The sequence below is a fragment of the Anser cygnoides genome, chromosome 2 (assembly GCF_040182565.1).
Source record: "Anser cygnoides isolate HZ-2024a breed goose chromosome 2, Taihu_goose_T2T_genome, whole genome shotgun sequence".
Classification (NCBI taxonomy): Eukaryota; Metazoa; Chordata; class Aves; order Anseriformes; family Anatidae; genus Anser; species Anser cygnoides.
The window spans coordinates 156,985,430-157,057,518 of record NC_089874.1 but is presented as its reverse complement, the minus strand read 5'-3'; the positions used below and the strand labels follow the sequence as shown (position 1 = coordinate 157,057,518).

At 37.4% G+C, this 72,089-nt stretch overlaps 1 long non-coding RNA gene across 1 annotated transcript; it reads left to right on the top strand.

Annotated features, from left to right (window-relative positions):
- Positions 1 to 18,070: 18,070 nt before the first annotated feature.
- On the top strand, positions 18,071 to 35,081 carry LOC136789939 (uncharacterized). Its single transcript, XR_010828987.1, has 2 exons — positions 18,071 to 18,198; positions 34,999 to 35,081. It is a non-coding gene; the product is annotated as an uncharacterized lncRNA (long non-coding RNA).
- The last annotated feature ends 37,008 nt before the right edge of the window (positions 35,082 to 72,089 follow it).

Here is a 72,089-nt window from a genome sequence, read left to right as displayed (position 1 = left end):
TTAAATGCACATACACACAAACACATACATTAAATAACTCACTTCCTACACTTCATGGGTTCTTTGCTAAATCCAATCAAACTAACATTTTCTGTAGTCCCAAGACCTATCCCTGATTAGCAGCATCAGTGTATTCCCTGTCAGCTTTACAGGCTCATGGTGACCAGTCTGCAGCTGCTTTTTAATCCTTAAGTAACTCCATTGCTTCTGGAAGCACTTTCAAAACTTCCCCTCTCTACATTCCAAATCCCACTTCACTTAGCAATCAATATTTAATAATTTTTAGTCATTTTATTATTTTTTTTTACAACCACCTTTTCTATTGTGAGCATGAATTACTTCAGCACATTAAATGAATTACATCCAATTTTACTTCTGCTATCGCTTATGTTGCATCTGCCCACTGGTACAAAACACTAGAGAGAACTTAAGCCAGAAACGAGCTTCTTAGCCTAAAATTGATTCTGATATAAGTAGTTCTTTTCTATTGCCTCACGAAAGACCTAATCTAGCAACACTGTGAGCACAGTCAAAAACTCTGCTGGATGAATCAAGGCAACGTTGCCTCTGGACTAAGCCAATAGCTTGTCTCAGCTGGAAGAAATGATTCAATGTTCCGATGAGGTCTGCTCTTAGAAACAATCACCAATGACAAATACTAGACCACAAAACCAACTAGGTCTATCTAGCAGGGGGGTTACTTTCCAATTAAATAGCATCTGTTTCTTTCCACAGCCATACACCACATATAAGAAACAATAGAAGCCTCTATGAAAGTTACCAGATTAGTCCCATGGCTGAGATCTGAGTCATAGAAATACTATGTACACAGCTAATTTGTAAAGCAGTAAGGCAGGAAAACAGATTTCTGCAGCTGCTTTACTCCAGAACCATATTTCTATTGCTTGCCATCATGTTACTCACTTTTTACAGCTTTGGATGTATATCCCTTTGACCCTTATTTCTGTGGGAAGTGATAACTATTCCTGTACCTAAGATCTCTGCTGATTGGAGGAGGTTGAGTTTGAAAATGAATATCTTCATCTCATCTTTAAAGCTTGTGTCTGCCAGTATGTGTCAGGGATTTGTTGCAAGTGAGGGAAGGGAAAAGTATAAATGATGGCTCCACCATCATGCACATCATCCAGCTTTTTCTACCAGAATAGATGAAGCCAGAAGCAAAGACATCTGGATTGCTGCTCTGGTCCTTGACTTTTGCTGTATCTGTGGAGTACCCCTACCTCTTCATTTCAGAAAGAATTCCCCAGTGACCAAACAAGCTGCTGAGACTTCACTGGAGACAGGATTTGGATCTTAATGAGCAGAGATTCATCAAAGCAACTAACCATATACATTGGAAGACCCATATTGTTTAGCATACTGCCAGGTGTCAATTGTAATTCCAGTAGTAAATCAACACCATCTCAGAGTAAATGATCTGGTATATGAAATAATAATAATAATAATAATTTGGACAAGGCCCTGGAAAACCTGATCTCGTGGGTGGCATCCCTGCCCATGGCAGGGAGGTTGGAAATAGATGCTCTTTAAGGTCCCTTCCAACACGAGACTTCTATGATTCTTAATAATAATAATAATAATAAAAACCCTGACTTCATTAAGAGAGGGTGGATCTCATGGGAATTAATTTTACACACAATGAAAGATTATGTTTTAACTTGGTGTGTTGGAAGAGAAGCAAATCTTGCCAGATTGTAGTGGAAATAATCAGGGAGAACAAATGTACTGTAGCATAATACAAAGAAAAATACATTGTCTGGGAAGATGCCACATACAGACTTTTTCTCACACAGCTATTTCTCTCCCCTCTGCACTCCTCCAGAACAAAACAAACAAACAAACAAACAAAAACTGAATATAAGAAACTCAGGATCAAAGTTCCCTCTGCCTTTGCTCTCCACTATTTCAGGGTCTCCCAGATGGGAGTCAGTATCCCTGCTCTGTTGATCCTCAACAGATATACACTACAGTGAAAATGGATTCATGGGAAATCTTTAAGCTATTCTTACATCTTATATGGTTATGATCATGTACCCTCACAAAAGCCATCATCAGTTTAGTCAGCAGCCTTCCCACTTTCATTTTAAATGGTTGAGAGTCTCAATCTAATAACTGCTGAAAAAAGCTGTCTTTCTTGACCTTTTTTAGTGTGTAAAGACAGTCTGAATGAAATCTTGATCCTACAGAAGGTCTTTGCCTCATACAGTACTGCAGGTTTGGTTAAGCCTAGTGGGTTACATTCCTGCCCATGGCAGGGGATTCAAACTAGATGATCTTTAAGGTCCCTTCCAACCCAAACCATTCTATTATTCTATGACGATTCTGTGAAGTTACTGTGCACTAAACTGCTTTGGATGTTTGTCCAGATGAACACATTCCCTTTTTTGTGTGTGTAGAAAAGCATGTATTTCTTCTAAGTTGTTCTGTAAAGAAGAAGCACCAACGCACTCTCAGCTCTTCAAAAGAACTTTGAGATCTGTGGATGAAAACACAAGCCATTGTCAGCCGTAAAGGAAATTAATTGCGACTGACTCGGAAAATAGCTACAGCAACAGTGGTTAGAAACCTCCCAGTTTTATTTATTTAATTATTTATTTATTTTATTTCTTTGACTGTTGTGACAGGTAGCAGAGGTGAGTTATACAGTGTATGTGTTTCAGTGATAAAATAATGCAGTCAGGTGTAAGGTATTAGTCCAAGGCACATCAACTGAGATGGGTATGTATAATTGCTTTGCAAATCCTATTACAAGGGGGCAAGATGAAACAGTTTCTCTGACTAATAGACTTGCAAAAATCATGAAGTGTGATTGAGGTTCATTATAAAATAATGCTGCTCATAGAGCAGGAAAACAAGGCAACTCCACTGCCCTCCGGTAGTCCTCACATTAGGATCTGAGTCAGAAGGAACTGCTGTCCAGCAGGAGGTGAGAAGGATTCAGCTGCTCACAGTGCACATTTTCAATCTCCTCTGAGACTTATTACTGATAATTCCTATAGATCATCACAACAGCTGCTGCACTAATTCAGACCAGATCATCACCATTTCATAGGAAACCATGGAAAATATCTGAAATCGCATTCCTAGAGCTGCAGCAAGCACTGCTGTTGGGTTCTTTTAATTTTCAAATGTAGGTCAGTCTCTGGCTACTCTTCTTTTGTTTTTGCTTAAGCTACATTTCCTCTATTTTACCTCCCCCCACCCCCCCCTTTTTTTTTTTTACTCTCTCTGTTTAGAATTTATGTTAAAACATCTGATGGGAAAGATGCTTTTCTGTTTTTGCTATGTCTTGAAGTAGGGATGTTAGAAGATTATTACTTCTTTAATACGGTAAGAGCTGAATCGTCTGATCTGAGTGTGTTATTTTTCTTGGTAATGTCTTGTTAGAGTTCCTGCTAATGTCAAACTTAATCGGGCCCTGTAGTTTTATGCCGTAAAGTGTGATCATAATTGAATTTTCATACTGAAAATTTTAAGTACATCATTTCATATTCAGTTTTAAACACTTACTTTCAGTGGGAGAGATCATTTTAATCATTACAGACTAATCTAGAAAGGCACATTTACAATAGCTAGCAGTCCTGTAGGAATTAATGAAGAGGCATATTTCATAAATCAAAATTTTAATCTTGGGTCTCCAAAACAAATTATTCCTGACCTTACTAAATGGCCCTGTTCATCCTGAACTGTTAACTGGTTTGAATTGTGACCTCAGCTATTGGTTACAAACCAATTAGAGATATCTCCTTTCAGTACCTGGATTTCACAGCTCTGTGTATCCCCCATATTACCCTTAAATCCAGAAATGAACTGTCACCTCCATAATATTTTATAAGATAAGTTTTATGCAAAGTAAGGGGGTAGAAATTTAGTTTTGATATATGCTGTATAAACAACTTAGATTAGGCAGTTAGAAATTCATTTTGACATGGCTGTTTGTTCAGTGCAGAACGACAGGAAGAAGAAAAAAATAGAAGCGTTCATTGTTCATGTATATATGATCCAATAAACATGAATAAAAAAAAAAATATGAGGAATGCATAGGTTTAAAACTATGCACATATTCTTACAGTTAAACCAAATGTTTTGCAGGAAAAAATTTCCAGGTCTTCCATTTCAATTAAAATAAATAAATAAAAGCAGCTTCACCATGGATCTATCTGAATAAACCTTTGCAGTCATAACAGAAGACGGTATGAGTTTTAAATGAAGGCACAGGTGAATACACACTCTTGTTTTGTATATTTTCAGATCAAAAGCTAAACAAAATATCCGTATGGGGGTTGGCCAAGTCTTCCTTTTGGTCTTCTAAATTAGCTTAAAGCTGTTTGTAGGGTGAGGGTTTATGCAGTTCAGAACTGTGCAGGTTAGCACCATCACCTTAAACAAGGTATGGGGCAATATCCATCTCTAACAGTTTCAAAGCATTCTTCCACCACAGTTCAGTACAAACAGTAAGATTTCAAAATGTTACGGCAGAATGGATATGGGATATCGGAGCTGGTATCCAATCTGTGCATGTTTGACTTTAAAAACTGTATTAGAGGAAAAGCAACAAAATTTAACTCCAATATATCTTATGCATGTTCAAATTTATATGTATATGTACATATATATGTTTATACGTACATATATATGTTTATACATATCTTATTGATTAGAGTATTCAAAGCAATGCAACGACATTTATCATCTTAGATAAATAGACCATAGGAATTTCTATATTGAAAATTCTAAGACGACTTATCCTCCCAAAATTATATTGATTCTCCAAATAAAATTAAAAAAAAAAAAGGGACATAATGAATGAATAAATGAGAAAATAAATAACTAAATAAGACAACATTTGCTTGCATGTGCATTTACATATATATCTCTGTGTAGGTACTACAAACAATATTTAATTATTATTATTTTATTACTTTTGACTGAAAATTTAAAGGTTTCAGAGAGAGCTTCCTAGGCTTCATTTATTTAGGAATATAAATAGTTTCTGCTCATGGGTTTCCTGTTGTTTGTGTGGTTTTTTTTTTTTGTTTGTTTGTTTTCTTTCCTTCTCCAAAGAAAACTCTTACTCCATGAAAAAAAAAATGTCGTTTCAGTCAAAGGATTATTTTTTGATCAAAAATCATTTCTGTGGAAGAATTTTCAACTCGTTCCACTTATTAGAGCTAGCAAAATAATAAACTCTCACACAAGCAGTGCTCATTAGTTGTTATTACTTAGCTATTATTTTTATCACTCCAGCTGTCTAGGTGCTTTTCAGACTTGGGGAAAGCAAGTCTAAACCTTCCTATGAAGAGCTTCTATTTCCAACAGGCAATTCCCAAACAATGGTAAGGAGAATGAAGTAAAACGAGACAGCACAAGGAAATGATAAAGCTATGCCACTCTCTTAAGGAGGGTCTTTTTATTTGGTTGTTGTTGTTGTTGTTCTTGCTATTAATTCAACTGAATATTTGTAAACACCAGGTTGTGTAATGCAATGCATGTCTCTCCATGTGAGATCTAATTTTTAAACATGTTTTGAAAGAAGTGTGTTAAAAAAAGGGCATGTTGGTTTTAGAGGAAAAGAGAAATTGCGTGTCAGACTGCATCAAGAAAGTGATTATCAGCATAATTATGCCCTTCCCTAGGGATAGAAACATGGTCAGAAAATGGCTGCTCTGATAGCCTGGGAAGGAAAATAGGCAAGAGTCATGGGCTCATTTTCACTGTAAATGAAGCCTGACAGAGGATTTAAGACTTTTCCATATACCAGTGTGAATCACTAGGCCATAACCAGGCTGCTTATTAGCTGGTAGTAGAGCTTTCCACTTACTATTCTAATGCTGCTTTTTTGACAAGTTGAATAAGAAAGTAACAAGACTGGAAACCAAGCCATGACTTCGTTGTTGGAAACAAACCTCTCCCAAAGACTAAATCAGAGGTAGCAAAATCCCAAAGTACTGTTCTATTTCAAAGAGAAATTTGAAATCTCAGTTGTTGACAAGTCTTTGTGGGAACAGTGTTCTTCTTTCTGAGTTAGGAGTACAATTGGGATAAATATGTAATTTGAACTTGGCTGAACTTCAGGAAAATTATGACTATATACTAAAGTGCTATGCAGTTTCAGTGAATCTGGCTTGCATGGGTGAGGTCCAATTTTATCCAGAACTTTTCAACTCCTGTATTGATGGTCCAGATATCTTACACCAACCTGCAAAAACCTCTTGAGAATGACACTTGATTAATCCTATGTTCCCTGCATCTCTCAGTACAGTTTGTCAAATAGGTATGCACATAATATTCCTGTAGAATCATAGAACATCCTAAGTTGGAAGGGAACCACAAGGATCACAGAGTTCAACTCTTATTCCTGTGCAGACCACCCAGAATTGAAAGTGTATGTCTGAAAGCATTGTCTAAACAATTCTTGAACTCCAGCAGACTCGGTGACATGACCACTTCCTTGGGGAGCCTGTTCCAGTGTCTGACCACCCTCTCTGTGAAGAACCTTTTCCTGATATCCATCCCGAACCTCTCTTGATGCAGCTTCATGCCATTCCCTCAGGTCCTGTCGCTGTCCCCAGAGAGCAGAGCTCAGCGCCTGCCCCTCCGCTCCCCTTGTGAGGGAGCTGCAGGCCGCCATGAGGCCTCCCCTCAGTCTCCTCTTGTCTAGGCTGAACAAACCAAGTGACTTCAGCCATTCTTCACATGTATTCCCCTCTAGAGCGTTCACCATCTTTGTAGTCCTCCTTTGGACACCATCTAATAGTTTTATGTCCTTCTTATGCTGTGGTGCCCAGAACTGCACACAGTACTCAAAGTGAGGCTGCACTAGCACAGAGCAGAGCAGGACAATCATTTATTTTGACCTGCTAGCAATGCCATGCTTTATGACCCCAGGGCACGGTTGGCCCTTTTGGCTGCCAGGGCTCTCCGTGACTCATATTTAACTTGCCAGAATCCCCTGTTCCCTTTCTGCAGTGCAGATCTCCAGCATCTCATCCCCTCGTCTGTATGTAAAGCCAGGGTTGCCCCTTCCCAAGTGCAGAATCTAGCACTTGCTCTTGTTAAACTTCATGTGGTTGGTTATTGCTCAGCTCTCTAATTTGTCAAGATCTCTCTGCAAAGCCTCACTACCCTCAATGGAGTTAAAAGCTTCTCCCTGTTTTGTATTATCTGCAAACTTTCTCAAAACACCTTCTAGTCCTACATCCAAGTCATTTATGAAAACATTAAAGAAAACTGGCCCTAAATTGAACCAGTAGTGGGAACCACAGTAGTTACTAGCTACCAGCCTAATGTAACCCCATTTTCTCTTGGGCCCTTTGAGCCCAAACCATCAGCTAATTTTTCACCCATCATATTATGTTGTTATCTAGCTGTATGCTGGACACTTTGTCCATAAAGATACTGTGAGAGCACATATCGAAAGCTTTACTGAAATCCAAAAAGATTACATCAACTGGCTTCCCTTGGTCAACTAGATGGGTGACCTTGTCATACAAGGAAATTAAGTTTGTTAAGCAAGACTTTCCCCTTGTGAACCCATGTTGGATGTGACCAATGACCATGTTGTCCTTCAGGTGTTTTTCAGTAACTCTCAGAATAATTTTCTTCATAATTTTACCAGTCACTGAAGTGAGACTGACAGGTCAGTAATTACCAGGGTCTTCATTCTTGCCCTTCTTGAAAATTGGAACAATGTTTGCCAGCTTCCAGTCAACTGAGACTTCTCCACATTCCCAAAATCATTGGAAAATAATGGTCTCGCAATGACATCAGACAGCTTTCTGAGTACCCTGTGATGAAAGGGCCACATTGGGCCACATAGACTTACATGCTATAGGCAAAGTGCTTAACAGTGTTCTAAATTTATTTCCATTGCTATTCCTGGACAGAAACCCTTCTTTAAGAAAGTAAATCTTCCTAAATAAGGAAGAAATGAGGCATAGAAAAGATTAATTACATGGAATTGGTTTGTATATATTCCTTATTTTCACAGGCAGTTAATCAGCATTGTAGCATTTTCAGGAAACATGATCAACTTTAATTCATTAATTTCTTGGTAGCCTTCAACAAGGACTGCAAATAATTAAAACCCTTGAAAAAAACATCAGAATGATGATTTGCAGAGATGAGTGAGTTTGATTGTCTTGAGAGTGAACAAATACAGCTTCAGGAATTGAATCATCCAGCTAGAACTCCAGGTATTACTATGTGTTGTTTTTTTTGTTTTGTTTTGGTTTGTTTTTTTTTTTTTCGTTTTGTTTTGTTTTCTGGTTTGGAGGGAAAAGAAGAGTAAAGATGAAGCAGCACTGGAAAAAAAAAAAGAATAAAAAGGAGGTGACTGATATTTAAGGACAGAAGAGTCTTTGTACAGAAAGAGAAGGTGAGAAGAATGGTTTTATGAATACAGACTATAGATTGCCTTATTTTGACAAATGGATGATTGTATACTTCCAAAACATGCCAAAATGACATGGAAGCATGAGCCCTGTTTTTAAGCATGAAATGAGTTGGCATGAATGTATTTGTAAAGATTTTTAGATCTTTTGTCCCCATAAAATCAGTTAAAATTTAGAAACCTCCATACATTCAGTTGTGGTCTTTGTATCCTTTAATAAGACATAGGTTATTTTATCACTTGTATCACAAGTTTGAAAAAGTTTTTCCTATCCAAGAGATACTGTAAAGCATTTACAGTGGTATGCTTCACATCTGAAAGTCATGGTGTCTGCTTTCTGCAAAGATTCTTCTATCCCCATGAAATCCTAGTTTTCATTTGCTTTTTTTTTTTTTTTTTTTTTTTTTGTTTAAAGGAAATCTGGAGTCCCAGATATTGAAAAGATTTTATAAATGATATTGAAAATTTTATGAATCTGGATATTCTTTTCTTATCACTGGAGACACCAAGTCCTTTTATAATCATGAATTAAAAGTTAAAGGTCCTTTGCTGGGAGGGAGGGAGGGAGGAGAGAGAGAGAGAGAGAGAGAGAGAGAGAGAGGAGAAAATACCCTTTTTGTTTCCAAGTCTGCTTCATGTTCATGAAAGGTTCATGACTTGGCAGTTATTCTCGCAGCAGACCAAGCACAAAATGTGCCATTATGACCCTTCAGATGCTGCCTCAACTTTTACTTGAATGAGTTCTGAATGGACATTACAGAGCAGTCTATAAGTATGATGTTCATCTTCCTTATCTTTAATCATTGAGTATTTTACCATCCAGCCTAAACTCAAGTGCCTGGCTCTACAGTTTCTACTGCTTTCTACAGTCAGTGGAGAGAGAGGTGTCTAACATAGAGCTAGTGTAGATAATCTGCTGTTTGCAAGTTCCCATCATTTTCCAATGAGTTAGAGAGAGAGAGCCCCAAATTATCCTCTATTCCTGATTTTTTAGGCCAATATCATATGAAGATTTTTGATGGATAAAATGTATGGAATCTGTCCACATTTAAGACCACGTTGAAAATACTGCATCCAGTTTTGTCTGGGAACAGATTTACAGGGGAGTCTGTGGTATTTTGGAGGTTTTCAAGAACAGATTGGATAAAACAACATGGTTTCACCTTATAGTTTAATATAGTTTAGTATAGTTCAACTAAAATGAGCAATGAATGTCTTCACATTGCAAGACACTCTGCAGCAAGATACTTGCACCAACCAAACTTTTGAAGTCAGCGGAGTTAATGTAAAGATAAGATTAAGTATATGCTTGAATTAAGGCATCCCTCTTGTGAGCATAAAATGAGTTTGTTCAGCTTGTAATTTAAAGCAATATTTAATCATTTCCAGTTATTTATTTTCTTGAACTTTCTGCTCTGCTTTAGCAGTTGGAGTCAGCTGTATTTAGGCGTAAAATTTGCTGCAGGATGCTGGTGATTTATAAAAATGAAAAATGATGGTATCTGTGACAACAAATTTGTGACAGGAATAGCCACATTGTGTCTCAGAGTAAAAGAATACAGAATCAAAAAATGCTATTAATAGCAAAACTTTTTTTTTCTGGGGGTGTAGAGCAATGATGTCCCCTAAGATGTGTTTCATTGAAGATAGCTGCGTTAAAATGGCAAAGGCATTCCCCAAAAGCTCCTTTAATTTGGGCAAGGCTTTGTGCTGAGATCCTGGCACTATCGCTGACCCAGATATGTAACATGGCCTTAACTATCTCAAAAGTTGTTAGATTCCAAAGTTTGAGATTTAGATACATGTAGATTAGATAGAAGGTCTAATTTCCCAATACATCCTGGAACATAGAGAAAGGAAGTCTTTTCTTGACTGTGGCAGTTACAGGGAGAACACAGATGTTTAGCATTTACAGAACAATGTTCTGTTTTAAGACATCAGTTATTCTTTGCTAAGTAGCTCATATCAATACTTCTCTTGCTTCTAGCATATCTACACCAGTTACCAATGCAGGTTCTATAGCAATTCATTTTAAGTCCTAGCTTAGCATCTTTGCTCAGTGTACACCCTTATATTAAGGATATGTGATAACTGATGCAATTTGTTCTGTAATGTACATCATCCAGTTTTATTCATCATTTACCTGCCTCAGTTATCTTTATGCAGCTAATTCACAGATGCAACAAACCGTGTATTATTTCATTTATCTGAAGGATCCATTTATCCCAGACCCATTGCCAAATATTCAAAACATAGGACATACTGACTTATTATTGCTAGGGGTGGCTATTGTTTGTTCACTTAAACTGTTATTATTGGAATCATTTAGGTTTGCCTTTCAGGAATTCAGTCTTTTGTGAAAATGAAGAATACAGGAAGGGAAAAATAAAAAATAAAAATAAAAACTGAAAGAGTACAGATTACTTGCTATTTCTGGATAGGTCAGAGTGATGAGTACTTGGGCTCTATTAAAGGAACAACTGAAGTTCAGTATTTTTTTAAGGCTAAAAAGAGAGCATTTGATTAGAAAGACAAAGGTTATGAGAATCTTTGATGTTGTTAGGACTCATTGTTATTGATGGAATCCAAAGGAAAAAAAAATCAACAAGCAACAACAATAACAGAAGGTGAGAATATGATGATAGTCATATTAGATTGACTTCTTAGATGAAACATCCATCATTGTGGAATTTTCCTCCTTGGAATTTCTTCTGGATTTGGCTAGGCAATCCTCTGCTGACACAGTAAGTACAATAGTCCCACTCAAAGTGTGAGATTGAACTAGATGACTTTCAGGGGTGCATCCCACAAATATATGTTTTTTTTTGATTCATGACATAATGATATTTTTCACAGTATTTTCTCCTACCCTCCACTATTTTACTGTGGATTAAGGAATTCTTGAACAATGGCAGTGTGTTTTTATTTAATGACTTTTAATTAGATTTTCAGCTTTTCTCTCTCTCTTTCTCTCTCTCTCTCTCTTTTTTTTTTTTTTTCTAGTATTGAAGATCAGAAGTATTAAAGCATTCAGCCTTCAGAACATAACCAATGCTTTCCGTGGTGTTTCTGATCTGGTCCTTGAACTTAGAAAATGTTGATGACAAGATAGGACTCTACAGGCCTTCTATTTTATTTCATGCTTCAGAAAAATATGGTTCCCAAATATTAGTTCTATAGCGCAAGCACATTTCCCAACAGGCATGTTTTCAAGTGCAGTTTCCTCGTTGACCTGAGTCTCTGTGGCGGAGCTGCATGACCAGACACTGGGATTTTGTGTGCATGTTCCAATTCACTTTTTCACTTCCTTTGCAATAATAAGTAATTAACTGTCACGAAGATCAGCCTTTAGAGTTTGTCTCAGAAAGTTACCATCCTACTAGACAAAGCCACACAAGAATAAGTTGTGGTCACCAGCTTTCCTTTTGTATTAATAAGCTGCTCTTATTTGTGGCTTAAGATATCATTGCTCACTGTGGACAGGAGGAGGGAGGAAGTAATTAGCTGCTGGCAAGCATGTGGGAAGGAAATTTGTTGTTGTCATCACTGACAAATGGAAGGAGACACTCTCAGCCACAAATTGTTTTAAGTCCCACATACAATCTTTCAATTTCAAAGTTCAACCTGGGGGACTGCATGGTGAACCAAGTGCTCAAGAGTCACTGAGATTATCCAGGCAGGATCAGGGCGATGTTGCATAAACACCTACACAAGTGCACATGCATTGAAATATATTGATATCTGTGGTCTCTCAATATAATTTACACAGAGGCAGGTCTGGATTTGTAATGGGGGGAAGAACAAAGACCATGAAGTGATTGAACCGCAATGAACATAGCAACACATGCATCCTCGAGTTTTGGGGGTTTGTCTGTTAATGGAGGATAAGGGTGCACAGTGCAGCCACCTCCACCAGTTGCTCTGGCCCAGGACCACTCCTGTCCAACTGCTGGGACCCAGCCTGGTGCGCCGGGACCCAAGGTCTCTTCCTAGGCTGGGGCATGCAGCCACCGTTCCCCCTTATGAGGTCTAACAGGTAGCAAAATTGAACACACGTCTCAGAGACACAGACACACAGTGAACTGACATGACAGTGGCTGCCTTCAACAGCACTTACACACAGGACTTACGTAAAACAGACAGAGATAACCAAGGCCCCCTTCCTCCTCTCCAGCTGGTAGAGCGAGAAGTTCACTGATGCAGGCAAGCACGCTGCACTCTCTAGGTACACAAGCACACACACGTGTGGGTGCCTCGAGTACCTCTGTCCACCCAGCACCCACGCCTGGATCCCGGGTCTGTCTTGAAGCACATATACACAGAAAAGAGTTTGGGTATATAGAGAGTTAAGAAAAGATTTAATTAGGAAAAAAAGAGTACAAGAAGAAGAAGATAGATTGCAGTGTTAGGTTGCAGGGCTCAGCTAGGCAAGCAATCTGACTAGGCCTCTTTACATGTGACAAGCCCTTTTTATATACTTTTTTTTACCTATCTACACTGCCCCCTCCTTTGTTCCTCCTGCTCTCTCTTCCTCCTGCACACTCCCACGGGTTTGCAGAGCTCTGCAGTTTCTGCATCCTCCCAGTCGGGGCTCCCCCTAGTTCACAATCTTATCAGCTGCAAAGTCCAGTTTGATCTTCCTGGAAGTTGTGCCTGTAGTTTGACAGCTCACCAACTAGTGTGACTGGGAGTTTGTTTCTTCTTGTCTCTGCTTTTGCTTTGTCAGGTCTGTGTCTCAGCATTTTGCTTATGGTTCCTCCTTTTCTTCTTATCATCCTCATCCAAAGATCCTCACGCAAACAACCTTACTTGAATCAACATTTCCACATTACATCTCTTTCCTTACCAATTGGTACAACTGACCAGGTCATTGCCTCCCAGTTTAGAAGTCCTCCATGAAATAACCCTTCTGGAATAAATATTCCCACACTCTCACATGCCTTCATTGATCATTGTGGCTAACCAGACTTGTTTCTTTTCATTGCCTCCCTTTCCTATTATCCTTTGGTGCATTGGGAAAGGTCTTTGACCAGATACCCTTAAAGGAACACTCTCCTTCTACATACCCTTATATTGTCCATCACTGTATATAGGTCTCCAGTTTGTCACACACCAGAAGCCTATTTTGTGTCTGTAAAATACAGAATTTCAGCAATGTAGTTTTTAATACCCATGTCCCTTATAAGTAATACTGTCTTGCTAGTTGGAGACAAGAAAAAAACAAAACCATGAAAAGTCAGTCAGTTCATGGATGGTCTTAAGAAGAGTGAATGCGTAATTCTGCTCAACCCCTGGACCAAGAGCTTTGCCAAGACATGAGGTACAGAAAGAATCTAAAACTCCCACTATAAGTATTTTTGTCATACTTCCAGCCTACAGCCACCTCACTCCTTTTCCTCTTCTGATCTCTGCCAGGGTATCCATGAATTACTTCTGACAGCAGGTAGGCAGCTGGTGGGTCACAACTGATGCTTATGACACCAGCAATGATTGTCCTCTTAGTACCTTGTGTTACCACCATCTGTCATATTTGCCTCCTGTATTATGTTTTGTCTTTGCATTGTAAATTCTCAGGGCTGAATCTTTTTTTTTTTTTTTTTTTTTTTTTTTACTGAAGTGTCAAACACAGTTGTTTTTCACTTTTAAAGTCCAGAACTGGTACCATTTAACATATAGAGAATAATAAATAATAATCAAGTTGTTTTTTTTTTTTTTAAAGCTCTGAGAAAACCAATATCAGTGTTAGTCATATTCTCAGAGACATATAAGCCTGTTCCTAAACCTGATAGAATTTATGGCTTATAGGAGAACTAATAACTTTTTGTAATTTTCAAAAGACAAAAAGCTATTCTGTCTGGAAATAAAATATTAAACGAAGTGGGCACAGAAGCTGAACTGGAGTATTAGTCACACCTGGTACATAAGGTTTTGCTTTTCTTTTCCAACAATATGAGTGTACCGGACACATTCAGTATGTGATATCTATTTCCCCTGTTGCTCTTTAATAACTATTGCTATATATCTTTTTCTGTGGATAGAAAGAGTAATTCTCCTGTCCATCACACAAGATGTAACTGCATGTAGAGAAAATAAAAGCAACGGTATTACAGATATATCTTTTGTTGTACTTATTTCCTTCAATGTCAATTGTACTTTCACCATACCTCTCAGCAGCAAGTGCTACTTTTAAACAATCAATTTATTTTAGGATAGAAATTAAATACCTTATTTTTATTTATTTATTTTATATATATATATATATTGAGTGCTACAATAGCTACTGCTAGTTCCATACATTGTCTTTGCACTGGACTGTTCAAAATTAAGTCATTTAAAGTTGGACTCCTTCACAAAATAATTGGTTTTCCAGCAGAAGGTAAAGTTGTTATAAAATCCAAAGCGCTGTAGCCCAAGTAGGTACCTTCTGAGACACTGTGCTTATTGTAGTGAAATGCTAAGGAGTGGTAATGAAAAGCAAATTATACATAAACACGAACTACAAGAGTACAAAACATTCAGTGGAACTCTGGGTGCCAGGAACAAAACTATGAACAATATGTTGATTGTGACTCAGAGTGTGGCTAGAATCTTATCGCCAATTCCAAGCATCCAAATGAAAAAAAAAAAAAAAAAAGAAAAGAGAATCACAGAATCACAGAATGGCTGAGGTTAGCAGGGAGCTCTGAAGATCACCTAGTCCAATCCTCTTGCCAAGTAGGATCACTGTGCAGGATCGCATCCAAGTGGGTTTTGAATATCTCCAGAGAAGGAGATTCCACAACCTCACTTGTTCCAGTGCTCTGTCACCCTCACAGTAAAGATGTGCCGACAAAAGCCAACAACAACAACAGCAAAAAAGTCAATAACCAAAAGGAAATTCACATTAAAAATAAAATAAATAAAATAAAATAAATAAAATAAAATAAAATAAAATAAAATAAAATAAAATAAAAAAAATAAAATAATCAGGGATTTTGAATGGGTTACCAACAGAAGAAGCTATACAAAAAATATACAACTTCCCATTTTACAAATACTCAGGTCTTAGTGGAAGAGTCTTTGTATGGAGCATGAGATAAATACAGAGATACAGTAAGGAATCAGAACCTTAATCTAAAGATATCTAATAATAAAGAAAATATTTTTAGATAAAAATGTCTTCATCTGTATACAATCTGTGCAGCAGAAAAAAATAAATATTTTTTGCCTGTTTGTTTCATTAATAGACAAGTTGTGGGTGACAAAGGTAAAAATCCATGAGTTGAGTGAAATTACCTGAAGATTTACTGTACACATTAATCACTAGGAAAGATGCAGAGAGAGAAAAATGCTAAGTTACCAATTTACTGAAAATGCAGTACAGACATAGCCATGATTGGTGGTCTGACTGCAGCCACACAGCACAGGAAGCATGGAAATGACTCTTAAAATCTCAGTGCTTACTTCTTTAACACCTCTCCCCCCTGTTTTCTCCCCTGCCTTTTTTTTTTTTTAAATATTCCACTAATGTCAGTGAAAAGTTCCCCACTTTGGACATTATGCTCAGCATCACAAGGTGGGGCTGGTATAGAGGACAAGCATGATGCAGCCACAGTAAACAGGTACTGCTCAGCAAATCAGGTAGTGTCTTATCACAGTTGATGATGGAAACTGTCACCCTTTCTGCTAAAACCTGGATGATACAGTATCTACACTGTAAAGAAAAATCTGACATTTATAGTGAGATGACATTACGGTGGGATAGCTCAATAACTTATTTTTCAATTCTGATTTCTGAGTTTATCCCTGCGTAGGATTTCTCACCATCTCTCTCTACCGGGAAATACTGAGATCATTACTGAGTACATTTCCTATGCTGCTATAAACAACACCATTTAAATATTCATCTGCAAATATGTGCCACTAATAAATTGTATAAAGAACACTTCTGAATCAATACAGATTAGATCCTGAAGCTCAGTTAAAAGTATCTGATTTTGAAAAAATCCATCCATTCATTTTTTTCTGATAAAGCAGGAAAAATAATAAAGTTTGAATCATCCTTTGGGATACATGTCTACTGCCTGTATTCCTGTGAGGCTTGGTCTAACATTAAGGAAAGCAAAAGGAGCTCTTCTGTCAATTTCATTATGTACTGGGTCAGTCTGCAGAATATTATGCATCTATTTGCATTAATTACAGGGTTTTTTTTTTATTCCCACTTCTGGAACTGGCTGAAATACTATCACTGCTTTTTAAAAAGGGCATTGTAGCATGTCAGTTTGAAAGATTGTTGCCTTCTGGACTTACTCAGTTAGGAATAAACAGATGTAATTTCCACAATTCCCAGGTCCAGTCTTATACTGAAACACTACTCCACTATTTCCCCTTCTGTAATATCATTATTCCCCTCCCACAATTGTCCTTCTCCATATCATTGATTTCTTTGCGTCTTTAAGACTGCAGTTTCTTTTGTACAGGGCTCTGACTTTTCCTTCTCCCACTAAACTGTTATACAAAATACCCTGAATCTAGAATCTTTGTAGCTTCTTTGGAACATATTCCTATTATGATTGAAAATTATTACATTTTAGAAGGTGGGGAACACCATCTCAGAGCTCTAAAAAGAACAGCTCACTGGGGGTTGTCATAATACAAAGAGAATTAAGAGTTCGGAGGTTAATGTTGCCTGGAGATCAAGGGAAGATGTTAATAAGCGAGCCTAAAGATAATTTGGATTAATAAAGAGGAAACTGGTCTGGGACATGCCTTCCACTTCTGTCACTGGATTTGTGATGTGATGTCCTAACTCAAGATGAGCACCGCCATGGCACACCTGGTATAAGCACCACTCTTGCAAAGTCACAAGGAGCATCTCAAGAAATCTGAACAAACTTTGACTTATTCCACACTAAAAACTGAATCATTCTTATTTTTTTCCTTAAATGTGTTTGCATACTTTAACCTCTAACTAGTGATATTATTTAAAAAACAAACAAACAACAACAACGAAAAAAAAATATACACAGAGCTGAGATTGCTGTTCACAACCAAGAGGAATCTGGAACTTTCCAGTGTCATGAGACCACTGGATAAAGCAAATGTCATCATGGATAAGTGTTTACAGAGTGATTATACTAATAAGAAGCCATTAAAAACAAATGCACTGGCACTGGCTGTTGGCATACCTACAGTCCTGAGGATTTCCCAGAGGAAATCCATTTGGGGAAAAAAAAAAAAAAAAAGTGACTAAAGATTTAAAATCTCACTGGGGTAACTCAAAAACACAAAACAAAACAAAATGAAGCTTATTAGGGAAGGAAAGAAGAATTAACCCTCTTTAAAACAAAAGAAAGAAAGAAAGAAAAAAAAAAAAAAAGAACCCTGTAACCAGCATCTTTTTGTGTGTTCCCCAACGTCCCCAGTATTAACTTTTACTGACATTTTGAAATATGACAGAATTAGTCAGTGAAACTATAAATAAGCACACCCTAGCCCTCCCCTCCCCCCCAACCCAAATACAGTATATTAAATTCAAAGCCATCAGTTCTGTTTTGCATAATTGACATCATTATCTGTCAGGTTGCTAGGCTCAGGTTTGCAGTCATTATGAGATCATTAGAAAAAGGGTTGTAATAAGTTCAGAAGGCCAATCGGCTCTATTCTAATCACTGGAGAAGAGAGTGCTGATAGGGGCCTCAGGGAAAAAGTATTGAAGCAGCTAGAGGATTTTTAATGACCAAATCAAGTTAGGAAAATCACCACCTGTGCCTCAGTGAACAGGATAATTTCAGCTTGGTGTGAGGGTGAGTGTAAAATGGATTTGTAATCACTTTTATTTTTCTCACCATTCTTTCTTGATTTTTTTTTTTTTTTTTAAGGGATGGGTGAAGTGGCTGGGAAGCTACTGATCACAGCAGAAGAAAAAAAAAATTTGAAAAAAAAAAAAGAAAATAAGGTTAGTAACAGAGAGTAAAAATAATGAATGATAGCCTATAGTAGCTGAGTGATAAGTTGCAGGACAGAACAGAGACTTTGCAAATCCAGGGAAACATTTCAAGAGCATGGGAAAATGGTTTTATGAAGTAAGATTTATCTCAGTGAATTGTAGGCACCTATAAATGAGAAGTACACTAGACTTTCTCACTAGTCATTTGGGAGAGAAAAGCACTGCCTGCAGATGATTCTAAGGTAAGTGTCTGAGGTAATTGGAGAGGTAACTTGACTGGGAGTGTCTGCTTTCCTCCATTGACTCTAGAGAGAATACAAATGAATAGCTGAGTTAATAAAGCTAATTATTAGACAGCTAAAAGCTCACTCCAATAGTTAAATGACTCTCATTTGTGATTAACTTTACTACTAAAAGACTTGAAAAAACTGATTCTGCCTTAGACTGGACATCATACTTGAATTTACAGTTACTTCCGTGAGAGATTGCTACTCCTGTTCTTTATCTTGCCCATCCAGACATCCAAAAATATCATATAATTCTCTTCCACATTGCTGTCTTCCACTCTTCAGAGATATCTGTATAACATTTTTTCAGAAGGACTGGAGCTCACTTTGTCTATAATCCTGAGCAGATGTTGTGGGAAACCCTTAGCACAAGTTAAGATATAACATTTATCAGCACTGGTAGCTTGGACTAGGTACCACGTTATTTGTATTCACAAGGCTTCTTGTTAACGTGGAGCACAGGCAGAGAAAATTTCCATCTGCTTCAGATGCAAATAGAGTGAGCTCATGTCTGCTCAGAGGGCAACAGCCCATGTAGGTGTATCCTACGTCTGGCTTATCTGTTAGATAATAAATTAATCAGAGCAAAAGCAATCTCCTCTTTGTATATTTGTACAGCTCTCAGCACAGGAAATTATGGGTTCTGCTGAGGTCTGAAAAGGCCACTCCATTATGAAAGCTAAAATTTAGAGTGAATGCATTGTCATCCACATCTTCATTAAATAAATAAATGGAGCACATTAAATCTGAGGTGAAAAATATCCAACAGATATACTTCTAATGGAAAGATAATTTAATTGAAAAAAATAATCTGTTCATAATATTCTTGTATACACTGTTTTATTAGGTCCTATTATCAAGAACCCATTTACTCTGCATCCTTTGGAAGATATGATAGGGAGGGAAAAATTTAGCCTAGGTGAATGCATACTATGTAGGATTAAAGAATCTTCCTATGTTAACATAACTTAGATTGTCTGATGTAGGCAATTAATATATATATATATGTATATTAAAACAGTATTTAAGTACGGTGACCAACTAAGAAAGTGTCTGATCTTTTCTCTCCCCCACCCCTTTTTTTTCTTTTTCTCTTCACAGAAACCTTTGACTTTATTATGAAACACAAACACTGCCATCCACAAAAAAAGGTTATTTATAGCAGGGAGACAGATGGTAGTTCCCTTCCCCTATTTATACTATCAGTTTCCTGTTTTATTTTGCTCAGAAAAAATATAGGGTTTTAGGCCACCAAGAACAGGTTATGCTATGTGAAATTGCTAGATAAGATTATCAAGTAAATGAATCAATAATGGCTCTAATGGTTCTCAGGGAAATCAGATTTTACCTTTGACCAAATCAAAATATTTAATCTAATATCCTCTCATTTCTTTCTCTAAAGTTAGAGGAGTCAAACCATCTGACCCTTGCCCATTCCCTTTACAACTACTCCAAGAGTTGAATTAGGAAGCTTCAAGTTGAATTAGGAAGGTTCAAGTTGAATTAGGAAGCTTCAATTAGTGCAGTCATCAAATAGTACAACACTTATTCCACTTTCTTGGTTTTGTGATTAATTCTGTGTAAGCTTTTGTTCTATATTTTTACATTTTAATGCATGTTAAAGATTATTTATTTCCTTGGACAGTTAGCACATCTACTGTTTGTGTGACTCTACAGCTAGTCTTGGATGGTCTACAGCACCTTCAGTTCTTCACCTCAGCAACTTTAATTGTTAAGATACACCTCTGCTATCCCTATATAGTCATTAGAGTGAAACAGACACCTTTAAAAATAATTGTTTTGAACCTTAGATGGTATGAATCTATCATCTGAAAGAAAATATTTCTTTCTGTTGACTTTAACATCATCTGAGGCTGAACAGTCCCAGCTCTCTCATTCTTTTCTCATAGTAGAGGTACTTCAGTCCCTTGATCATCTTTATCTGAAACTTCATATCACCTGAATACTTATAAAGTGTGGTGTGAAGCTTTTTTTTTTTTTTTTTTTTTTTTCCCCTGATCTGCCTTCCATGTTCTTATACCATTATGTGAAGAAGGACAGCTTGAACCCTGTTTATCTAAGCATCTAAGAACAATATTTTTTTCTAGGCACTGCCCTTACTCATCAGTTACCAAAGACAGTGGAAAGGTTTCATCTGAACACATGACAGACCACTATGTTGAAAAAGTAATTCCTTTCACACCTAACGTCTATAAGGAAACATTTCACAGAATCATCTAGGTTGGAAGAGACCTCCAAGATCACCAAGTCCCATCTCTGACCTAACACTAACAAGTCCTCCACTAAACCATATCACTAAGCTCTACATCTAAATGTCTCTTAAAGACCTCCAGGGATGGTGACTCAACCACTTCCCTGGGCAGCCTATTCCAGTGCCTAACAACCCTTTCAGTAAAGAGGTTCTTCCTAATATCCAACCTAAACCTCCCCTGGTGCAACTTTAGCCCATTCCCCCTCGTCCTGTCACCAGGCACGTGGGAGAATAGACCAACCCCTACGTCGCTACAGCCTCCTTTAAGGTACCTGTAGAGCGCGATAAGGTCGCCCCTGAGCCTCCTCTTCTCCAGGCTGAACAATCCCAGCTCCCTCAGCTGCTCCTCGTAAGACTTGTTCTCCAGACCCCTCACCAGCTTCGTTGCCCTTCTCTGGACTCGCTCGAGCACCTCCATGTCCTTCTTGTAGTGAGGGGCCCAAAACTGAACACGGTACTCGAGGTGTGGCCTCACCAGAGCCGAGTACAGGGGGACAATCACTTCCCTAGACCTGCTGGCCACACTGTTTCTTATGCAAGCCAGGATGCTGTTGGCCTTCTTGGCCACCTGAGCACACTGCTGGCTCATATTCAGCTGCCTATCAACCAATACTCCCAGGTCCTTCTCTGCCAGGCAGCTTTCCAACCACTCATCTACCAGCCTGTAGCGCTGTTTGGGGTTGTCATGCCCCAGGTGCAGGACCCGGCACTTGGCCTTGTTTAACCTCATACAGTTGGCCTCAGCCCATCGGTCCAGCCTATCCAGATCCTCCTGCAGAGCCTTCCTACCCTCGAGCAGATCGACACACGCACCTAACTTGGTGTCATCTGCAAACACTGAGGGTGCACTCGATCCTCTCATCCAGATCATTGATAAAGATATTAAAGAGAACTGGTCCTAGTACTGAGTCCTGGGGGACTCCACTAGCGACTGGCCTCCAACTGAATTTAACTCCATTCACCACGACTCTTTGGGCCCAGCTACCCAGGCAGTTTCTAACCCATCGAAAACAATCCAAAACAATTGGTTTTTTTCTGCAGTAAAAGATATGAAATATATGCTTAAATGACCACAGTTCACCTTAATGGAGAAAGCTTGCTTCATTATGCATCACACATATAGCCTCTAGCAGTGTTCATATGAAGAACAGTTTGACTCGCAGATATAGAGAGGTGTTCCTTCAAAACTCAAATTCCTGTTTGAATTCCTTGTTGAATTTGTGAATCATCTTGGTTCTGAGATTCACATCGAGAATCCAATATAAGCAACTTTCTGCACTCATGCAGACTTTGTGCATGCTGAGATTTGTTCATCAACAGAAAATTTAAGGACTCCAGATGAGAACAATTAATCAAGCGAAAATTTATTTTAGTATGTGATTTGATTCAATTACATCTAGTCACACTGGCTATTGTCTTAGACTCGAAGCTTAAGGCACAAATAAATCCATTCCCCTTTTTATGTACCACTGACAGTTTCCAAAGCCACTCCTGAGCTCTGTGTGTGCCTGTGTATCAAGGTCCAGCTGACACCTCTGCTTCTGCTGAGGTTTTGACTTCCCTTCTTTATTATTTTATACAGTAAATTCTGCCACCCTCTTTGAAAATCAGTATGCTATTCTGCAAATTAGTCCACTGGACTACATGTATCACCCTTACTGAGACTGAGAAGTGCCTTACTATGTAGTCTCACTGAATTTAATGACTAAACTGAATAAGACGATATTGATGCAAGTCAAATGAGTAACAGATCGTGGCGCATAATCGGCATAGATAGACACTTAGCAATTTCAGTTCTTCCTTTTTCTTCCTTTATTTTAAATGAGGTGCTTGTATAACTTAATTAAAAGCTCAGAAAATCTTATGCTTGCCTGGAAAAAAAAATATATATTTTTTTCTTTTAATAAGTTTTATGGTTTTCAGTGATGACTTTGGAAACCCACCATATCCTGTTGTTGATGAATCCCCTTTCCTAGCCTTCACCCAATCAAAGACAGTATAAATCTAATAACTACAGTCTGAAGATTTATTATTTTTCTTTGAAAAATCAGTTTTGTACGGAATTAGACAAACATTCACCTTTCTGTTGACCAGTGTGGGCTTGTTCCATGGCCTTTCCTGATAAATGAAAATTAGACTGCTAATTGGATCTTCTTTAGATTTGCCAACAAAAGTATGAACATTTCAAAGGAACCACAGAAAAGATATCAGACTCAGTACTTTAGCTTCTTCAGACATCTGCATCCTTTTCTTCCCTGCTTTCATCATATATACATTTTTAAAAAATATATGTTTTTTACTTTTACAAACAAATTTGTGAGACTAAATAGTTCCTTTGGATATAAGTCTCCTGTGCTAGTGCTGCTGGCAGGCTAGTGGCATTTATTGATGAAAACTTTATGAAAGGTTTTATTCCTAGATTGGAGAAGACATTGTTGACCACACCTCACTCTTAAGTAACACCTAAGAATGATCAGGCCATACAGTAATTACTTAACTAGGTATGCCATTCAAACACATTAACTAAATACCTATTAAATATCTACCATACTAGATACCTGTCTTTGAGGTGTTTTTAAATGACTAATAATCTTTTGAGTGTCAGTTTTATGCCTGTCATTTAATTATTGTACCACCCCCCCCATACAGAGCACATCTTCATTGCACCATTGCACCTATTCTTTCAGGAAACTAAAAATGAATCGGAAGAAAGAACAGTCAGTAAGCAGTGTTCCACACTATGGCTATACTTTTTTTTTTTTTCTTTGAAATCTTGGACAGGTTTATATATTTTTCTGTGAGAGCCGAATACTTTTTAAAGTATTTGGAAAACTTTAGTAAGTGAATGCATGGAACAAAACACAGTACTCTGCCATCTGATACTGGAAAAATAAAATAGGGATAATATTCTTATTTTTCTAGAGAAAACATTCAGGTGACAGATGGTAATCACTAGGAGATGAAGAGAAGTCTTTATTACCCAAACAGGTCTGAGAGTGTTATAAGTTTCCTAATGAGTTTCCCATGGAAAGACATCTTAATAAACGTCTGATATGAACATTTTCTATGAAGATTTGATTACTAATTTAAACTCTGATCACAGCTGCCAAGACCAAAGCTCCTCCCCCATTCTGCATTTATATATCAAGACTTCCAACATCTAGAAATGAAGTCGGAGTTGTTATCATTAACATTTTAGGTGGAGCTGTGATTCTAGGCATCATGAGAACTTCATTATACTACGCATTGTACAGATATATAATACAGGGCAGTCCAGACTCACCTTCTTAGTAGATGAGATGATCAAAGCACGGGAAGGGAAATCAGGACACAAAGTTATTTAAGCATCAGTGACAGAGCTGGAATTGCTTCAGGTTATAATAATTCATTGGATCTAGCACTTGTTATTGGAGAAAATGGAATTTCTGCTCCATCAGAAATCAAATGGTCTCTCAATTTGATCACAGCATCTTAAATGTCAAATCTCAGCATTTTCCATAATTCTGGGAAAGTAAACCTGTACTGCCATAAGGATTATATTACTAATAGTGGTCAGTTTTCATATATTTTGAAAATAAATAGAAATATTGGGGGGGGGGGGGAGGATAAATGTTTCTCTGATGTTTAGATACTATCGTGTGGAGGAATTATTATTTATCTCCACTATGCTTGCTTTTCAACTTCTCCGTTTGCATAGATAACACAAATGGATGCAGATATGGATGTCTCAAAAACAAATGAGAAGTCACATATGAAATGCAGAAAGACCTACAGGTTCTTATTATACGTTTTCGTTGGGATCATTTACATCAACAAAAATTTTACTGACAAACTGATATTTCTAATAAAGGAACTCTGTAAGATTATACATTGCTGGGATAAGTTTTGCTATAGAACCAAAACTAAATAAAAATTATTATTCTGCAGCTGAGGATTTTAGGTCAAAGCAATATCCTGATCCAAAGTATTGCATTAGGTTCTATTACCTAAACAAAGAGAGAATGAAGAGAAAAAAAAAGTGTTGACTTTGCATTACCAGCTAAACACTTAGCACACGACTGGGCATGACCTTTCTGTTCAAATACATGCTCTCATCAACCAGGATAACAGAAGATGTCAGGCTGTAATGTTTGATATATATTCCACATGCTTGGTGAGCTGGATATGGCCCATTTTACTTTCCAATAAAGTAAGCAGCCCTGAACACACGTTCATTTTTGGTAATTGCTTTCTACAACATCACCCACCCACCCTGTCCTTCCCTCCCACCCTCAGTCCCCAGCCCTGTATTTGATATTGGATGTTGGTTGATGGGAATGTTTAGTTTTGTTTTGTGGGGTAGTTTTTTGGAGTATGTTGGGGATTTTGTTTTTGTTTGTTTGTGTTTATACAGATTATTGTATTATATTATACAGTGTTTATACAGATTATTACAGTATTACAGTTTTTATTTAAAAAAATAAAATTAAATATTATAATAAAATTAAATAAAAATAAAATTAAATTTTATTTAAATATTACAGATTTATACAGATATATGACAGTTTATACAGATTACTAACAAAAGCCTTTGCCTTTGTGCTTAACTTGAGGTTTTGATTCTATTCACATTGAAGGTGTTATACAGACAAAGGGGTCATCGTGATCAAACATTGTCAAGTGAACACTCAGGGAGCTGATGACTTTTTAAGTGAATTTCCTGTTAGATATGAATATAATATGTTTTTTTTTGTTGTTGATGATGATGTTTGTTTGTTTGTTTGTTTTTCTCATAGAGATGAATCAGAAATAGTTTATACTACGCAAAAAAACTTTGCATTCAAACCAGACAAAAATAAAAAAGAATAGACCAGTCAAACTGTTTTTGCGTAGAAACAACCTTGACAATGATAAGAAGACTTTGTAGCCAAGTCTCTGTGCTCTGACTGGAAGCAAAAAAATCAGGTGGTAGTTACAAGGGTGTTAAACTACCTATTTTTCCTCTTCCTTACCTTCCCTAATTTGATCCTGGACTCTGTTCTTCAGAGATGTGGTGATGCTTTTGGTCCCACCGTTGAGACAAAAATTTGAGAGAGATGACAAAGGTGGGAAGCACCAGACATTATCTCAAAATCTGTCACATATCATTGGTTATTTCTATTATTTTTTTCCAGAAGAATATTATTTTACGTTTTAATTGGCTACTTGAAGTATTCATCCCCATGCTCTCTGAAAGAAAATATAGAGCAGTGGAGAAAGGAGTCCCTCTATTACTCGTTCTTCCCCACCACCTTCTTTCTACACCTCATCAGTTGTACTCCTGGTCTCCCCAGCCAGGATTAAATCTGAGCACAAATTAACAAAGAATGGACCAATAGTATCTGATCAAATTTAAACAAGGAAACTCTGTTTTCTTTCTCTGATGGCTTTTTTTTTTTTTTTTTTTTTTTTTTTTACTCTTTATATATACAAAAACTTCAAGGTTAACTTCATATAATAATTAAAATCATATTTTATACATATAACATACTTATAATCCATTAGAGGTTACCAAAACATAGGAGTCATTTCAAATGCCTCCACCAAATTCTCTGTAATACTATATAATAATTCTGTAGGCAGTGGAATCAGAAGAATTTCATTACCAAAATATAATAGCAAAACTTGGATTCTGGCCATAATGTTGAAGTCCTGGATGCATTTTTTGTTAGGAGTGCAAGGCTCTGTAGTGACAACTAGAGGTTTGGATCTTGATTTGGCTTTGTATCTCATGCAAAATATGGAACTTCAACAGATAATGTCTCTAATCCAACACAAGAGGATTTCTAGCTGAATTCTGACACAGTACGATCCAGGAGTATTGTCAACTATTTATCTGAGGGGAAAATAAATGTCCTCAAAATGAAATCTCGCAATGTGATTGAACAATTAATGCTTCTAAAGAAGGCTGATTATATGTACAGCTATTTATTTATTTATTTCACAGTAGGAGTTCAAACTACTGTCTCTGGGAGTCAAAAATGTCTTCCTGTGATGGACGTAATCATCAGATATGAAAAATACTAAGCCTAACAGAGGGCTAATTCATTCTTAGCTCAGACACCAAGAAGCTTATTCAACTCCAAGGATTCCATGTGGCCTGTATTTCTTTAGAAAATATTTTGAGAAGTATGAGAATCTCTCTAAGAAAGGTTCTTGGCCCCATTTTATATAGGGAACTCATGGCAAGTGTCCCTGTTACCTGAAAGTCTAAGTTGAGGCGTCAGGACAGTTTAAGTATAGCTCTGCCCTGTTCTGGTCTGCTATATAACTTTGTTCTCCAGGTGCTTTCCTGAACAGCATGGTGATTAATTATATGTCTATTTTATATATATATATATATATATATATATAGGCATATATATGTATATAGGCATATATATGTATACAGCTTTCTCAGCATTCTCAAATCACTCTAGCCAGAGGATAAAGCAAGTTTTCTCCCATCCTTGCTTGTGAGTTCCAAAATCAACCTGAACAGATGCCATCGTCCAGCCTAGACTGGAAGGTAGCTCCAGAAGGAACCTTCAATCAGCATGTCCCTGGGTGGTCTTGAACTACCAACTTTTGTACCACCAACCTCTCAGTTAACATATGAATGCACTAACCAATTGCACCACACAGATCTTGCACTTCTGTCATTTCCTTCTGGTCATTTTTTAAACATATGGACTGCTACCTAATTTTCATCTATTTTCAGGTGATTTGTCTGAATCCCAAATAGGCAGAAGCCCTCATTATGCAAATCCACTTTATATACTTAAGCTCCAGAGAAATAAGTATACTCTTCACTCTTATTTTTTAATGCATCAGTCTAGGTGTATCCTTTTTCAGAGACAGCTTTCTTGATCCTTCATTCTATGGTTATTTGGGGAAACTAATACTACCTTAATAGTGTAGACTTCCATCTCTTATGGCAAAGTCCCCAGCTGCATTTCCTCTTGTGCTGACTGGTAGCTAACACTCATGGTTATAAAGAAAATCCACAGTGAAACATTAAATAGACCCTGTGTATCGCAAACCCAAGTTTAGGATCTTAACTCCTACACTGCACTTTGTCTCTGGGAAAAACAAAGCAAAACCAGAAACACGCTGCACTGTGAGGGTCTGAGTACCTCCCATATAGAATCGGAGGGAATTTTTCTACCATCAATTTCCTGGGACTCATGTATTCTGAGAGTGGCAAATAAGGCTCATTCTTGCAACGCTGACTTTTTTGACTTTAAATACACTACTCACATGCCTAGTATTAAGACCACATTTAAGAGTCTGTATGAATGGTGCTTAAGAAACTGAATTGTACTAACCATTTTCATATTCCTGTGCCTCATTCTACCAAATCATCTTACTCCTTCATCACTTCCTGTTTTTGTTTAATTGTCAGGATTCATTTTTCCATAAAACCTAATAAAAAGCTAGTGGAATTTGTACATATTATATTAAAACACATTAAAAAATACGACAAAAACACAACCATTCAAATTTGGAATGTGAGTTGGAGGAGACCACATTAACAAATCTCTTAAGCAATACTGATACTAGTGAAATTCTAGGTTGATTCTCTGATACTGAGACCATCTGTCACAGAATGGTATGTGTCCACACTGTTAGACTCTAAAACTGAATTGCCAAATTGAAACATGTTTAAGAATGTTTTCAGACCCATGCAAGCTACTAAACTGTGCTTAGAAGCTAATTCAGTCAGTACCAGTTGTCCAAAGACAAAAATAGATCAAGGGCAGTGCTAACAATTCAGTAATATGGCCAGTAGATTTTCATTGGTCTTGAATGTTTCTCAATATTGTTTGATTTGTTATTCTTGACATAGCCCACAGATCCAAAAGGTAACCTAAAAACCCTGATGAGAAGCCATTAAATAAATAAATAAATAAATAGGAAGAAGAAAATGAAATGGTCGGTATCTGGCACAGGAGAAATCTAAGTTCGGGTGTGCAAAGCCCCATCTTTATAACTCAAATTAGCAAAACAGTTAAATGTTCCTGTGCTCAGGACAGCATTAATCTGAATAGGTTACTGTTGGTTTTGTTGATGTTGTTTATCCCTTGCTTGAGAAAAACAAAGCTTAAAACAACTTGAGTAAATACTGAAAAGAGAAGGGTACCTCAGGCAGTGACAGCAGGAAATGTAGCATTTGAAGAAAAAGATTCTCTGAAGGACCAGACTTTTGACCTCTGAGTGAGTCACATTGCGAGCAAAGAAAGGCAGCATTAAAAAATATATATATTCTCACAAAATTATAGTTGTGGGCACTACATATCTTAGAAGACTGATGCAGTGGTATTCTGTGTCCAAAGACAAGCTGAGCTCATAAGCAGCCCAGCTCTGTTACTATTAGAGCAATATTTTAACTGAGGCTTGATGATGTGGAACTTAGGAAAGGAGTCAGCTTTCCCTTCTGAGCAAGGTTCTGCCCTAAAGGGCAGCCAGACCAATGTAATTTGTTGGCTTACACTAAGAAAACCTGAGAAAAATGACAGACAAAAGGCCCATGTTATTTATTTAGGCTCTGTTATAAAAATGTTAATGAAATATGATCCACAAAACACAGCCAAGACAAAAGGAGGAATGTGAAATCAAACACACTGTGAAACATTGTCTACAAGTTCAATCAAGTCTCAGCGATTCAGAAAAAAATGGGCCCTCTTTCTTCAGAGAAAAAGCCATATACATACCTTTTAAGTAGGGACAGATTAAGAAAGGTTGATGACATTTTTAGGCTGTGGCACATTTTCAATTTTTTTTCCTTCCCTACGCTCTAAGCCCAGACACACCTTCGGACATTTTGTCTTTAGGCACCTATGATTCAAGGCCCTCTTTCCATCATTTATCGGCAGTCCTGGCTATCGGGGGAGGTCCCAGTTGACTGGCGGCTAGCAAATGTGACGCCCATCTATTAGAAGGGCTGCAGGGCAGACCCGGGGAACTATAGGCCTGTCAGTTTGACCTCAGTGCCAGGAAAGCTCATGGAGCAGATTATCTTGAGGGTCATCACGCGGCACTTGCAGGGCAAGCAGGCGATCAGGCCCAGTCAGCATGGGTTTATGAAAGGCAGGTCCTGCTTGACGAACCTGATCTCCTTCTATGACAAAGTGACGCGCTTGGTGGATGAGGGAAAGGCTGTGGATGTGGTTTACCTTGACCTCAGTAAGGCTTTTGACACCGTTCCCCACAACATTCTCCTCAAGAAACTGGCTGCTCGGGGTTTGGACTGGCGTACGCTTCGCTGGGTTAGAAACTGGCTGGATGGCCGGGCCCAAAGAGTTGTGGTGAATGGAGTCAAATCTGGTTGGAGGCCGGTCACTAGTGGAGTCCCCCAGGGCTCGGTACTGGGGCCGGTCCTCTTTAATATCTTTATCGATGATCTGGATGAGGGAGTCCAGTGCACCCTCAGTAAGTTTGCAGATGACACCAAGCTAAGTGCGTGTGTCGATCTGCTCGAGGGCAGGAAGGCTCTGCAGGAGGATCTGGATAGGCTGGACCGATGGGCTGAGGCCAACTGTATGAAGTTCAACAAGGCAAAGTGCCGGGTCCTGCACCTGGGGCACGACAATCCCAAACAGCGCTACAGGCTGGGAGATGAGTGGTTGGAAAGCTGCCTGGCAGAGAAGGACCTGGGAGTATTGGTTGATAGTCGGCTGAATATGAGCCAGCAGTGTGCCCAGGTGGCCAAGAAGGCCAACAGCATCCTGGCCTGTATAAGAAGCAGTGTGGCCAGCAGGGCTAGGGAAGTGATTGTGCCCCTGTACTCGGCTCTGGTGAGGCCGCACCTCGAGTACTGTGCTCAGTTTTGGGCCCCTCACTACAAGAAGGACATGGAGGTGCTCGAGCGAGTCCAGAGAAGGGCGACCAAGCTGGTGAGGGGTCTGGAGAACAAGTCTTACGAGGAGCGGCTGAGGGAGCTGGGATTGTTCAGCCTGGAGAAGAGGAGGCTCAGGGGCGACCTTATCGCTCTCTACAGGTACCTTAAAGGAGGCTGTAAAGAGGTGGGGGTTGGTCTGTTCTCCCACGTGCCTGGTGACAGGACGAGGGGGAATAGGCGAAAGTTGCGACAGGGGAGTTTTAGGTTGGATGTTAGGAAGTACTTCTTTACCGAAAGGGTTATTAAGCATTGGAACGGGCTGCCCAGGGAGGTGGTGGAGTCACCATCCCTGGAGGTCTTTGAAAGACGTTTAGATGTAGAGCTTAGCGATATGGTTTAGTGGAGTACTTAGTGTTAGGTCGGAGGTTGGACTCGATGATCTTGAGGTCTCTTCCAACCTAGAAATCTGTGATACTGTGATACTGTGATACTGTGAAGGCACCCAGAATAAGTGTGTCAAAGACTTCAAACAATTTAGAGTCTTATCTGAAAAATCAGGATTGTAATACTTATATTCCTTTGAAAAATCCCATGGTAATACAGGCTGAAACATTATTTTAATCTTTATTTCCCTAGAAGTGTTACCTTAGCACTTGAGGACTTGATCCTACTTATATACAGCACTGTACTGTTTTCTGGAAGGTCTTCTATAACTGTTAAGTACATGTGTGTTATATTTTGCATTTGAATACAGAATATTTGAGAAAGTTTATATAAACATAAAGGACATGTTTATTTTGAACCTGCTTGAGCAGTGGGTTAGGCAAGATGAGCTCTGTAGGACCCTTTCAACATCAGCCACTCTGTTATTCTGTTACTTTTCTCCAAATATGTGCTTCAAGATGAGCTTATGTGTGCCCTTGTTTCCTTGTATCACTTTCACTTCAAACTCCTTATCCCAGGGAAGGATGTGCTATGGAGTGAAGTTTCTCATTGTGACAGATGCACAAACTCACAAAGGAAAGAAACATGGGAAGAAGGAAAGACAAAGCCTTTAACAGCAGGACAAAAGGGATGAGATTTCGTAACAATAAATCCAGCTCTGCCTTAATGCAGTTCATCACACTATTAAAACAAATTCCTGGCAAACATTGGACAAAACTTCTGAACACAGAAGGACACTTTGATGTCACAGAACTGTAATGAAGCATCTGTTGTGCTGAGTGCACAGAGATAGAGCAGAGGCTAAGGAAGAAGTGTGCAAGGAGACAATAAAAATTACCTAGCAACCAACACACTGCTGAAAATTAACTACTGCTTCACAGACCACAAATGAACACCCTACATTTCTGGAGACACTGTATAGGACATCTAAGTGTTTAAGATACTTTATTGTATTCAGAAATGATATTTTGAGGCATATTATGCATGTCATTTGCATTATTGTGAGAGGTGCCAATTAACAAATTTCTTAATATGCTACAGTATAGTTCCTTTACTAAGCACTGTAGAGGCCCATTAAACTAATGGTAGAGATATTAGAGAAGTTTATAGTGGCATGAAGGTATCTACAAAATACAGTAAAATGTAATATAGGGATCCCTCAACTACTCTGAGCAGATTGGTGTATCATTAAAGCACGATGCCCTACTGCATGCTGATTGTAATGAAGGTGCTGAGGGCAAGGAAGAAAACTTGGAATGTAAAGTTATTGCATGGCTTCTGTGTCCACCAATTCAACAAAAGTGAGTTATATTTTCCAGTGTAACTTGCCTCTGTATTGACAAAGACTCTTGTTATGTTAGCTTTCCATTTACATTGATGAAAATAAAGACAAATTCATTTAGCTCGAAATTTTTCAAATTAGGATCACCATGTAGGTCTGTGTTTGTATAGCACCTTTAATGAACAATTGACCTATTCTTGGAAATGCTGTTTTGTTCCATGACAAATAATAACTGATATTACCTTTATTCTGTGCCTCATTTTAGAATTAGTATATGCTTTACTCATAACATCAGTCATACAGTCTACTCCTCAGTAGAGAGGCATAAACAAAGATAAAGTAAAATAACAACAGCTGCCAATTTAGGATTATTTCCACCCATGAACTTATGTTTCAAATGTACTTTTTACAGTAGTTTATTATAGTGTGGGAAGCAAAATGTAAAAATAAAATATACCTCTTCTGTTTCTATACATTGAGATCTTTATTTATCAGCATTTAGCTAGTGATTTATTCAACCCACAGGAGTGCCAAGAAGCTTGATCCAAAAGAAAAGAAATCAGCCCAGAATAAGAAGTGAAATAGGAGCTACCACACATAAACCTCATAGTGAGAGCTTGAAGCAATGTCTCAGAGTTGCTGGAAAGTTGTTGGAGATAACAGATACTTAGTGTCCTTGACCAATACTCACTATTTTGATTTATGTCTCTAATATTGAAGAAAAAACTTTTGAAAATCTGGAAACTCCTTCACATTCTGCAATCCCCATAATCCAAAACCACTTTTGATGCTTCTGGGCCACCATATTGCAACAATATCATGTAAAAGTACCACCACAACACCGAAAAGGTCTCATTACCTCATGCATCCTAAATTTTAGAATAAAAAGAAAACCTTGAGGCAGTTCAAATAAGAAAGGAGAATTATGTCACTTTACAAAGACAGTCAGAAGTTCCCTGGCTTTCCCAGTTTATCCAAGATGTTTAACTGCCGGCAGTCACTGTGGTGGCTAAGAGCATCACAATTTTTCTAATATTTAACTTAATCAAAAAATATATATTTTTTTAAATATGTATTTATTAGAAATGTTCCTAGTTAATGATTTTATCTCTGTTGAGAAATATTAGACAATCAAAGCACTGGGCTTACATTTTTTTTTTTGGTTGGTTATTGCTGTTTTCCACAGAAACACAAATATTTCTCTGAATTTATTGATGGGGTGGTATCTGAAATCCAAGGAGAAATCTCTGCACGCTGTAGCTACATCTGCACCAATAAACTATTTGTACCCTCAAGCATTCCCAGACACTGAGATAAGCTGGCAAGGAACAACCTGCATCTATGCTAATGAGCTGTCAGTCATCAGAATTGCTTGATAGCTTGGAAACTGCCCACTGGGATCCCTGGAATAGCCTAATTGCTAATTCTTATCTAGGAATCCTTTGGGACAGTGCAGCTGTACTAGGCCTAAATCACAACATTAAAAAAAAAAAAAAAAAAAAACTTCTGAAATTTTACTACTAGAGACAGCAGCAAATGTGTGTGACTCAGTGACTCAGCACAGCCTGAGAGAAGCTTGAATAAAAAAAAATCTACTGTCTGAGAACTAATCCAATTTCACTTTCTCTCTCCTCTCTCCCCCTCACACATATGCAGACAGCAGAAGTGGGTCTGAAAAATTTCACATACACTTCGCAATTAACATGTGGATGAAGGACTAAGACTGCAGCATGCAATAAGGAAGGACACAGAGTTGTCTGAATTAACACACACTAAGCTATCACAACTAAAAGAGCAGTGTATAGTGCACTGCAATAGGCCAATACTAGCTTGAATGGGGACCTTCTTGATATGGCAGTAGCATGAGTAAAACACCATTTGATTGTGGTAATAATTCTCCGGGATCAGGACTTGTTTACATACCACCCTGAGTTTCTCTGTACTGCATCACCTGCAGACGTTTACATCATCTGCACTGACTGTGAGATTCATCATTGGTAAACAAAACAAAAACAAAGCAGCAAACCAGGAATATATATGTTTTTTCCCCTAAACTTCAGTGACTGAAGTTCTGCACTTTCTGAAGTTGTCTTTCCCCTTAAAAAATATGTTTTGTAGGTTTCTAACCCAGTCCATTTATATGGTGGGTTTATTTTAAACTCCATCCTTTTTCTCAGGATATACAAAGTGTTCTGTTTCACTGTAAAGAAATAATAATCAAATAAATTCTTTCTTCTATCAAGGTATTCCTGTGGAAACAGTCAGGTATTTTATTCGTTGGTATCACTTAAACTTTTTTGACATCTGACCATGCTTAGGACAAGACCTGGAGCAAAGCAAGGAAAAAGCTGTCTCTTATGATGGTCCAAATATGCTCCTGCTTTCAGTGTGGACGGACAGCAGCATATTTTTGCTGTTTTATGAATGTATGTCATTATATGTTGCATAATTTCTTGCAGTAATATAAAATGATCAGCATGAGCCAGAACAACAACAACAAAATTAAAATATGGCTTTCTTTTCGTATGTTCCAGGTGACAAATGATTATGGGATAAACAAGCTGTTCAGTTTGCAGAAATCCCAAGGATGTCACATTAAAGTCCATCCTTCACATCACATGTGAAAAGTGAGTCACAGTCAACACCATGCTTGAGGGTGTGTTTCTACCTAGAATCATAAATAATGATAGTAAAGGGGTTGGACTGAGCAAAGGGTTTGTGAAGCAGGAGTGACGAGAAAGCAGGTAGTAGAAATGTATGGATATAGTTTGGCACATGAAGTCATGCTATACCATACAAGCAATGAGTTGTGTTGCTTCTGGAAGCAAGATGAAACAGATGATAACTCATGAGTTACGTGTTGTCATTTACCTCTTACACCTTTGAAGAAGACTGAATGAGAAATGTCAGGATGTTGTTGGAGATGTACTTGTCATCAAACTTACTTATTTTCATGAGGTAGATGATAATGACATGAGGTTCCCTCAATCTGACAAAATTAGTATAATATAACGGGACACCTAATGAATATACTTTCCATCTTTTTTTTTTTTTTTTTTTTTTCACTGTCAGTAAATAAGTGTCACTGTATAGAGAAACTCTTCTGAACAGCCACCAACTTCATTATGCCAAAATATTTAGACTTGGAAGGTTATATTGTTTGTAAATATGAATATGTTTCTAACTTCTTGCAGAAATGTAAACTTTATAACATTAATAAAATATACCTACAGGCATAATAAATCTTATCACAATGTTAAAGATGGGCATAAATTTGAAGACAAAAACCAGACCAAAAGCCAGTTATATTGACTCACAATTCCAAAACCATGCTTTATGTAGATAGATATGCAGACAATGTTCTTAACAGAAACAATTATTATCATTGTGCTTTGAGAATGGAATTGAATTAGACAATTATTTCAGTTTATACATGATAACAGTTAGCTATAAAGCAATCATCTAAATTTCCATTAAGATTCTTTATTTTGGAAAAGAAGATATTTTTTACCAATAATTTTGTAGAAAGAGAAATGAGAGTCCCTTCCTCCAAATTACGTTCTTGATGGGCCCAATGAAAAGTCTTTCAGAATTAGTGCAAAAACTGCTGTGGATTTTTTTTTTTTTGGGGGGGGGGGGTGGTGGTGGTGCAGAAATTTGTTTGCTTGTTTGTTTTAAAAATATATAGATAAATATAATACAGTACACTAAGAAGATCTAATACAGAATGTAAGAGTTTGGGGAAATATTTTAGAGAAAATGGAGTTGATTTGAAACATTTTAATTGAAATTATAATCTATTTATTTGAAACTGAATTAAATGTGCATCATGCTTCAGTTTCTTCCCAAGGTGAAGGGAGATATTGTATCATATGTGTTGCACACTCTGAGAGCATCATGGGAATGATGTCTTTGTAGAAAGCCACATAAGTATGAGATAACTGGACTACAATTGCTGTAAGACACTATGGCAACAGTTTCTATATGTAGTATTTGTCCTAAAAAATTAAAATGTTCCATATGAAACAATTTTCATTAAAGATCTGTTTGAAGTTCTGTCAGGCAACAGTTTTGTTGGAGACTTTTTGATTTGTTCTAACAAAAGAATTTATATTACTTAAAAGTCAAGTCTGACATTTCACGATATACTCCAAACTGATTTTCCATTATATTACTTGATCCAATATTGTAATTTATTTATTTATTGCTAACATTCCTACAAATATTTTTTTTTATTTTTAGCCTGAAATCTCTTACCCAGTTTCTGCTTTCCACCACACAACATAAACATATAGATCAAAATAAATTCTTTTTATACAATATGATTCTTGTCTTCTTTTATTGATGTCATTGTCAGCAGCAACATTTTTCTTCAAAACAATGAGGGAATATGAAATATAAACAAATAGATTTCAGCTGCAGCTGTTTACCATAAAACCTAACCAATAATTTGATACAAACTACGGAAAAAAAATCAAAAATAGCATTACTAATATATTGGTCAACATGAAATAAATAAACCTTATTAGTTCCACTGATATAGATGATACAATATATGTCATTTATGAAATGCTCTAAAAGTTTAACAGTGATGCATACCAGTTTTTTTTGTTTTGTTTTGTTTTGTTTTGTTTTAATCTTGGACTTATGCTACAGGTTGCCTGTGCCTGCCTCTAAAGAAAGCATATTGATTTTGTTTTTCAAGTTAGCATTTGGATCCATCACATTTTCTAAAGGACCAGTAGCTATTCAGCTCTAGAATAGGTAGTCTGAAACAGACGGTTGAGAAATGTCCAAGAGCACCCAAAGGCTCTTCCAGATGCCTAATAAGTTGTCTTAGTGAAAGCCAAGAGGCTCAGATCTCACTTCCAAGTTGTAGCCCTTCCTTATCTGTTCGTTAGTTTGCATACCCTCGAATCAAACAGCATCTTAGGTAAAATTTTTTAAAAACACACATCTGAGAATCTTTCAGTCCAAAGCATAATCAGGAAATAGACAGACATACAACAGTGATGTTCTTGTAATTTATAGTGTATGCAAAGTAGGAAATGTAGAACTGGACCAGATCATAAGCACAGCATTTTTGACTGTTTAGAAACACCAAAGGAGTAGAAAATCTATAAAACACAGCATACTAATTTTAGATTAGAGAAAGTTGGGTGGTATAACAATTGTTACAAACACTCAGTGGAAAGAGAGGAAATTTTTTAGTGAATTTAACCCAGGACAGCAAGAAGAAAGGTCAAGATGATTGTCTGGAGAGGAGACAATCAAAGAGGAAAGAAAAAGAGGATGGTATCGGTGGTTCGTAGACCTGAATAAAGCCTACGGTTTTTGAGCGAGTGGAAACAAGAACGAAGGATGTGTTTGTGTTTAAGCAAATAAACATATTAATGATAGAACAATCAGAATTCAGTGAAAGCCAAGTCCAAATACTAAACTGTTCTTCAAAAGATGATCTAATCTTGCATGCCAAATGAACAAATATAGAAATAGACCCATAAGCTACAACCTTTGAGTCCTGTGAACTAACTGTAAATATGAAGAAATGGTCTGAACACATACATATTTTTAAGGTACACAAATCATTCCTAAGTGCCAGATATAGGGTTCAGCAACTCTATACATTACACGTCACTAGGCACTTAGCTGACGAAAGATTTATATTTTCAATGCTTTAGTGTGTCTTCATTTAATATGATAGACCAAAGTTCATGTTCAGCGTCGATAAATGTATAACAATGAAATGGAAAAAAAAATTCAACCATTACTTACCATTTCAACGAGAATCCCAAATTTATTTTGCAAAGACAGACAGACTACAAAAATACATCTGTTTAATTAATATTACAGCAAAGCCTGAAGGTAGCATATACCCTTACAAGTGGTTCAAAATCAATAAAAGATTCAGTTCTCTAAAAACATGGTAATTCTTGTACTATTTTTAAAGTTACAAGCAACTCCTTGCTTGGAAGACAAAAAGTTGGATAGGGGAATGAATCCAGTTTTCTAAAGAAGTAGAATGGGGCAGATGCAATGATTTCTCATCTCAGTTCTAATGGATAAAACTGTTACAGTGAATTTCTTTGCATAACTTGATTCAGAATTATTAAACATACAGAAAACTTGACTTTTTTTTTTTTCCCTGCTTTTTATAACAAGAAAGGAACTGCGTATTTCCAATGAAAAGGAAAATGCAGTTCTTGCCCTCCTCTATTTTTAACTCCATTTCTTTGAAGAACTTGTGCAGGGAAATCTGTTAATTGAAAACACTGACATGATCCCCAGGAGGCAAAAATCCAACTGAAAATTAGTCTAAAGTTTTACTGAAATATCAGAAGTTCCTGAAACTAATTAACTTCTCTTTGTTGACTGCATGCTAATGGAATGAAACTGTTCCATTCACCACTTCAGCATAGCTGAATAGTTTTCTAATAGATTTTTTTTCTCACTGTTATCATTTCAATATCTTGCCAGCATCACTCTGCCTGTATAGAGCTACAAACCAGTATCAGTAGTTAAGTACTTACTAATTGGGAAAAAAAAAAAAAAATCACATCAATGTCTGCATTTTTTTTCTACCTTCCTCATTATTTTTTTTTATTTTTTTTTCCCTCTAGGCAGGGGTAGGTGTTTGTGGTTATGGATTGAAGGCCCTTCCTAGCAACCAACTCAGTTTGATAAGCAGCGTATTTAGTATGTGCTGATGGCATAAGTCCTGTTGTACTCCACACAGAGTAGCTTACTACTGCACAATAGATGAGCTACAAGACTCCTTGCTGTGCATAGTGCTGATCTCAGGCCTGGTGCATAAATTAACATCTGTCACATAGTCAAGGCACCCCAAATTAAACCAAGTATCAGAGCAATTGTTAATTTCTTAGCCCTCATAAGGAGATTTTTACATTTACTCTTTGATCTCAGGAAATGTGGTATTGTTTTAGATGCCTTTTTTTTTTTTTTTCATGGTGTAAGAGCAGGCTCATAATCCTGTGTTCTGTGAAACTTTCCTTTCTTTCCATGCTGCTGGCTGTAGAGTAGCTCAGGCATAGCTATGAGCATCAACACTGAACCTAGGGAGGGCTGTGCCCCACAAGTCAGGTCAAACTCAGCCGAACCCACTAAAAACAAAACTGTAAAGCCAAGGAATTTACCTGGGCTGACCCTTTCCAGAAAGTTCCCGAATTTGGCTGATGGCAGCAATTTTTAACACAAGTCTGAGCCTTCATGGTTTACCTGAAGGGGCATGTTTGGTCTTGGGAGCAGACAGACTCATGTTTAACTGGCAAAGTAGAGTGTAGAATAACTCTTCAGTGGTGGTGTCAAATATTTTGAGGCACACTGCCACATTTCATAATGAGAATTTGGAGGATTATTTTAAGTTTTGTTCCAATAGAGCCCTAGGCCATTTAATCTTATCAATCATTGTCTGGAAACGACTGTGTTACTGACACACAAAGTAAACATCCATCAGTTTATCCCAGGGATCCAGTAACTTAAACCATTTATGAGAGATATTGTATTTGCAGCTGAAATCAAATAATTGATCTTTTTGTAGGTTACATCTGCTTCACTTCTCATGAAGCTCACTCCACAATATAATCAAGTACAAATCAAGTGCACTGACCAAGTGAGGATTATTGAAATATTCACTTGAATGTTATATAAATATTTTGCATTTCATAAGTATGATGCTCTTGTCCTTCTAGTGACAGTGATACTTGTTATATATTTACTATGCTGCAGTTTAGTTTCCTGGCAAAAATATTTCATTTGCCAAACTTCATTGAGTTTCAAACTTTCTTCCCATCAAGTACGAGCTCACGTTACAAATATGACTATTTTCAGATCAGAAAAAAAAAATAATAATAAATTAAAAATAAATAAATAAATCCAAGACTTGAGCAGTCCCTTTCATGCAAATGCTTCTCACTGAAGATCATTTAGGAATCGCTGATGAATAATAGTAATTCTGAAAATACACTGAGATGACTGGGATACCCTCCAGATCTCTACTGTAATTTCAAAGCTGGTCTAGGCTCATCCTGTCTGTCTGCAGAATAGCAAGGTACCTTCTGGTGATACTTGGACCTCTAATGGACCAAATTTGAGCATGCTGCAAATTTTAGCAGGATTAAGTATAGGAACAGCTATAGCTTGTGTGCCAAGTAGCTTGAAGTCTAGCCCAGACAAGTCTATATCAGAAAATGACAGGAAGATACAGAGATGGAAGTGACTCATCTGAGGTTACATGGCAAAGATAAAAAGTAAAGGTCTTTTCAATCCCCTTTCTCAGGTCACCAAGCCCCACTGCCCGTCTCGTTGGAAATGTATTCTGGTCTTTGCATTTGATAATGTCCTTTCAGAGCATGGGATGATGTCAGCTGATTAATGTTGCAAACAGGAGATTGCAAGATCACCCAAGGTTAATATGATAAACAATTAGAGAACTTAGGATGCAGCAGAAATCATACTGTCTGACAACTCTGTAATTGTAACTCTGAAACAACCCCTTCTCCCCAAATGCACACAGCCTACTTCAGCATCAATAATAATTCACGTCTCAATGCTGTTGGAGTTAAATATTGCTGATCTCAAGGCCACTGAAATCATCCTGAACCAATAGTTACAGCCATCTGAGAGAGACAGAGTGATAGAGGAGACAACACCCAGAGAGTATTTCTTAGCTTGTATTTGCTGTCAAAGCCTTCTGTGACTTCTGGTTAAGTCACTTTTGTAAGAAAATACAGACTAAAATGCCAACCAGTGAGTACACATCTCTGTGTACTGCACACCCTAGCAAAAGTTTTATGTGCTAGAGGCACAGAAGGTTCACAGACCTCAATGACGTTAACATCATTGAAAGTCTATCCCGTCAAAAATGCAGATGTGAGCACTTCAACATTTGAAGCAGATCCCTTGTCTTGAACCAAATATTGAAGGAGCCAAGAGAGGCCTAAAAGACTATCAGTACATTTATAGAACCAAGTCTGGAAAGTGGGAATGGTCTTGGGGAGTGCAACATGGAATGCATGCACAGGAATAAAGGAACTGAATAGAATTTACAGTAATGTACACAAAGATGTTTACAGAAAACAACTATAGATTTGGGCAGTAGTACAGGAATCCAAGGCATTACCATATCTATTCTCCATCCATTCTAGATGTATTAGGTTAGTGCCATTGTCCAGTTTTAGTGGTGTTTAGGCCTACACTATGTCCAATGAGCTCTGAATTTAGGCTTACAATGTCCTTGTTTGGTAAATCTGCATTACAAGTAAAATGACATGACTAATCAGACAATAAACAGCTTTGCCAGAAAGCTGAAGAAAATAAACTGTGAAGGTTTAGCTAATTAAGATGTCTTCCTATAGGTATTTAATCTTTATTAAACAATTTTCTAAGTGTAACATTTGGAAATAGAACTTCTTCAAAAGCTGAAATACAAAAAAAAACTCATTCAGCGTTTGTTGAAATTAAACTTTATTTGGCTGAAGCAAAGGCTTTATAAGAAATTATTTGGTGATCTTGACCACATTTCTTAGTAAACTATTAATGCAAAAGATGCTTTGTGTCTGAATTCAAAGAGGACAACACCCCAGGCTAAAGAATGAATTGGTGTCATGGTAAACCTACAGACTTGTATTGGGTTTACATGTCAAGGGCTTGGTAGCAGTGGGGTATGGGGGTGGCTCTGTAAAAACAGTCCAGAAGCTGTGCCATGTGGGATAAGGGCCAGTTTCAGACAGCTCCAAATGGACCTGCCACTGGCCAGAGACAATAAGTGATGTTGAAGTGCCTCTGTGAGCGTAAATTTAAGGAAAAAATAAAAATAAAAAGTGTTGTGCAACAGCAGTTAGGAGAGAAGAGTGAGAACCAGCCCTGCAGCCCCCCAGGTGAGTGCAGCAGGAGGGCTGGAGGTGCTCCAGGCACGCAGCAGCAGTTCCCCTGCGGCCTGTGGAGAGGCCCCTGGTGGAGCAGGCTGTCCCCCTGCAGCCCACGGGTCCCACACGGAGCAGATCTCCACGCTGCAGCCCGTGGAGGAGCCCCCGGTGGAGCAGGTGGATGTGGCCCGGAGGAGGCTGCGGCCCATGGAGAGCCCCCGCAGGAGCAGGCCCCGGGCCGGAGCTGCAGCCCGTGGAGAGGAGCCCACGCAGGAGCAGGGGTCTGGGGGGAGCTGCCGCCCGTGGGGGACCCGTGCTGGAGCAGTTTGCTCCTGGGGGATGGACCCCGTGGGACGGAGCCGTGTGGGAGCAGTTCCTGAAGAGCTGCTGCCTGTGGGCAGCCCCCGCAGGCTCAGTTCGGGAAGGACGGCATCCCGTGGGAGGGACCCCATGGAGCAGGGGCAGAGAGGGACCGTGAGGGAGCGGCGGAGATGAAGTGTCAGGGACTGACCGCAGCCCCCAGTCCCCATTCCCCTGCACTGCTTGGGGGGAGGAGGTGGAAGAGAGTGGATGGAGGGAAGGAGCTTTAAGTTTGCTTTTAGTTTCTCACTGTTCTAGTCCACTAGTGATAGGCAAGAAATTATCTTAATCTCCCCATATTGAGTCTGTTTTGCCTGTGACTATAATTGTTGAGTGATCCCCCTGTCCTTATCTGAACCCTTGAGCCCTTTCCATTGTATTTCTTCCCTTTCTCCTTTGAGGAGGGAGAGTGAAAGAGTGGTTGTGGCAGAGTTTAGCTGCCCAGCAGAGTAAAAACACCGCAAAACTAAGGGTTAAATTCGGAAAACTTTCACACTTAAAATGCTGGAGTTGTCATGAATTTACCTGACATAAATCTGAAGTAAATATGACCAATGAAATCTGTTAATGTCAGATGATATTATTTAAATAGCTGTAGGGGAAAAAAAAAATCAAAAGAAAACAAAAACCTATATATCTACTAATACGTGAGAATGTAGTTTACTTGTATTTCTTTCTGTCACTTCCCTTTAAGATCCAAACAACTGATCAGCCAATTGATAGGACCTTGGTGTCACTATTATTTCTTTGAGAAAATAAAGAAGGTTGCAAATAGCCACTTGACAATAGCTCTTGGAATTTTTTATTGTCATGGATCTTTATCCAGGGAGTTATGGGAAAAATTTTTAAACAGCATGGAACTATTTCATGCTACAATACTGTTGATTATCCGTTAAATTTCTGGAGCAAGCAAAGTTTTCTTTCCCAAGTGTGACTAAAGTCTGTGATGTTCCTTCATTTCCTGTTTTTGCTTCTTTCACAGTGATTTTACACATGCAAAATATTACCAGGATCTTTTTTTTGCAGCAGGAAAGAACTGAAGCCTGGAAGAGCATTTTTATTTTTTTTTGAACAAATTACTACTAAAAAAGAAGTGTAAACCAGGCAGATAATGTTTAAGTTTGTGGTACCTGATTCACAAGTTTAATAATGACAATAATTAAAAAGAAATAAAAGGTGGAGGAGTCATTCAATTTATAGCAGAAATGGATTTCTTTCTGCCAGACTGGATTCAAACACTCCGATAATAATGGTAAGAAGTTATGACAGCAGAGATCCTTTGGGTTAAAAAATTAATTGTTTCAGACAAGCTGTCAAGTTGTTAACACTAACATGCCCTAAATCTAAAAATTTATATACCCAGAGACCAAGATTCACACTTGATTGTACCTGACTAAGAGGTTTTCAATTCTGTAATGATTTTTGGCACTGGAAATATGCCTGCAAGGTTCAAACACTTTAGAGAAAAATTGCCTGGCAGATTCTTTGCAGGCTTGTTTGATTACAAGATCAGAGTGAATTGACTGGAGATGTTAGCAGCAGTTTCAGGTTCTTGTTTTAGAAACTTTGAGAACATACCATGAAAACTTGTGAGCAAATGATAAAACACCACTGATAAAATCTTTCTTTCTTCTAGATGTAGTGTTGGGTCACAAAGACCTGTTTGAGTCCCCATTGAACTATAAAAGTTAAACAATTTTATTAAAATAAATAAATAAATGAATAAAATAAAAAGTACAACAGCAACAACAACAACAAAAAAGTTTATCAAGAGACAGTGTGACCGTTAAAACTAAGGAAATAGGTAAGAATACATGTTGTTTTAGATCTTCAGATTTATTTAGAACTGTCATGAAAGAGATTTAGGTATAGAAATTAGCCTTTTAAAATCTATCCTCTTCTCTACACTATTTCTGGCACCAGCTGAAATTTGAAGTAGTTCCAAATTACTGTGGGAAATGGTCATTTTTAGCACATTCAGGCTGCATAGAAATAACAAAAAGGAAATCGTATGCTTCAACTTAGAGTTACATCTACTAACTTTTGTGGACTCTAGAGATTTCATCAGGAGTTGGACTCTGTCACCAAACCTGCTCCTTCCTTTCAGAAAAAAAAAATATATATATATAATAATAATTATAATATATTATTAGATAATTATATATAATTATATTATATTTTATATATATATATAAGCTTAAGGAATAAAAGTGTTTAAGAACCTAAATTCCAGTGGAGTTATGAAGATTAGCAGGTTTGTGCTTTGTTTGTCAGCAGTGAGGTCTCTATTCAAAAATCCATCCATTTTTAGCATCCTTGAAAATCTAAATATTGCTAACTAAATTTAGCATCATCTGAAAGAGCCTCTTATGAGCCAGGTCTGCAAACACAGCACCACATCACTTCATTAAACTCATTGGATCATGTGCAATCTATTACTGGAGTAGAAACTGGTCCTTAAGACTTCTCGTTGAAGTAAATAGGGACCAAGTGTCTAACTGGCGGGTATGTAGTCTTAAGCACTAGATTCTTAAAAGGAGCAAGACTAGCAGATACAGTAATTACTTCTCAAATTATCCCAAAACACCTCAAACAGCAAGATTCACTTCATAATGACCCTGGATCAATGTGATTGTTTCATTCTATAGTAGGAGCTCATGTTAGGAACAGCACCTCATCCTTCCATTAAAACCTTGCCATTTCAAAAATAATTTGCCTATTAATAAATTATTATTTAGGCAACAATAGATTTTATTGGTTTTGATCAGGAGGAGAAAATAGGAAAGGTGAATACATTCTATGAATACATTTACAGAGAGTAAGGTTTAAATGATAAAATTTTAGTACTTGTCTCCACAGTCTGAGCTGAAAAGAAACAACAAAATCAAATTTGTGAGGGTCTCCTGGAGCAGGCTCGAACTCCATGTGAGACTTTTCCAGCACTGGGTGGAAACAACATGCCATCCCAAACATATGCATTTTTGGATATAATCTCATTTTTTTTCTTTGTTATATTTAAGCCCAGTAACCTGCTAGATGAGTTAAAAAATACTACTACTAATAATAATAAAATAAAATATACATTTTAATATTCAAAAAAGCATTAAAAAGTCTATATTTATTTGCTTCTTATGTCTAGAAGTGTTTGAGAAATGGTACTTTATTTGCAAGGATTCATCCAGAATATTTTGTTATGATTTCAGAAACTTTTGCAAAATGGGGTTACTGCAAATGAAGTATGAACTCGCAAATCATTAAACAAAATTCCTCACTCTACAGTAGCTGTCACTAACACTTCGAGTATAACACAACACTTGTACCAAGTTTCTGGCTGATTGACACAATTATAGTATGCATAAAATATTGTCAAATACATATCAAAGGACTTCCTATATATACACTGACAGATTGCTTCAAATGTTAATGACTGTAAGAGTGAAGCACATTAAAAGTAATAAAGTCACTCCCCAAAAAACAATGCTTTGCCATAAATTATGAAAATCCTGCATTTTCTGAAGAGCAATTTGGTATACAATCCACCAGAGACTAAAAAAGATGCACTACACTGAGAACTATACGTAGGTTCAATAAAAATGCATTAGTAGTATTCTCTGTAAGATTTTCTGAAGGTAAGGATTTTTCATTTGTGATGTTGGAAAAAAAAGTCATTGTCTGCAATTTAATGACAGTAAAGTCCAATGATGCTTTCAATTCTACAAGCTGGTGATAGATACAAATGTGGAAAGAGATGAAGGGAGGCAAAAAGACTTGAAAGGGATGGAAACAGCCATGATATTTTGATTTAACTACCCTATGCTGACCCCATAAGGGACATGTAGAACGCGGTGTATGATGGTGTTAGATATACAGGATGAAATGGAAAGAGTCAGATGGAAAGGGCCAAAGCTAGGAAAATCCATGAGATATGAATGAGAGCAAGTTCATTTAAATCTAGTCACCATAAATTAATCTTTCCCAAGTTAGGGGAAATGCCATCATCAATGTTTGGTTTTTATTACTCCTTTTATGATGTTACAGACTTTGAATCTTATACCATCAGGACTTTCTGCATAGCAGTGAAGGAGATTTATATTTTTGTGTTAAAATAGTTAAAAAGGCTTCCTTGAGTCATATAACCCCATGGGAAAGAAGAAAAATTGTCCAAATGATAAAACTTATGATAATCACAGCCCTCACCAACACTTCAATCTTAATTTGCAGCCTTTGCTGTCTATAACTCAGTATGAATTAACAGATGTTCAGGGTAGTGATTGCCTATGTTGCTTCATAGCTTGCAGCATCTCCACCCACACAGGAGTAGCAGGGAAGGAAACAGCCAACTTGCTATCCCAAACCAATACTATATCACATGCTACCTACCAAAGTTGCATATAGCCCCATTTAATGAAATACGTCTCTTCAGCACAAGAAAAAACTTACTAGATTTCATTAAACAAACTCGTTTGCTTTTAATGTAACTTATTTTAAGTCATGTAAAATATTTATATATATATATTTTTTTTTATATGAAGCTTAAAGAAAAAGCTTATTTGAAGGCTATAAGGAAAAAAAAAAAGTACAATGCTCCTCCAAAAATGAGTAATATTTTCTTTTTCTAATCCCCATTATTTTAAATTATAGTTGTTGACTGTTGACTTCAAATTTGAATGAAGTACCTTTATTCTGGAAATAGACTTGAATTAAGTATAAATAATCCCTAAAGAATTTAAGAGAATCTAATTTAAAAAAAAAAAAATGTATTAGAGATTAACACCTGTACAATGTGGGTCATACCATGATCCATTAGAAATAAGAGGAACATGCAGAACTAGAAGAAATATTCCCCTGAAGCTTTACAGCACTGTGCATACAGGAAATCTGTGTTAATCCAAAACACACAGTCTGGTATAAATTTTGCAGCTGGAAACATCCAGTAGCATCCATCTTCTAAGATATTTTAGATAGCTTGAAATAGATGAAAAACTGTTGGGTTTTAACCAAATTCATAAGGAAGTAAGATATTAGTTGTGCTGTGCTTTGAACTAAGCCCAAAGTCCCTGGTCAGAATCTGTTTTTAAGCCCACAGTGGTCACCTATACAGCTGCAAAGGAAGTGAGAAAAGTTTTCCATTTGTTCTCTTGCAGGAGAATTCCTCATGACCACAAGATATCAAAATTGATAAAGATAAAAGTTTACTGTCACCAGAATGCCTGCCTTGCCACGGAGAAGCGCCCAGGTAGTTTTTGCTGCAGATCAGCCTGTTCATGTTGTTCACAGGCAGGGAGGCAATGCTGAACTGTAGGTCAGCAAGAGGCTGAGTTACACATAATGGTAGCACATAACATTTTTAAGGGCTCTGGAGAGCTCTCTGGAGAGCTGGCCCACTTCAGTGGTTGCTGACTAATCCTCCAGTTGGTGTATTTTCCTCATGGTAGAAGGAGCATGTTCACATACAAGGGTGAACATTGTAGGAAATGACATTGTGTTGTGCATTTTTGTTGTTGTTGTTGTTGTTGGGGTTTTTTAATTAATAAATACATAAATATATTGTTAATGTCATAGGGAAATGTGTCACTGAAAATACTGAGAGTTACATGCATGGTGATTCAGAGATCAGCTCCATGAGTTGCTTGTTGGTAGATCTCATGAGGCATCTAGACAACATCTGCTGAATGCTATAGAGGAATTGTTTATGTCATGTATATGTAAAAATGACTGGAGAGAATGAGAAGGGAAAGAGATGTTAAAAGAAAAAAACTAAGGCATGGAAGCAACTTTCCCTCAAATGCACGCTTTTCTTTTATGAGCACATTAGAATATGGCAACATGAGGATTTACATTATTATTTTTTTTAAACCTGGAAAGCTTAAAGCATAAAAGAGCCAATACCATATTGATAAATCAAAGGACATAAGCCAAGGAAGAGAGTGGACAGCTGGCATTAAGCATGGGAGAGGGATTGGCTGGAACTGCCAATGTAAACTGGAGAAAGGAGAACATAAATAAATAAATAATATAGGAAAAAACTTGATTTCTTAACTTTTGTGGTGTAATTACTTCCCCAATGGGCTGACTATTTTCTGGCTCATGAATGATGTACAGATTCCTTGGGGCTATGAGATAGCCTTTAATTAAACAATGAAAAGTTCATGTGAAAAAAAAAATCTGATAATGATATTCACTATATAGTAGTTTGTGCTCATGCTGAAAAGCCTGAAAGACTAGAAAAATCAAAGAATATAGAAAATGAATGTTTTAATTATCTACAGTTGTATCTGTAACATTTGTACATTATAACACTATCAGCACCTTTTACGTGATTTTTACATGCCTGTTGTGGTTGAATGCCAGCTGGCAGCTAAGTACCACAGAGCTGCTCACTCACTATCCTCAGGTGGGATGGGGGACAGAATTGGAAACGTAAAAGTGTGAATTTGTGGGTTGATACAGAAACAGTTTACTACGTAAAGCAAAAGCCACATGTGCAACAAAGCAAAGCAAGGAATTTGTTTGCTATTTCCCATCGGCAGGCAGGTGTTCAGCTGCCTCCTCCCAGCCGTGCATCCTTAGCTTCCTCACTGACATAGCAGCATCAGAAGCTGAAAAGCCCTTGCCTCTGTGTAAACACTGCTTTGCAACAACTAAAAACATCAGTGCGTTATCACCACTATTTTCATCAAAAATCCAAGACACAACATCATGTGATCATGTAAAGAAAATTAACTCTGTCCCAGCCAAATATGACAGTGTCTCTTCACTTCTGACAAGTGCAAAGCACGGACTGTCAGCCAAAGGAAAGGCATTCCCCCATGTCATCACTAAGAGTCATCCATATCACTAGACCACCCATATCTTCCGCAGCATCATTGTGTCCTCCCATTGTCTGTTTCCTTTCTGCAGAAATAAGACACAAAGAGAAGGTTTGCCTTCCTGTCAAAGTCAACAAAAATAAAGATTAAAAATAAAAATAAAAAGGAAAGTAACATTTTGTCCATGTCTATAGATTAAAAAAAAAAAAAAAAAAGTCCATGCAAGGCATCAATACAAGACACAAATATGAATTATCATCTAATTTAAAAGTAAATTTAGCTTAAGACATGTACCTAAGGAGCTGCTTTTATGTGTATAAAGCATTGCTGATGATGATCCTCCTGCCCTCCCCCTTTTTTTTTCCACTTCTGAAAAACTTACTTGGAGAGAAGAAAGCATGTTTGTCCTTTCTGTACAATTCAGTACAAAGAAGCCCGAGCACTTTTTGTATTTGCAATTACTGTGCTACCAATCCACTGCATTTCACTTAAAAATAAATAAATAAAGATCCTGTAATAAAAACTTAAAGTAGTTCTTCGATTCCAAAAATAGGTGTTTATTGCTTTATATTTCTAGGCAGGGAAAAAATTTATTTCAGGGAATAAGAAGAACATTCAAAAATAAGAATAAATAAATAAAAACTTAATAATCCAGAAAGTACTAGAAAATAGTATTCAATCTTTTCATGAACATTCAATTTGCAAACCATAACTAGTGAGTACAAGTCCTCTCCTTTCGTAAAATGTGCAGTTTTTGATTAACTTTTCTTGTTTTTATTGTAGTTTATTGTACTTTTTTTTTTTAAATATGTTTGAATTTGAAAGGGTACTTAAGGAAAATAATTAAAACTGGAATTGCTTTTAAGTCACTACATTATGCTCCATTTCACTCCTTACTTATGCACCGAAATGAAGCCTATGTTTTTACATTAGAAACTGCGTATACTGGAAGTGGGTGTGTTTACCAGTTCCAGGGGAAAAAAAAAAAAGAAAAAAAAAAAGTATAGAAACGAATTTCTATGCCTAGTTTCACAGGAACAGATAGCTGCACAAATTCATTGACTTTCCACAGAAATTATAGGTATCGCTGTTTTCCAAACCGTCAATTGGTATCACTATTCCTGCAATTTTTTATTTTATTTTTTTGTATTTTCAGACATGCCTTAGAAAATGCTGAACAAAGAAAGGAGAATATGTAGTTCACTGACCAGAAACCCTAATGACATTCACAAAATAGAAACTTAATAGAACCTTTGGGGGTTGAACCCAATGATCTCTTGAGGTCCCTTCCAACCCCTACAATTCTGTGATTCTGTGATTAACCTGGGACCTTCAAGACCCTGAATATTGAGATAGATGTAAGTGTCCTGCTTACTTGCAAAGAAATGGAGACATGAAAAATGAAATACCTTCCTAATAGAAGAAGGTACTGGAATCAAGGAATTTAGGCATAATATTACAAGCAAGGTTTAAAAGTGTGATTTCAACACTGCCTAACAGGAACGCAAGAAAGAAGCTGCTTATTTTGCTTCATATTCTCCTAACACAAACCTGTTTACTTAGTTGAATATTTTTATCTTTTTTTATAGTTAAAAAAAAAAAAAGTAAACAAACATAATATTGCAAGAAGGAAGCAAGGATTAGGAGAGAAGATTATTAATATCACCTATTGAAATATAACAGGTTTATCCTCTGCATAAGAACACTAATTAAGACATTTCTTTTTTATATAAGCTTACATAAACTAAAATTCCGAAAAAAAAATACACCATCTTCACTTTTTTTTTTTTTAAGTATTTTTTTCTGACATACAGAAAAATGGGAGAAAAATGGTTTTACCCATGCTTCTATTGCAAAATAATCTACTAGTTGATCTATACATTGACCATCACATATTGTTACTTTTTTTGGTGGTGGTGGTGGGTATTTTTTCCCCTCAGCTAAATGGTCTGAAGTTTTACATACCCCAAGAATCTGGAGATACAAAAAAAATAAAATTTTAACATTAACCCTCCCATAAAATGAGAAGTTTTCTGTGTGGCTGAGCAACAGGCTTTTAGGAACTAATATATTGCTGCACTGACCTTACCAATCTTTCTGCAATAATGTTACAGTAATTAAAGAAGGGTTGATCAAAGATGAAATCAGAATCCCACTCTTCAAATCATCCTTGACTGCTGCTTCTGCTGTAGGCAATATTGTTTCAAGATTTTTGAATGCTTTTTTGGCCTCCATCCACTCCAGTTGAATTTTGCAGAGGACGAAGTCAAACATTTCAAAGCCACTAAGAACTCCTGACACAAATTCAAAGAGAGAATTCTTCAACCTTTATAAACATAGGAACACTTCTTCCAGCTGTTATTCCCAATACAAAGACTAAAATATTAATGGCACCATGGCAAACTTGTCTTTGGAAATAGTCATGGGTTTTAAATAATTATATTCAATGATGGTACTATGCAATTCAAAGTCCTCAAATATTCCTATCTGTAGACACTGGACAGAGGGATGAAGTCACTTGCACTTATTGTATCAGTTTATGAAAGAATTCCCCAGTGGGGGAGATAAGTTTCCACAAATTGTCTCCTATCCATGAGGGATATTTGTAAGAGCCAAAATAGCCATGATCTTCTGAACTATTTCCCTACCTCTTCAGAAATTCTGCAAAATTAAAGTTTTATTGAAGACAAATTTTTTAAAATTCAGCATTGCAAAAACATGGAGAAAAGGGAAGATAATTTTGAAGCCATTTCCCACAATCAGGCATTAAGAAATGACATGGCTTTTACCATATAGTTCTACCTCCTTCCTCTTTTTTTGTTTTGTTTAATGTTATCATTTATTTAGATTGGAGGTGACTTAAATGTTTCCTTTATATTATCTATTTTCGTATATTGTGTATAACAAAATTGTCTGACCTGGCTAAACAATAAAGCATTTGGCCAACAATGCATTAAAGTACCTTAAATGTCATTTTAAACTGAGTTGAATATACTGTTTGAAGCTCCCAGGAGATCAACGAAGAATCAATTCCACCAATAATTTAGATAACATCTTAAATGATCAGATAATGGCTCCCACTAACAACCATAAATGTGGTTCCTTAGCCTCTCCACAGTTTTGAATTCTGCATGTCAGAAAATACAGCCCTTCCCCAACATTTAGGCTGAACGCAAATAAAAAGAATACAACTAGTTATGAGTCATCTGATTCAGTAAGCCACAAATCTGAATATGGCCCATGCATAAGATATTTTTGGTAGCAGCAGTCTTGGGAATGGCCAGGCTGAAGTTTTCTGTACCAAAAATGCAATAAGCCCATGTTGTTCACAAGTCCAGCTGGTTTGCTGCATTGGTGATGCTCTCTGCTTCTCATTCAAAAAATACATGCTGATGCACCATTTATCTGTGTTTAGGGGGTGGAAAGGGGGGAGGGGGGAAGGTATGCAACATTAACATTTTACACATAACTATACATATGTAAACAATATGTCTACAATCATAGGTTGATTCTTTCTTTATGGGGAAAAAAAAAAAAAGTCACCTGCTTTCAAATTCCCCTGATGAGAAATACATCAGCCTGCTAATGTTTTCCAAATTTCCTAATAAACTTCCAAAAATTAAAGATGTCCCCAGTGCAAATCCTTCCTTCATTTTGCAAGATACAATTTTAGTAAATTTCCTGTACCTAAGGTGTTTAGAGGAGGAAAACTTGGCTGCTTTACACTGATATATGGTGCTAACTACTGCTCACATCTCAGGCAAGCAGTATTAAAAAAAAAAAAAAAAAAAAAAGAAGCTAATTAAATTCAGTACTAGATAGTTTCCTCAGTAACGACAGAAAGCAACAAAGCGGATGTAACTGCACCACCAAAGAGAACTCTGAAGGGCTTCATTGCTTTTTTATGCCTGGAATGTAATGTGTTATTCAGCTTATTTTTCTACTGAAGAAATTCAGAGAGTCCATGCTTAGCTAGAGGAAGGGGAGTCAGCCCTGCAGATAAATGTTCAGCTTCAACATATGGAGAATTTATAGACAATAAGAAGGACAACTAGAGCTGTACAGGCATGTTGCTTTTATCAGCTACAGGTAACCCCTCTGAAAACTGTATGAAATGGTGGAATTGCAAAGAGGATGAGGAAGAGTGATGGGTAAATAACAAAAGACATAGATAATAATATTTTAAGTCATGTAAAAGACAAGTTTAGAGTCTAGTCTGAGACTAGTCTAAAAGATGAGTTACATCTGGTGCTTTGTGCATTGCTTTGGGTCAGCCTTGCCAAACATACTTGGTGCCCAGTTAAATTTACAAATGAGCTGGGTACTGAAGTTTGTTAAGATCAACTGCAAATCTCCCCAGCATTAATATGCCCTCAGAATCCTGCCAGGTATCTCTCTGTAAACCAGGAGCATAAATAGCTTTGAAAAATCTGCCCTTAACCCATATCCAGGTACGTAAATCTCTAAAAAAAATTCAAGGGAATCAATAGCAGCCAAAAGTGACCAAAAGGAATGGTTAGTAACAAGGAGGAGGCATACATATTTTGAGAAAGCAGTGGGATGAAAAAGACATGATTGCAGAAACAAAGTTACATCTGCTATTAAAAGAGAAATAAAAGACTAGATTATTGCTTAATCTCTCAAGATAAGTAAAACAGAGAATGAGAAATAGAATGCAGATTGCTATATGCAAAGGTTGTTAAAAACAGATTTCCCCTACTAAAAATACAGATCTTGTAATAGTGTGTTTACCACACACTAAGAAAGTAATTTTTGCCATCTCTAAGAAAGTATTTCTTAGAGTAAAACACACTTAAATGTTTTCAGATAGATAGTGATCATCACAAATTACATTTAACAGGAACAAAATAAATAAATAAATAAATAAATAAATAAAGACAAAACTCTACATTACTTCTTTCCATTTGTTGCCTGATGGATAAATTCACCTTAAAACCTACCAATAATGTGTTTTTCCCCCTTCTTGAGAGAAGCTGGAAAATGTGAATAAGAAAAAATTAGAGAGGGGACCTAAATTATTGAATCTAGTTACCTATACAGCAAGCAAACACTTTATCTTGTCACTTCCTAGGCAGTTTTCCTACTTTCTGGAAGACATCGCTGTATAATCCCCAAAGCCTCAGTTTGTGCCACCTAACATAGGCATAGTCTGCTGGATGAGGATGTATTTCGATTAATCCATAATCAATACTGAGCATAAATCAGTAGAGTTTCCTGTCTTTCACAGGAGATTTGGGCTGTTAGCAAGTATTTCTTACATTAAGCATTCAAGAATATTCATTACCATAACAATTTCAAGTTTTATTTCAATAACCTCAGTCCAGTTTATGATTTCTTGCTAAAGTCGACTTCAAAAGCTAAAGCTTTCCTATATTCAAGGTATTTTTACTTAGCATTCCACTTCTGGAAAGCATCTTACCTTATTTTCCCTTAATTGACAAGTGATATCTATTTTTTTCTCCAATGATTAAACTTTATTATCTTTAGTCTTTCTGTTCTCCCATTATTTCTTTGAGTCCTCCAAGTAAGGTGTTTTTCTACATTTTCCGTGGCTGTTGTGCATAGTTAAACAATTGTTCCACTTCCCCCAGGTGTTTCCATTTCAGTGACTGGCAAGGTAAGTTCTAGATTCATAAAGATGCACAATACTAAAGTATTTGCTCTTCAGCCCTAAACGTAGTAGCTCAAATAGAAATTTTTTTACAAGTTCTACAGAACATTATTGGTAACCCCTATAATCACTTCTGTGTTGGTTTAACAGCAGTAGGTAGCTCAGAACCACCACACCACTCTCTTACTCCCTCTCCTGAAAAGAACATGGAGAGAAAACATGATGAAAAAAGCTCATGTGTTGAGATAAAGGCAGGGAGATCACTCACCAATTACAGTCAAGGATAAAAAAGACTCACCATGAAGGAGATTAATGTAATGTATTGCCTATTGACAGCAGACTAAAGCAATAAGAATTAAAAGCCCCACAGAAATGGATTAGGGGGTTCTGTCTGACAGCAAGTTGAATATGATTTAAAAGTGTGCCCTGCAGCCAAAAGGGCCAACTATATTCTGGGGTACATCAAGCACAGCATTGTTGGTCAGCTGAGGAAAATGTTTGTCCTGCTCTGCTCTGCTCTGATGAGGCGTCACCTTGAGTACTGTCTGCAGCTTTGGGTGTTGCAATATAAGAAGGACATAAAACTATTAAAGTGTCAAAAGGAGGACAGCAAAGATGGTGTAGGGCCTAGACAGCAAGATGAGGAATGTCTGAGATCACTTGGTTTGTTCAGCACAGAGAAGAGAAGAATGAGGGGAGGCCTCATGGAGGCCTGCAGCTCCCTCACGAGAGGAGTGGAGGGGCAGGCGCTGAGCTCTGCTCTCTGGGACAGCGACAGGACCCAAGGGAATGGCATGAAGCTGCAACAGGGGAGGGGCAGGCTGGGTGTTAGGGGAAGGTTCTTCACCAAGAAGGTGGTCAGGCACTGGAAAAGGTTCCCCAAGGTCACAGCATCAGAACGTCAATGATTTTTTTTTCAGTGCCATGATGAAAACACAATATCCAGCTTTAACACACTTTACATCATTACAATCCAACAAGTAACATGGGAAAAAATCAAGACATATATTTAAACAAGTTTAGTATCTTGTTAAATACGTAAATAAATAAATAAAATGAAAAGATTATCATTGTCTGATCTTTTGTTCTTTCTAGAAATCATGTTTACATTGAGGCCCTGGCTCTAACATACTAGATATACAAATATAGACACACATATAATGTGTGCAAGTTCAAAGGATTACCAGTGAAGTCCCATGGAGTAATGTAGTAGCTCAAAAACTGTTGCAATTGTTAGATCTCTTGCATAGGTCTTTGTTTTTGTTTGCTGTGTTTCTATAATTACCCAATAATGTCTTTTCATATATATATATATATATAGATATATATAGAGATATATATTTAGTGGGGCAGAAGATATAGAAGTGATGCAAAGAGTTAACCAAGAGATGTCCATGATTCTTTCTCCCAGCCTCAGATCCAAAATACTCCTCTACCAAGGAACACCCAAACAAAAAGCCATTGTAGGAATGACTGGGAAAAGAAGAGGTAATATAGCCTGAGATCAAAAAAGCAGTAGGACAGAGTTTTATATGTTCTGTAGCAAAATTTCTTCATTAATGGACATGAATTTTGCCTATTTCATTCACTCAATATTCAATATTCAGTATTAGTCTCGAAAACAGATCTTTTTTTCCTCCATCCTAGTGGAGTTCTTAATTCAGAATTGAACTTACTATGCTCAGGTTCAGACTAAGTAGCCAACACTAATTGACAGTAATTCTTCTACTTACTGTGAAGTCCCTTTCCTGTTCTTGGCTAGGTAATATAAAATTCTGCATTGGAAAATAATAATAATAATAATTAAAAAAAATTAAAAAATTAAAAAACTTATACATATGCCATAAAGACAAGCTGTTTCATTTTTCTTATGGACACTCTCTGCAAGCCCTCCCTGAACGTCTGAGTGAGCAGCTAGATTATTGGTATCAAACTAGTTGAGAGTGTTTTACCCTAAACTTTTCACAACTAGCCTGTGTGTAATTAAGCATAAATTCTTTCCTTTATGAAAGTTTCCACTTGGTGGAAAACTAAAACATTCCAACTTCTGCAAATCTGGAGGTAAGCTTCATGGGGTCAAGAGTAGCACTGTGCCTTGACAAAGAGGAGTGTCAAAGTTGGATAGAAGGCTCCTAAATTTCTTTCCACAAACAATTCCAGCCAACATTATTTTCACATTGACTATCAACTAAGTGAGTGAATCAAACTGGGTTTGGGGGAATACCATCTCTGTAGTATGTTAGCTTCACCAACTCTCAATTCCTTGCTCTGAATTAATGCCAGAATAAAATCAGAAGTGTCTCCTTTCATCTTCAGTAATAGGCCATAAGTCCCAGGTGGTCTTAAAAAAAAATTGTTGTTTATTTATTTATTTATTTACTTGTGCCTCAGGAGAGCACTCCTTATTTGCAATTCCATTCTGGTCCACTCAGGCATGCTGGCAAATGGGTAGTCCGAATGCACAGAGCAAAGGTCAATGAAACATCTGCTTTCCTGGTCTTGTTATTACCAGTATGCTCTTTTCTAGCTTCTGCTATTCCGGAAATCTTTCAAGCATATAATGGGTAAAGTTCCCTCATATCTGAACCTTCAGCTCCAGCTGACACCTCAGTAATTTGTTTCCAATAGCAACTCATTCGGGATTCTTAACCTTGATGAAATGGCTAATGTGGCCACTCCTAACTCGGCTTCAACACTGCAGAGAGATTACAAGTAAACCATGAGAAGTGTATTTGTTTTACAGCCTTGTTTTGACTTTGTTGTCTTTATTTTATTAACTCGAGCTTGTTCTGTTTCAGCAGTAGTAACCCATAGCAAGAGCTTCCTCACAGATTTCTTAGCTTTAAAATAAGATACAGTTTGATGGTTCATCATAATAGGTTGGTGTATTGTATAAAATCATGAATAGCACTCAGAGCATTTGTATTTTCTAAAAGAAACTGGTCTGACATCAGAGTGTTTTTGTTTTAATTTAACCATCTTTAATGAGTTTTTACTGAGTACTATTGCTAATCTTTCAGATTTGAGAAAAGAGCTAAGTAATTCCCGCAGAGACACTTGAATTTCAGAACATGAGTGCAGTGGTAAGTCAGTAGTATATTGATGTTCTCTGTTCAGCCTTCATAAGAAAACATGGCACTTTGGAGGAAGGAGATCAGAAATATGAACCAAGAGATATATTTATTTCAGTGAGCAGTATCTCAGCACCCTAAATATCAATGCAAAGTTGCCATAGAATTAAATAATCCATGGTTTTAACAGTATATTGTTTAAATTAACAGTTTCCCTGTTTTTCAAATAGGTAACTTTTGGGGGATATACAAAAACGTAATATTCTTAGGAGTAAAACTTCTAGTTTTTCCCTGGAGCAAATGAAAATTGAAAGAGAAAATATTTTGCCAGAAAACCAAAAAATTTACATTTTGAAGTGCCTCGGAGCAACGTATTAGACCCAGCTCCTAATGTCCATCGAACATTTTTTTGTTAAACAACCCATAATATAATTAAGATAATGTAATCACAGAATCGTAGAATGTTTTGGGTTGGAAGGGACCTAAAATATCATCTAGTTCCAATAGGGAAACCTTCCACTAGACCAGGTTGCTCAAAGCCACATCCAACATGGTCTTGAACACCTCCAGGGATGGGGCATCCACAGCATCTCTGGGAAACCTGTTGCAGTGCCTCACCACCCTCTGAGTGAAGAATGTCTCCCTTATATCTAAACCAAACCTACCCTTTCTTTAGTTTAAAACCATTCCCCATATTCCTATTACTACACACCCTGGTAAAGAGACTTTCCCCATCTTCATTGTAGGCCCCCTTTAAGTATTGGAAGACTGCTATAAGGTATGATGCTGACAGATTGGATGAAAGGAATTAACAGAATATCATGGGCAAAGTGATTTTTCATGGAGGTTGGCTCAGGGAGGAGAACAGACTATATAAGGTTATCAGACATTTAATTCCCATAAAGCTTAGAGGAAGTACTATCAGATTTAAAATAAAATAAATACTGTTCCTACCATTTGTTGACAAAAAGGAGTGGAAAAAATATAACTGAAAATATTTCTAATGTTATTTGTTCAGTTACTGTATTTCAAAAGAACTTATATATTAAACTGTTTATAAAGAAATGTATCTTTCTGTTTTAAAAGGAGTGTGAGAATACGTTTGTATGTATGTGTCTGACAAGGAACATATTTCCTCTGCCTTCAGACCTGCATCAGGATTTAGTGACTGGAAGGGAACTTTGTGAATGTCGGGGTCCTTTGATAATGGATGATAAGGTTATCAGTGGTTAATTATTAATTATTTAATTTATTGCTTTTAATTTATTGCTATTATTTAATTTATTTATATTAATTATTGCTGATTCACACAACTGTTTTGAGACACAATACTTAAAATTTCTTTCAATTCAAAAATTACAGAGGAGGAAAGAAAGAGAGAAAGAGAGAAAGAGAGAGAGAGAGAGAGAAAGAGAGAGAGAAAGAGAAAAAGGGAAAGAGAGAGAGAAAGAGAGAAAGAGAGAGAGAGAGAAAGAAATAAAAGAAAAAGAAAGAAAGAAAGAAAGAAAGAAAGAAAGAAAGAAAGAAAGAAAGAAAGAAAGAAAGAAAGAAAGAAAGAAAGAAAGAAAGAAAGAAAGAAAGAAAGAAAGAAAGAAAGAGAAAGAGAAAGAAAAAGAAAGAGAAAGAAAGAAAACTCAAGCAATCATGCAACATCCATACCCATAGGACAAAACAGTGAGCAGACAGTGGATGGTAATCATATTACAAAGTACAGACAGAACAGCTGGAATGAGAAATCAATAATTCAGCTAGAAAAGACAATGTGCAATAATTAAATTATGAGCAATTAATATATGATAGCTTCAGTCTTATGAGCCTGCACTTTGAGAAATACTGTGACTCTGTAAGAAAAGCATCAGCAAGATTTCCTGAGCCTTCCCTGTGTCACTGTTTAGCAAACCAAAGACAGTGAGAGTGTTCTGCCTATACAGCTAAGATACCCATCCTTCTGTATTTTTAAAGCTGACTTGTAAGTAAAATAATAGAATTCCATCAGTTTTATGCAATAATACAAATAACATTTATTTAACACCTTTCAACCCAGAAAAATTAACCTTCCTTACATAAAATTATGTCAGAAATAAGCTCGATCTTATACCACAATAAAACAGGAGTAGCTTGTTAAAAATCTAAACGATTAAGAGTGGAATCAGCCCTTGTATATCCACATTGACAGATGAAGATCAAGCACAAGAGTGAATGTTTTTCTCCTGAATGCTATAAACCAGGACCTCTTCAACTCAGAAAGGAAGGTGAAGATAATTTAAATTTCTCTTAAAAATCCCAGACTTCAGATAAAGTTAACAAATTAATATACATATATGACACATTTTTGTCATAACTTGTATTTTACAAATGTGCAGTGAGGCTCTAAATATTATTATATTTTCTTTAAAAGAGATACCAAACAGTCCCACGAAGGGTCAAAAGCATGTTCAAAATTTCAGAGGAGGAACTCTACAAATCAGATGAAGTTCATGAGTCCTATCCCTGCTTTTTGGTCAGCAGATTAACCAAAAGTGGATTCAGCAAGGAACAGAAAATGTAATTCCGCATACCTCCAGCCATGAAAAATGGACAGTGAATGCAAGTAATTCATTCATGTTGCATCTGTCTCTGTCTTAAACTGCAACTCCATCTCATATTTCTTTCAACCAATGAGGCTGTGTAGATTTGTGTATATTTTCTGAATCTGCAAATATAGTCTGGAAACCTCTACTCTGGTAGTGAAATGTTATGCAAAACAGAAGATGGAAAGAAAATTATTAAGTTTAGCTTCATCTGATGCATTGGAGTGAAAGTTGAAAAGATCTATCTGTGCACATACTAGGGGAGCATATGGATGGGAAAAGAGAAAGGCTGCTTCAGAAAAACAGTAAAGGTGTAACAAGAACAATTGCATATAGATGGGCTGTCAATAAGAGTAAACTTTGTTGTTTTTTTTCTTCACCAACAAAATAATGAAGGTCTGGATAAGTCTTTTGGTATGCAAAAATATAATATACTTTAAATATGCTTTAGGATGGGTCTCAAAAACTTCAGGAAGAGTGTAGCATACTATGGCTATAGTACTGTCTTGAAATTATTGCATGGAAGTTCCTGAATCCCTCAATTATCTTATTAGTATGGTACTACAACCACAGTATGTGATATGGTTTGAGAGTGTTTCCAGCTGTTTGAAAGCAACTAAAACAGATACTGATCCAGATTACCTACGAACAAATCATATCAGACGTGGACACAGGAGTGAATTCATTGTGGATGGCTTACAGTGGCCTAGCTAATGTCAGTATATATAGTTTCAGGTAAGCTAAATTTTTTGAATATCTTCTATTATTATTACTTCTGTATCTGTGTGCTCCCAGAGGCAGCTGAGTCACAGTCTGATAAGATGCTGTAAGAGTGGACCAGATGCACGTAGAGAGATGCTGTCCTTGTATAAGAGCATATATTAAAGAAGCTCATTTCCCTTCTACAGTCTTGCTTACAGTTTCCAGTACTCAGTGTGTTAAGGACTTTCAGAAACTGACTTATAATATTCCTTTTGAAGCTGTCAGACATGTTGTTGGAAACCTGTCTCTGCCTGCAAGGAGCTGGTAGTGGGGAAAAAAAACATGTCTGATATCCTAGAGGCAAAGGTCAAAGAGAAGGGATAAATGGTTGGCTCAAGGTCACAGTGAAAATCAGTAACGGCTAAAAAATCCTGTCTCCTAATTCTTGTTCCAATGCCTTGACAACCTGAGCATACTGCTCCTCCATCACTCTCTTCCAAAGTAATGTATATGAAGTATGGATTTATCAAGAATATTAATTACCCTGGGACTGGACTGAGACAATGCTTAAATTTTCTAACTCAAATCCTAATCCAGCAAAGGAGGTCACTTTTGTTTCAGATTTTATTTTGTATTACACAGCCTTGATTACTGTTTGCTCCCCATTGTGATTGATTCTAAAGGAAAAAATAAATAAAAAAACGTCATTCTTTTCTGGAACCACAAGACTACCCAGGGCCAGGGAGGGATGTTATCTTTTATATGTGCAACAAATTTTATAGCACTGCTGGATTAACTGGGCACAATCTCTGTCACAAAACGATTCCAAATGCAAACGTGCATATGTTCTGAAAACACCATGTCATTTACACAGTTCAAGTGAGTGCAGGTAAGAATTAAACAAACATCAGCTCTAAGCAGCTTCTCAGCTTTTCATATAGTTAGCAGATTGGCCTATGGTGTACAGAAAAGGCTATTGTTGCTTTTTAATCTCCTTTCAATGTAGGGAGCTACTGTTCTCTCTATTGCACTGATAACACATAAATTGCTTATCCTCCAAAGCAGCCTTCACCTGACCACTGACTGCACTTCTCTCTTTGCCAGGCGCCTGATAATCTCTTCCCACTTATTTTTCAGTCTGTGTTGTGTTTAGCTTGAGGGATTTCTGTGGCCCCATATAGAAACAGAATTTAAAAGGTCCTTTTTCCTTTTTCTTTCCTCCCCCTCCTCTGCCTTTCTGTTTGTCTGTGACATGAAAATCCATTGGGGGAAAAAAGAAGGAAAATGCAGTGGTAGTGCGAGCATGCCAGAAAAACTCCAATTCAAAATCACTCTGTGAGATTTCACATGTACTGTGAAATAATTAGAGGTTGCAAAGAGGGGGGCAGATTCTCAGTGGTGCAACATGGTGATCTCTCAAAATCTGCCTCAAGACTCCTCACTGGTTCAGCTGAAGTCATTTGGGAATGGCTAATATTTAAGTTTCTGAAAATAAAGCCTTCTGCTCTTTTTGCACTGGAGTTAGGCAATAAATATTGTCTGATCATCATAGAGGTCACTAAGACTTCTTACCTTGAATACTTATCAAGTATTAAGTGTACTTAAGTATACTTATCAAGGCTACCTTACCCTCTAAATGCACAGGACAAACAAAAGATGTGAAAGGTATGTAACAAAAAGTAGGAAAAAAAAAAAAAAAAAGAGAGAGACGGAGAAATTAAATATAGAAAACAAAGAGAATAAAACATTGATACAGAAAGTTTCAGGAAAGCAGTCCTAACATAACTTCAGTTTTTCCTTTCCTATGTAAGAAGAAATGGTAAAAGGATATATTATAAGTTGAATTAATAATAATAATTATTATTATTATTATTATTATATATTTAGAACTTGTTCTATTTCCTGTATTAAAGAAGAGGGAGCAATTGCAATGGAAGTTATACCTTTTTTTACTTAGAGAAACTAAAGCACAGGTGGAACCTTGCCAGGCACATTTGATTTACCAGTACTGGTAAGAGCAGTGCAATTTCCTTAATATTGAGTATTCCTTAATATAAAGTATTCAATCTCTGCCTTGCAATGAACATTCAGTGCAAGTCGTCAAGACCCTACTGAATAAAACAATCTCTTCAGAAACTGATGATTCACAGACAGGACCTAACTTCAGATGTTCAAGGCTTACTCCTTACTCCTGATCAAAGCTCTTTATTCCTAAATAAGGACCAGTGGGGCACAGACAGGAGTTCTCTCCTTCTCTAGCATGGCAATGAAAAGGATGAGGAGTCTAAAGCCTAGTTGAAGGAGTGATGCTAGGAATGGCTTAGCTGCCTCCATAAGATGAAAAGCAAAGATGAAGTAGGACATCACAAGCGTGGTTGCCAGGGCCAGACAAAGCTGCGTCACAGCTAATCATTATTCTCAGAGCTCTGTTTTCTCAGCTTTCCACCCCTGCAATTACTGCAAGTGTATGCTTAGGTGCTAACTCTGAGAGGAGGAGAAGGATCGTGGCTGATCACCCGAGCAGTGGTGTGGGTTGTACAAAGCCTTCTGTAAGCGATGATTCATCCCAACACCTATGTTACCATGATGATAAGTTTAGCTGGAGATGTCCTGAGCACTTTATCAAGTGCCAATCTTGTTGCTTAGGAAGACTTCAAATAAACTGAGGCAGATAAAAGTCATTCTGGTTTCTAGGTAAATATGTGTCATGGTTGGGGCTGAGAGAGAGTTAATTTTTTTTTCTTAAAGCTTGTATGAAGTTGTATTTTGGATTTTTGATGAGAATAGTGGTGATAACATATCAAAGTTTTGGGGTTCTGCCGAGCAGTGCTCACACAGTGACAAAGAATTTTCTGGTTCTCATGCTGCACTGCCAGCGAGGAGGCTGGATGTTCACAAGAATCTGGAAAGGGACACAGCCAGGACAGGTGACCCAGACTGACCAAAGAGATATTCCATACCATATGATGTCATTCTGAAAAATAAAACTGGGGTAAAAAAGGAGGAAGGGGAAAGCATTTGCAATATGGTGTTTGGCTTCCTAAGAAACTTTTGCATATGATGAGTTCTGCTTTCCTGGTTAAACATCTGCCAACCAATGTGAAATAGTGAATGAATTCCTTGTTCTGCTGTGCTTGAACACATAGCTTTTGTTTTGCCTAGTGGACTGCCTCTATCTCAAGCCATGAGTTCTCACACTTTTACCTTTCCAATTCTCTCCCCCATCCCACCTGGGGAGAGTGAGGGAGCTGCTGTCCAGTTCTGAGCCCACCAGGTTAAACCATGACAATAAGACAAGGTCTGGGCAGAGATATCCTGTTGCTAAGAAGTGGACAGGACACAACAGAAGCAAATTTTCATGTGTATGCCCATGTCTGGACAGGTAGATATGAGTGGCAGGAAACATGTTTCTGTCCATTATAGGTCAGACTGAGCCATCTCAGGAAAACCTACACTTCTCTAGACTGTCTCTCTGACATATTCTGAATTCTCTGTGGGTTACTACTGGGTCCTGTGCCAGCAGGCAACATCATCATGGGGAAATGGAAGGAGCAGGACAGGGCTGTTGCTATGGTCAGGCGACATCTGTGAGTGCCTTACATCTTATATGAAAATAAAAATAATGTTTTTCATTTCATGTAATTTTCTTTTCATTGTCATTCATTTCATTTTTAACACCGACCCCTGAGGAACATCACAGGTGATCAGTCATCAGCTGGATTTCACTCTGTTCATCACCACTCTCTGGGCCCGGCCATCCAGCCAGTTTTTAACCCAGCAAAGAGTGTACCTATCCAAGCCATGGGCTGCCAGCTTCTCCAGGAGAATACTGTGGGAGACTGAATTGTGCCTATGATCACTCTAGAGCTAAGGTGATGTATCTCAGTAAATGACTGTGTGGGATGCTCTGCCTGTGCCTACATGTTCAAAAACTGGGGTAGAAGGCTAAAGTAGAAGAATGAGGCTTTATTCTGACATGTAGTCAACTTGACTGGTCTTGGTCATCTGAGCAGCTCTCCAGTATTCTTCGGTAATGAACTAAACAACATGGGCACAACCAGGCTTAACTTGCAATTTGGTATAGCAGACAGGAGATTTTTATTTCACTTAGACCATGCTCCAAAAGCTGCAACAGTGTAGGCAGCCAGAAAGTACTACAGCATGTAGCACTTGTACAGAACAATGTCAATCTAGCCTCAAATTCAAAATTTGTTGCAACCTCATACATTTATTTATTTTATTTTTTAATAGCTACCAGACACCGTTGCCCCTTTGTAAAGAATGCAAACAATTTTTATTCAATAAAGTTTGACTGTAAAGTTCTCTCTTTATTATCCATTTTGATTAATGACTTTCACAGAGTAGGAGCATCTGGGGAAAATACTCTTTTGTCTTTTTCTCAGTTAATGTTGTCACTTGATACAAAACAAATCAGCTATATCTGCCAAAAGCACTTTACAGTAGCTTCAGCTAAGTCATTGCAGGTACTGCTTTAAATAATTCATTTGGCAGCAACCAGTTATACATCTCGATGTTGATATGACAACTTTTAAAGTACAAAGGTTACAGAATCAAAAACATCAGAATGATGCATTTAAACATAAGTGATTTTAGCCAAAATACTGGTATTGTATTTTCTTACAAGGAGGTAGTTTAGATTAAAAGACTCCCTAGTTTTGAGTTCAAGTAATTTAAAACCAGGGTAATAAATCACAGACATACTCTATGTAAATATGTAGGTCAAAGACTAATCCTGCTTACACAATCTTTAATAAGAAAATAATGAGATAATTAGGAAAAGTCACTCGACAGTTTTCAGATTCATGCTAGTTTCCATTAGTTCTTTTAGAAAAATATAATGTCAAAAAAAAAAAAAAGATTTTTTTGAATTTTTATCTGTTTTTAAATGAAATATTTTGATGTAATTTTGACTTTACCTTAAAATACACAAAAGTTTTAGAAAGCTAAAAATAAGATCAGGTGTTTTACACTGGCATTGAACAAACCAATTTAGCTCATACCAGAGGAAGTTTATTGAATATTTTAATTTCTTGGAATTTTGGGGGATGAAACATTTATCCAGATAATTATGTGTAATTTCTCTACATGCTTTTTTTTTTTTTCTTTCTTTTTTTTAAACGTGCTCAAACTGCACATGTGTTTTTAAACAGTAAATTCTTTCATTCTTTGCTGGGATTGATTCTGTAAAATTGCTAAAAATGTCAGTTTCTGTATATCACTTAATCCATAAAAAATGCTACCAAATTCCACAACACTATTTATTTCATAAAATTAGCCTTTATGGGATGTGACCTTAGACATTCAATGGTGTCAGAATATTAAATAGCTATCTCTTCATATGTTCTTTCTACTGGAAAAAATGTTAAAAAGACCACATATATACACAGTATATACACTGTGTATTCTTGAGATACCTATTGCTTGTGCCAAGATGCAATCGAACACTCATTTTATTTCATGATTACATCACAGAGATAGAAAAAAGTCTTATTTATTCTAAGCACTTTTGTTGATGATTTCTATAAAAGCTGGAAAGTCAGATCAATTTTATGAGCAATTAAATGGGGTCTGTGCAAAGGTAATTAATTTTATGGTAGAGGTTGAACAAGGTGATGCTATATCATTCTTACATATCAGGTGATAGGAGGAAAAGATAACTCACTGGTTATTAAATATTTCCAAATGTTCACATTCCATGTCATTATTTATATTTTGGGTCTATTCACTGTTTTGCTATTAAAAAAGTTCTTATCTTCTGGATGGTTAAATGTGCAATTTATGCATGCTCTAATGAATATTATGTATACCAAGGTCTTTATGAAAATTAGCCATTCACTTTATAGATGGTGGCTATCTTCTGTTAATTTGCAATGTGACAAGTGGTTAGATGTATATCAGTGAAAATAACAGTTCTCTGAGATTTTCAAAGATAAGGGAGGAGAAGGCAATAACAAGACATAGGTGGTTTTCTTAAAGACTGAATATAGATAAGCTGAGAATGTAGTTAATTACTTTCACAAAGCACCACTGAGATATTCTGCAAGAGTTGTAATTAGATTACAAACACAATGAAGTAAAAAGTCACCATAATTCATAAACTAGAATATAAGTAATGCCCTTCTATAAGAAGGGTCGTAAGGAGGACCCAGTGAACTACAGGCCTGTCAGCCTAACCTTGGTGCCAGGTAAGGTGACAGAACAGGTCAACTTGAATGCAATCATGCAGCATATATGGGACAACCTGGGGATCAGGCTTAGTCAGCATGGGTTCATGAAAGGCAAGTTCTGCCTGACCAACCTCATCTTCTATGACCTGGTGACCTGCCCGCTGGATGAGGGGAAGCCTGTTGACGTAGTCTACCTAGACTTCAGCAATGCCTTTGACACGGTTTCCCACATTATTCTCCTGGAGAAACTGGCAGCCCATGGCTTAGACAGGTCCACTCTTTGCTGGGTTAAAAACTTGCTGGACCGCCAGGCACAGAGAGTAGTGGTGAATGGAACGAAATCCAGCTGGTGACTGGTCACCAGTGGTGTTCCCCAGGGTTTGGTATTGAGGCCCATCCTCTTTAATATCTTTATTGATGATTAGGATGAGGGAATTGAGTGCACCCTCAGAAAGTTTGCAGATGACACCAAGTTGGGGGGAAGTGTTGATCTGCCGGAGGGTAGGAAGACACTGCAGAGGGACCTGGACAGGATGGGTCAATGGGCAGAGGCCAACGGGATGAGGTTCAATATGGCTACGTGCCAGGTCCTGCACTTTGACCACAACAATCCCATGCAGCGCTACAGGCTTGGGGCAGAGTGGCTGGAAAGCTGTGCAGAGGAAAGACATCAAGGCCCAGGAGTGTGTCCAGAAAAGAACTACTAAGCAGGTGAAGGGCCTGGAACACAAGTCCTTTGAGGAGTAGCTGAGGGAACTGAGGTTATTTAGTCTGCAGAAGAGGAGGCTCAGAGGAGACCTTATTGCTCTCTACAACTACCTGACAGCCTCTTCTTACAGATGGATACTGATAGGACTAGAGGGAATGGCCTCAAGTTGCACCAGGGGACGTTTAGTTTGGAAATGAGGAGACATTTCTTCTCAGAAAGAGCAGTCGGGCATTGGGACGGGTTGCCCAGGGAGGTGGTGGAGTTCCTGGGGTGTTTAAGGAAATGTTGGACCTGGTGCTTAGGGACATAGTTTAGTGGGTGAGATTGGGTGACGGTTGGACCAGATGATCTTGAAGGTCTTTTCCAACCTTAACAATTCTATGATTCTAAGTGAAAAATCACTCTGACCAAGACCAGGAAAAAGATCAAGGCTCGTTGTGCTCCAGCTTTACATCCAGTTTTAGGACTTACTACAAGAAAATCTTGAAAATTTACAGTAAGTAATTAGGAATAAACACATCCTACCAAATAGTCTTTGTCACTCATTATCTGTTTTCCTAAAACTAAGGTATTGTAGACATTGTTATCTGTATAGTCTGAATACCCATCTAAATATGTCAATTCCTTTAAGAATATTGTTAAATGTTATTGTGATTCTTAAACAAATTTTCTGTGGAAAGAAATTGCATAGTTAATTGACTTTTAGGTGAAAAAAAAAAAAAAAGTTTCATTTTATTAGTTCATAGAATCATAGAATGGCTTGAGTTGGAAAGGACCTTAAAGATCATCTAGATCCCTCTCCACTCCCTACTCCCCAGCATAGTCAGGGATGCCACACACTCAGTCAGGTTGTCCGGGGCTTCATCCAACCTGGCCTTGAATACCTCCACGGATGGGACATCCACAGCTTCTGTGGGCAACCTGTTCCAGTGCTTCACAACCCTTACAGTGAAGAATTTCTTCCTAACATCTAATCTAAATCTCCCCTCTTTTAGTTTAAAACCACCCCCCTTTGTCCTATTGTTATCTGCCCAAGTAAAAAGTAGTTCTTCATCATTTTTATAAGCTCCCTTCTGGTACTGAAAGGCTTCAATGAGGTGTCCCTGGAGCCATCTCTTCTCCAGGATGAACATCCCCAGCTCTTTCAGCTTTTCTTCATAGGAGGGGTGCTCCAGCCTCTTAATCATCTTTGTGGCCCTCCTCTGCACCCATTCTAACCAGTAGCAGTCCCAGGACAGTCCCCTGAGGAACATCACTTGTCACCAGCCTCCACCTGGACATAAAGCTATTGACCACATCTCTCTGGGAGTGGCCATCCAGACAATTCCATATATACCAAATAGTCCACCCTTCAAATCCATATGTCTCCAGTTTGGAGAACAGGTTGTCATACTGGACTTTGTCAAATACCTTACAGAGGTCCAGGTAGATGACATTGCTGGGTCTTCCCTTGTCAACTGATGCAGTCACTCCATCACGGAAGGCCACCAGATTGGTCAGACATTATTTTCCCTTGGCAAAGTCATGCTGGCTGCCTTGGATCACCTCCTTGTGCCTTGTGCCTTGTGCCTTGTGCCTTGTGCCTTGTGCCTTGTGCCTTGTGCCTTGTGCCTTGACATTGCTTCCAGGAAGATCTTTTCTATGATCTTGCCAGGCACAGAGGTGAGGCTCACAGGTCTGTAGTTCCCTGGGACCTCCTTTCTACCCTTTTTAAAAAGTGGGAGTGATGTTTCCCTCTTTTCCAATCATCAGGGACTTCACCGGACTTCCAGGACTTTTCAAATAAGATGAAGAGTGGCTTGGCAACTCCATCAGCCAACACCTTCAGGAACTTAGGATGCATGGCATTGGGCCCCATAGACTTGTACCTGTTCAGTTTCATCAGGTGGTCTTGAACCCACTCTTTGTTTACAGTGGGAGGGACTTTGGTCCCCCAGCCCCCTTCAGGTCCAGGGAAATGAGAGACATGGGAAGCCTGACTGGCAATAACAACTGAGGCAAAGTTGTTGAGTACCTCAGCCTTCTCCACGTCTGTTGGTATCAGTTCACCCTTCTCATCCATCAGAGGGGTTACACTCTCCTTGGCTTTTCTTTTCTGAGCAATGTACCTATAGAATCCCTTCCTGCTATTCCTTGCATTCCTTGCCAAGCTCAGTTTCAATTTATAGCTTGGATTTCCTGATCCCGTCCCTGCACATCCAGGCAGCATCCCTGTACTCTTCTCAGGCCTCATGTCCCTGCTTCCAGTACCTGTGGATTTCCCTCTTGCACCTCAGTTTTACCAGCAGGTCCTCACTCAGCCATGACAATTTCCTGACTTCCCTGTTTGCTTTCTTACACAGAGTTCTGATGAAATTTACAAAGGTGCCTTGTAGGCTTATGTAATATCGTTTATTCCTTGTGACATGGGTCAGAGAAAGATGTTACTTATCCAAATTCATTATACATGTTTATTATATTGGGTTGACTATTGTTTTCCTTCCAATCACATAAGATGTTTTTGTTTTTCATTCAGGGAGCTTTCTATGCCCTTTATTCGTTCTGTTGATTTTCTTAATCCCATCATGTTTTGAATTGTTCTTCAGGAGAAATACTCCACCGATGCCACATAGTAAATGAGACCATGCAGAATCAGGCATTACACAAATACCTACAGACCCTATCATATGATCTGAAATATATCAATCTCATTCTTTGTGTATTTTAATACAGTGCATGAAATTTTACTGCAGCTGAACATTAAGCAGAGGTCTTCAGAGATGCCTTTGTCCCTTTCTCAGTCTGCTGCTCTGAGTCTTGAAGACTGCAAAATTTGACAAGTGATTTAAGAGCTCCTTGTGTTTTTTTATTTAATTTTTTTTTCAGCACAGAATTTCATTTTCCATTAAAGAACCCGTTTATGTAAGACAAAGTCCTTCTGTAGCTCATCAGCAGGCTCTTTGTCCTTGACTAAAGCTGTAAGAATAATTAATATTTTGGCCTGGCTTTCAAACGAAAGCTGATTAGCATTTCAGCAAGTATATAAATATTTATTGTTTCTCCCCAAAATGAAAACCTGGGATGAGCAGGTTTCTATATCTGACAATAATCTTACTGCACCTTAAATGAAATACTCTGCTGGTGGCATAGTATGAAGTGTTTAAGCAATAAAGGGTTCACTACTCAAAACTTCTGGGAGAGGTGACAGTTTCACCACTCCCCAGTAGCCCAGTAGACTGAGTGCCCATTTAAGATGTGGAGAAGGAACCTCTGTGCCTACAGACTGAGATGATTGTAACCATCTGATTACAAGGCAGACAAAGATAACCTTTTGTGAAGACTTGAATTCTCCTGTGGATGTTTTTCTACTATTCTTTTAAAGTTCATAGGATGAGAATTTAAATCTGCTGTAGTCTGATAGCTGAAATGCAGACATAAGAGCCTGTGTTTTCTCTCACATGATGGGTATTGTTGATGGTGGTATTACATTTCAGTTTTCCACAGGTCACGCTTTCTCTGAGATAAATTTTAAGACTGATGGTTAGAGTATTTACATTATTGAACTTTCCCTGAAGTAAAATAATTGGAGTATTTCATCTCCTTATAACATTATAAGAGATTCTTATAGGAAAGAATTGTTGCCAACTGTTCTTCAGACATTTTTTTCTAGACTGATCTGTTCTACATTTGACATTGCAATTCTGAAACAATTAGGAAATAG